Here is a 72,089-nt window from a genome sequence, read left to right on the forward strand (position 1 = left end):
ATTTAGTTAGAGTTCGTGACTTAGTACTACCAGTCTTTGGAGGTTGTATATTTATTTCCGTTGTTGGTTTCGATTATAAAAAAATGGCTTGAATTGTTATTATAATAGGCTTACCTAGTCTTAGAGACTAGGTGCCATCACGACACTTATGGTGAGATTTTGGGTCGTGACACATATTTAATATATTGTAGTTTGCTACTCATGCTAGAATACTTTGAGTATTTCTAATGAAGATACTTGAAACTTACCGGTGAAACCCTGTAAAATTGAATTGAATCGAACTATAAACACTTCTAATTACACTCGGTTGATAAAGGTATTGTTCTGATAGAACAAATTTGAATCAAATAATTTTTAACAACATAAACATATACTATAAAGTATTGGGACTAAAGTGTATACTAGGAAATCCCTCAATTTTGGTCACATTTTTGGATCTTATCAAGAAATCCCTAAACGGCCTCTTCCAAAAAATTCTCTCTCAAAGCTAAAGGTTTAACCTCATTCTCATTTCTCATCTGGCATCATTGGGCGACATCAAAAGTAAGTTTAATTTTGTCTTTGAAGTGTCTTTCTTATTGCTTTTCTTTTTAAGAATAGAATAGCAGATGGATGTTCCTTTGCCATGTAAAATTGTAGTTGCAATTAGAGAATTCGAATCCATAACGAAAAGTATCCAAACAGATGGAGAACAAAGGAATATGTACTTCGCTGGATTAAAATATTGGAATGCGTTGTTATACTTGAATCTAGTAACTACAGAAACTAAGAGACAAACAAAGCTTGCAAAATCTTGAGAATATTCGTATGTACCTAGTCATATTTGTCGGGTTCGGGTTTGGGTTTGAATTTGGTAATAATGGAGATGCCTCGTCGGCGAAACTTCTTGGATCTCCACCATTTTTATGGCATTTTATGTAGCGTTGCTGGAGAAGGAAAAGAAAAAAGAAAAGCGAAGGGAATGTCTCTTAAAATCAGAAGTCTCTGTCATCCGTTTATTTCTAGCTGAAAGTTCAATGTTTGGGCTTTAGAATACTGATTGTGCTTAACTCTTGCAACTCTGGGATCTTTTTCTTTTTGATGCATATTGATCTTATTCTTTTCTTTGTAGGAAATTTGAAATGGACAAGACTTGGATGCGTTGTACCGATAGATTGAGCAATGTGTATTTAAAAGGAGTTGATGATTTTCTTCAATTTGCTTTTGAGCATACAGAACTAGAAGGTGAAATTCCTTGTCCTTGTAAGAAATGCAACAATGTTTTCCATAAGACTAGAGATGACGTCAGGGAACATTTAATAATTTTTGGAATAGTCAAGGGGTACACTCGTTGGCTTTATCATGGAGAATTTGCATCTAAAGAGCAAAGAACTAACAATGATGAATTAAGACAAGAGGAAGTACGAAATGAGCAGGATAATGATATATTTGATATGATTTATGATGCTGCTGGCCCTAATATCATGGATTATTCTGGTGGGGTTAAGCGTAAACAAGTTGATACCTCAGAACCTGATTTTGAATTTTCTAAATTGTTGGATGATGCTGCACAACAACTTTATCCTGGATGCGAGCAATTCTCCAAGTTGTCACTGATCGTGGAACTGTTCCAGATTAAGTGTTTTTTTGGATTGAGTGATAAAGCAACTGATAGCATAATGAAGCTAATTAAACGAGCTCTTCCCTCTGGTGAAACTTTACCAGAATCATTCTATGGAGCAAAGAAATTGATTCGAAATTTAGGTCTTCGTTATGAAAAAATACATGCTTGTGAAAATGACTGCATGTTATTTTGGAAACATAATGCAAAAGCAGAATCTTGCTTGGTTTGTGGTGAGTCTAGGTGGAAATCAGTTGAAGGTCAAAAAACTAATGGGGAAACGCCAGGAAAGAATAAAAACAAAGTTCCTCGAAAAGTTTTACGCTATTTCCCCTTAAAACCAAGATTGCAAAGGTTATTTATGTCATCAGAAATAGCTTCAGATATGACATGGCATCATAATCAGCGTTTGAAAGATGGGGTTCTTAGACATCCAGCTGACTCCGATGCGTGGAAACATTTTGATGCATCTAATCCGGGTTTTGCTAGAGATCCTCGTAATGTTAGACTTGGATTATCATCTGACGGGATAAATCCTTTTGGCAATTTAAGTGTTTCTCATAGCACTTGGCCAGTGATTATTACTGTGTATAACCTACCACCTTAGGATGTGCATGAAGCAACCATATTGCTTCTTATCTTTGTTGATACCGGGTCCTAAAGCTCCTGGAAATGACATTGATGTGTACTTAGAACCTTTGATAGATGAGTTGCAAGAATTGTGGTATAATGGAGTCAATACATATGATGCTTCGAGAAAGGAGAACTTTTGTATGCGGGCAACACTCTTATGGACTATAAACGATTTCCCAGCTTATGCCTACTTGTCTGGATGGAGCACAAAGGGAGCTTTGGCTTGCCCTTCATGCAATAAAGAGACTCCGTCTATTCGTCTAAAGTATGGTCGTAAGTTTTCTTACATGGGTGCTCGTAGATTTTTATCATCTAATCATAAGTGGTGGAGTAATAAACGTGATTTTAATGGGGAAGTAGAAAGAAGACATGCTCCAAAAATTCTTTCTGGAGATGATATTTTAAACCAGTTGGCTAGTTTGGATGGCTTTAAATTTGGTAAGACCCAGAAGAAACAAAGACACGGAAGAGATAAAGCCACTCATAACTGGAGGAAGAAAAGCATCTTTTTCAGACTTCCTTATTGGAAAAATAATTTAATACGTCACAATTTAGATGTCATGCACATTGAAAAAAATGTGTGTGACAATATTATTGGGACGTTATTAGATATGGAAGGAAAAACAAAAGATAATCTGAATGTTCGTCGTGATTTGAAGGAAATGGGTATAAGAAGAGATTTGCATCCAACTCAAAGAGATGGAAAGTGGTATTATCCAGCAACATGCTATACTTTATCACCGGAAGAGAAGTCTAAAGTATGCAAGTTTTTGAAAACTATTAAAGTTCCAGATGGTTATTCTTCGAATTTATCACGGTGCGTAAAAGTAAAGGATCGAAAAATTTATGGACTAAAGAGTCATGATTCTCACATTCTCTTGGAACAGTTGCTTCCTTTTGCAATTCGCGGAGTTGTGCCGAACAATGTCTATGCTGCTATTACCGAGCTAGGTATTTTCTTCAGAGAGTTGTGTTCAAAAACAGTAAGAGTTGATGTGTTAGATCGGCTTGCAGCTCAAATTCCAATAACGTTAAGCAAATTAGAAAAAATATTCCTACCAGCTTTTTTTGATATTATGGTGCACTTGATCATTCATCTTCCACAAGAGGCCAAGATTGTTGGACCTGTACAGTACAGATGGATGTACCCAATAGAGCGGTATGTTTTTCTATTTCACAATTTCAGTTTAATTTGTTGTGGCTTGTTAGTTTATCATGCTAAGAGCTTAACTTAATTTATCATGCTATGAGTTTTAACTGCCTTTTATATCATGTAGATTCTTGCGCAAATTGAAATGTTATGTTCGTAATAGATGTCGACCTGAAGGATCTATTGCAGAAGGGTATATTGTTGAAGAAAGTTTAATATTTTGTTCAAGGTATTTACATGGAAGTGGGAGAGGGTATAATCCAGTGGACAAAAATTATGAAGGTGATCATGCTGAGTCATACAATGGATTATCAATATTTAAGCAAAAGGGTTGCCCTTTATTAAGCGATACATCTAGAATTCTTGAAGAGGTTGAGCGAAAACAAGCGCATCTTTATGTTTTGAGAAATTGTGAAGAAGTTCAACCATTTCTACGGTATTGTGTTTCTTTATGCTATTGTTTCTACAATAACATCCAAGCATTTATAAGAGTTTGAGTTAGAAGTGTTCGACCATAAAAGTTCTTGTTGGTATTGTCCAGTGAAGATAAGCACATGATTTGTTGTTTATGATCTTTGTTTAAATCTCATCAAGTAAATCTTTCCGATTCATCTTGGTTACAACTCTTTTTGATGATTTTTTGTGGCTATAATCATCTTGGTGAAAATGCCTTAGTAAGAACTTTATTAGTCAAGGAATCTACTGTAACGTGCACATTAGATATGTAGCATGTATTTTCCAATTTCCCTGTTAAAAAGTTTCCTTTGGGTCTGTATGGTAATAATCAAATCATTACCTAAAAGAAAATGTCAAACTCTTCTCGTGCTTTTTTTTTCTCTGAACACTTTCCTAAAAATACATGTTGATACATCATTTGTCGTCTTTCGTGTTTTTTCTTTTTGGTATCCCTAGACTTCTATTACTACTTATTGTTGTCTTTTATTTTCGATTTTTTGATTGCATTACCTACTACTAGTTTTGTAGTTTGCTTCGGTTGTCAGATTAGTTTGCTTGTTATTGTCCCCCTCCCTCAGCCGAGGGTCTACCGGGAACATCCTATTTGCCTTCTTAAAGGCATGGGTAAGGTCAGCGTATACTTTACCCTCCATACACCACTTGTGGGACTACACTGAGCATATTGTTGTTATTGTTTCTTTATGGTATTATATATTGTGAATTTAATTTTGTTAGCCCTTTCTCATTATTATGATTATTTTAAACAGTGAGTACGAGCAGAACAATAGGAACATGAACTTCGATGATTGGTTTTTCCATCGAGTAAGTTTTCATTGTATTTTTAATGTTATTTATAATACTTCTTTAGCATCATTATTTTATTATTTATTTTTATGTAGATCGTGCAAATACGCAAGAAAAACAATTCTCATGCAAGTCGCGGGTTGTATTCTTTGGCTAGAGGTCCTTTTGATGGAGTCCAAAGATTCAAAGGGTATGAAATAAATGGTTTTAGGTTTCATACTAAACAATTGGAAGGAAATAGAGTAAAACAAAATAGTGGTGTTTTAGTACGAGGAATAATGAATGGTCAAAATATAGATTATTATGGTGTTCTGACTGAAATAGTAGAACTTCAATACCTCGAAGGCAAACGAATTGTTTTATTTAAATGTGATTGGATGGATGTTGATCACATTGGGAAAGGAGTGAAGATAGATAAACATGGCGTTGTTAGTGTTAATACTAACCGAAAGCTAGCAACAAATGAACCATTTGTACTTGCATCTCAAGTAGAACAAGTTTTTTATGTCAAGGATAATCTTCATCCGAATTGGTCCATTGTCTTGAATGGTCATTCTACTTATTTTACGGGTGGTGCTGTCAGTGAAGAAACTTTTCAACAAGATGCTCAAAATTTCTCATGTACATTTGAGGAAGATGAAGACTTTATAAATTGGAGAAGAAATGATCTCGATGTTATCAGTACTAATGTTACCTTAGCTGATAATATTATTGAAGACATCGAATCAGACTCTGAAACCGATGATGAAAATTTGTTACTATAAATATTTAGAAGTTTTAGATGCATATTTGGTTACACTCAATTAATGTTGATACTTTTTCTTATTTGATCAGCTGTGAATTTCAATACTTGAGCTTTAGCCGTGCTCATGGCAATGCCGTTAATGGTCTGAGCTTGTTGCTTGTCGTCCCAATTATAGTATGTTAAATTTTATGCTTCTTTGTTTAATGAGAATCCAGGCATGGACAACTGAAATTTAGTACGAATTTTCAATTCATGTTCTGCCTTATAAAGGGACTAACAAGGCAATATATGGGATGGATGTTATGAGATTGTGATGGGATTGCTTCTCTTAACTCTAGTTCCTTTTCTGGGGTGGTTTCAATCAGAATTCCAAAATCAGTAATTTAAACCCAGAGCAGACATTTTTACTTTCCAGATTTTAGAGTAGTGTATTATTAGTTTAAGATTACTAATATGTGTGTTATTATATTCCTAATGTAAACACAGTTTTTGTAGTAGGTTATTGGCATTTATCAAACTACTATAAGGACATTATTTTGTGTGGAGATTCCAGTTGTATGTTGTGAAAAAGTAAAAACTAATTTTCCGTCTTACTTGAAATAATGTTTTTCTCACACTAAGCTAAAGGGAGTACTCTTTAGGTGGTTGGCTTATGATACTCCTTTAAGGTTGAGGCCACTTAGCCTTTTCTTTTCCAGCTATTACAGGTAAGATACGAAGAGTGTCGCATCGCAAGTTTGAGCACCCAAGACATGGTTTTTTAAGATTTCTTCCAAGGAAAAGAGCAACACGACACACCAGATTTTTTGGTAGAAACACAACTAAAAGATTACTAGTTTAAGATTAAAATATGTATAGCACGCATGAGCAACTATATATATTGATGTTAATTCTTCAATGGTGGCATTGTTTTACTCCCACAGTAAGCCACCTTTGTAATTATGTATGAATTGTTTTCAACATCTTTGGACCATGTAGATTCCATGTTGTATATAAATTTAGCACATCACGGTTTCAACACGAATCTGTAATACATGTAGCTACTATGACAAATAAATGTAGCTATTATGTCCCAACAATTGCTACGAGATTTGAAAATTGAAGCAAGACTATTCTTTTAGCTATAAAATATGTGCAAACAAATATATTGTGGCTAGAATATTACAATAGCTACTGTGATGTCAAATGCATAACAAAAAATTAGAATTAGCTACAATACTTATTGTAGCTAAATAAATTCGTGGCTATATTATTTTGCCATGATATTCCATCGTAGCTATTGACCCCACTATTGCCATGCTTTTTATAACTTCAAGCAAAAATATTCAATATTTTATTTGACATAATTTGTCATGGCTAAAAGATTATTATTGCTACAGTAGTTCAAATATGTGGCAAAAACAAATAATTAGCTACAAAATTTTAGTGTAGCAATAAATTTGTAGCTATTTAGGCAGTTATTGCCACGACATAAATTAATTATAGCAAAAATGAGGTATTAGCTTTGCCAATTTAATTTTTGTAGCTAAGAAATTTTAGCAATTTGTGAATAGCCACGAAACTCTAATTTTTATGGCTATTACTACGTAATAGCCACAAATTTTATATTCGTAGCTGAGAATTCGTAGCTATAAATGCATAATGTTGTAGTGGATTGCGAGGTAGCTGCTTGGTGACGGCAGTTCCGCCTTCTCCTTCCTTACCTTCCTTGTAGTACCTTTATTGGATTTTTCTCAGACTATGTAGTCTTGGTTATTTCAAACGGTTGTAGTATTTTTCTCATGACTTAGACACCCGAGGTTGGGCTTATATTTCTTTCCGCTAGATTTGATTTCTACTTTTAACTTATTGGATTTATGTTAAAAATATGATTTTTCTTAAGTCTTTAATTGAAAAATGGAGTAAATGGGTAATAGTTGGCTGGCCTAGGATCACGATAGGTACCATCAGGATCGGGTCAGTTTTTGGGTCGTGACATGTTGGTATCAGAGCCTAGGTTACATTGGTCTCACTAATCATAAGCGGGTTTAATAGAGTCTCGCGGATCGGTACGGAGACGTCTGTACTTATCCTCGGGAGGCTGCAGAACCTTTAGGAAAAACTTCATATTCTTGAATTCTTGTCGTGCGAATATGTTGATTCTGGTACTAAACTTCTATTATTCTATTCTCTCACAGATGGTTAGGAAACGTTCTACCGGTCAGGATGGACGACCACTAGTACCACCAGTTGGGGCCACTAGAAGCCGAGGTCGCAGTCGAGGCCGTGGTAGAGGCAGGGGTGTAGCCCGTACAGCAACTAGGGAAGCACCTGCAGATCCACCCGCGCCCAAATTCATGATCAGGTTCCAGCGGGGGATGCTCCAGCAGTACCAGCTCAGGCACGACTGTGCCTATTGTTATTCCGGATCTCTAGGAGACCTTGGCTCAGATTCTGACCCTGTGCACCAGTCTTGCTCAGGCAGTCACAATTTCTACTACAACAATTACTTTTCAGGCCGGGGGAGGCACTCAGACTCTTGTCGCCCGTACACCCGAGCAGGTTGTTCAGGAACTCCTAACACCGGAGGCACCACCGACCCAGCCCCAATTGCGCCTGCTCAGGATTTTGTGGTTCCAGTTATGCCTGATGATGAGCATCATCGATTGGAGAGGTTTGGTAGACTTCAACCTCCGACTTTCAGTGGCGTAGAGGGCAAGGATGCTTTCAGTGGCGCAGAGGGCAAGGATGCCTAGGGTTTCTTGGATAAGTGTTAGAGGATGTTGCGTACAACGGGTATTCTAGAGACTGGTGGATTCTCATTTACTACTTTTCAATTTTCTAGAGCCGCCTCCACTTGGTGGGACGCTTATGAGAGGTGTAGGCCTGTTGGTGCACTGCCTCTTACCTGGCATCAGTTCTCCATTCTTTTCCTAGAGAAGCATGTACCGCTTTCCCGCAGAGAGGAGCTGCGCAGGCAGTTTGACCAGCTGCGTCAGGGGGATATGACTGTGTCACAGTATGAGATGAGATTCTCCTAGTTGGCCCGTCATGCTATCTGGCTAGTTCCCACGGATAGGGAGAGGATCAACAGGTTTTGTTGATGGCCTCAACTATTAGCTACGGGTTTTTCTGACTAGAGAGAGAGAGTATCTGGCGCTCCTTTTGAGGAGGTGGTTGACATTGCTAGAGAGATACGATCAGTCCACTGCCATGAGTGAGACGAGAGGGAGGCCAAGAGGTTTCGGGGATCTGGTAGCTTCAGTGGTGTTCCTTCGGGAGATTAGTCTTAGCATGGCAGAGGTCGTCCATTCAGACATGCTCAGCTAGCCCGTTCAGGTCACCGTAGTGGGACATATGGCCATGTTTCTCACAGTTCACATCAGGGTCACTCCTCTCTCAATTCCCTTCTAGCTCAGAGTTCGACTCAGGCACCATCAGTTTAGGGTTCATCTATGCCTCGTTCTTCTAGTGGGCATCCCGGTGCGCGGGGCTCCCTTCAGTCCCTACTGCCATTTATCGAGAGAAGTTTCTTCGAGTGTTGAGATTTGGGTCATATAAAGAGGTTCTATCCCCGTCTTACGGGAGGTTCATCCCAGCAGAGGAGTCAGCCTTCGGCTTCAGCACTAGTTACTCCCCCCCGCTCAGTCAGCTCGGGGTGGAGGCCAGTCAGCTAAGGGTGGCCCTAGAGGGAGAGGTCGATCAGGTGGTGGTAAGGCCCGTTTCTATGCCCTCCCAGCAAGACCAGATGCTATTGCTTCAGATGTTGTGATTACAGGTATTATCTCAGTATTCCACAGAGACGCCTCTGTATTATTTGATCTCGGTTCCACTTTTTCATATGTTTCATCATATTTTGCCAGTTATTTGGATACGCTCGCGAGTCTCTTGTTTCCTCTGTTCATGTATCTACTCTGGTGGGCGATACTATTATTGTGGACCGTGTACATTGGTCGTGTGTAGTGACTATTGGGGGTTTGAATATCCAAGTGGATCTCTTGTTGCTTAGTATGGTTGATTTTGACGTGATATTGGGCACAAATTGGTTATCACCATGCGGTGCTATTCTGGACTGTCATGCTAAGATAGTGACATTGGCTATGCCGTGGTTGCCACAGATTGAGTGGCGAGATTCGACTGATTTTGTCCCCAGTAGAGTGATTTCATTTTTGAAGGCACAACAGATGGTTGGGAAGGGTTGTCTTTCTTATCTGGACTTTATAAGGGATGTTAGTGCAGAGGTTCCTACCATTAATTCAGTCCCGATAGTGAGGGACTTTCCGGATGTGTTTCCTATAGACCTGTCTGGCATGCCACCAGACTGGGATATTGATTTTGGTATTGATTTGGTGTCGGGCACTCAGCCCATTTCTATTCCAGCATATCGTATGGCACAAGTGGAGTTGAAGGTGTTGAAGGAGCAACATTAAGAACTCCTTAATAAGGGGTTTATTCGGCCTAGTATGTCGTCGTGAGGTGCGCCTGTCCTATTTGTGAAAAAGAAGGATGGCTCTATGAGGATGTGCATTGATTATAGGAAGTTGAACAAAGTTACAATCAAGAACAAGTATCCTTTACCTCGCATTGATTATTTATTTGACCAGCTTCAGGGAGCGAGGGTGTTCTCCAAGATTGATCTCCATTCAGGTTATCACCGGTTGAAGATTAGGACTCAGACATTCTTAAGACAACTTTCAAGACTCGATATGGTCATTATGAGTTCCTTGTGATGTCTTTTGGGATGACCAATTCCCTAGCAACATTCATACATTTGATGAACATTATGTTTCGGCCTTATCTCAACTCCTTTGTCATTGTGTTCATTGATGATATTCTGGTGTACTCGCACAGTTAGGAGGAACACGCAGAGCATTTGAGAGTTGTGTTGCAGAGATTGAGGGAGTAAAAACTTTATGCAAAGTTCTCCAAGTGTGAGTTTTGGCTTAGTTCAGTGGCTTTCTTGGGTCAAGTGGTGTCCAGTGAGGGTATTTAGGTTGATCCGAAGAAGATAGAGGCGGTTCATAGTTGGCCCAAACCGTCCTCAACCACAGAGATTCACAGCTTTCTTGGTTTGGTAGGGTATTACCGCCGGGTCGTTCAGGGATTTTCATCTATAGCATTGCCCTTGACCAAATTGACTCAAAAGGGTGCTTCATTCATGTGGTCGAACGAGTGTGAGGCGAGCTTTCAAAAGCTCAAGACTACCTTGACCACAGCTCCAGTGTTAGTGTTTCCATCAGCTTCAAATTCTTATTCAGTGTATTGTGATGCTTCAAAAGTTGGTATTGGATGTGTGTTGATGTAGGAGGGTAGAGTGATTGCTTATGCTTCTCGTCAGTTGAAGCCCCATGATAAGAACTACCTTTTCATGATTTGGAGTTGGCTGTCATTGTTCATGCGTTGAAGATTTGGAGGCATTATCTGTATGGTGTGTCTTGTGAGGTATTTACTGATCATCATAGCCTCCAGCACTTGTTCAAGCAGAAGGATCTCAATTTGAGGCAGCAGAGATGGTTAGAGCTGCTAAAGGATTATGATATCACTATCTTATACCATCCAGGAAAGGCCAATGTAGTGACCGATACTTTGAGTAGGAAGGCGGTGAGTATGGGCAGTCTTGCATTTATTCCTGTTGGGGAGAGACCTCTTATAGTGGATGTTCAGACCTTGGCCAATCGGTTCGTGAGGTTGGATATTTCGGAGCCCAGTCAGGTATTAGCTTGTGTGATTTCCCGGTCTTCCTTATTTGATTGCATCAGAGAGCGACAATATGATGATCCTCATTTGCTTGTCCTTAAGGACAAAGTTCAGCATGATGATGCCCGAGATGTGACTATTGGGGATGATTGGATTTTGAGGATGCAGGGCCGGATATGTGCCCAATGTAGATGGGCTTCGGGAGTTTATTCTAGAGGAGGCTCATAGCTCACGGTATTCCATCCATACGGGTGCCGCGAAGATGTACCAAGATTTGAGACAGCATTACTGGTGGAGAAGAATGAAGAAGGATATTGTGGGATTTGTAGCTCGGTGTCTCATATGTCAGCAGGTGAAATATGAGCATCAGAGACCGGGTGACTTGCTTCAGCAGATAGATATTCCAGAGTAGAAGTGGGAGCAAATCACCATGGACTTTGTAGTGGGAATCCCACGGACTTTGAAGAAGTTCCATGCTATTTGGGTGATTGTGGATCGGCTGACCAAGTCCGCGCACTTCATTCCACTGTGTACTACCTATTCTTCAGAGCGGTTAGCAGAGATTTACATCCGAGAGATTGTTCGCTTGCATGGTGTCCCAGTTTTCATCATTTTAGATAGAGGTACTCAGTTTACTTCATAGTTTTGGAGAGCCGTGCAAAGAGAGTTGTGTCACGACCCAAGTTCGCCCTCCATCAACTGTCGTGATGGTACCTAGTCTCTATGACTAGGTAAGCCTAACGATTGCGAAAAAAAATGCGGAAAAACTAATAAAAATTGAAGATAAACAAATATAGAATTGTTTAAGATGCCGCTCGGCAAATACCAATACAAGATCTCAAAAACTGAACAATTCCCAAAACTCAGAATCTCATGAAATCACAAGCTATGAATACTACATTGTGCTCTAACTCCAGAATGTCTAAATCAAGATAAATACAGAAGGGCTAAAACTATAAAAGAGAATGGAAAGGGACTCCTCAGTCTGCGGACGCGGAAGATATACCTTGAAGTCTCTAGAGGATCGCTTCGCCTCAAGGGTAGTGAGACTGAGTCAAAGTACCTGGATCTGCACATGAAAAACATGCGCAGAAAGGGCATGAGTACACCACAGAGGTACTCAGTAAGTGCCAAGCCTAACTTCGGTCGAGTAGTGACGAGGAAGGTCAGGACCCTACTGATTATAGCTGAAAAATAAGGTAAAACAGTATAGAATACGAAAATATAATTAAATGCTAACAATAAGAAGTAACACGGGATAATAAGAATAACAACAACTATAACAAAGACAAAATAATCACAAAAGGAATACTGCTCAAAACAGAGATAACAACCGGGGATCTCTCAGTATCCCGAGTATCTCTTAGTATCCTCAATATGTGTGCTGGGGATATCTTAGTATCCCAAGGATCTCTAAGTATCCTCAATATATATGTTAGGGATCTCTTGGTATCCCACGGATCTCTTAGTATCCTCAATATACATGTTGGGGATCTCTCGCTATCCCGCACTACAATTCAAATCAATATATGTTCTGGGGATCTCTCGATATCCCTCACTACAATCCAAATTGATATATGTGCAGGGGTGTTGATACCCAATTTTTCCCCGAAATATTTTGAAATTACATATATACCTTCAAAATCATGCATTAATAGCAATTGGTATTTTCTATAATTTTTTCTATATTTTTATTAATTTTTCTAGCATTTTATTCCCAATAAATAATTACAAAATGGCATTGCAAATTATTTCAAAAGCATCTCTTGATTTAATTTATTATTTAATATCCTATTTAAACCAAATTATTTTATAATTAGCCAAATTGGCACCTTTTGGCTATTATTGCAATAACTTTGCAATTATAGCCCAATCCTATGATTTTATACTATTTTTGACCGGAAATTAATCGTTTTTATTTTTAAATACTAAGTAATCATTTTAAACTATTTTCTATGCATAAAATTCATTTTTGTATAATTATTAGCCAATTGTTAAATTATTTTATTCAATTTAATTGGGTATTTAACAAATAGCCCCATTTTTATTTCAATTATGACCTAAATCAAACCAGCCCCAAACCCAATTAAAATAGCTCAATACCCTAGGCCCAAAACCTGAATCCTACCCGACCCAATTTCGCCCAAATCCTGGCCGATGATCATTTTTGATTAACGGTCCGGGATAATTCCTTCCTAATTTAACCTAATAGACTACCCCCCCCCCAAACCCTCATTTCCACTCTTCACTCCGCCGTTACACTCTCTCATTCTCTCTCAAGCTCTCTACACAACCATGGCTCCTATTCGCCGACCGTTGGCTCGCCGGTATAAATGGTGGTTCCACCACCACCCCTAGCCTCCATGGCCCCTCACATGTCTGATCCTTTCTACCTTGATGCCCTCAAGGGAACCAGAAGTCGGTTCACTCACCTCACATGGTTTCTATGCCGTTCTCCGGTCACCTTGGCCTGTCTGAGACTATTTCTAGTTGAATCCCTAATTTTCTGTGATTGATACCCTTTACTGATTCCCTATGACACGAACACAATAGTTCAAAACTCTCTCTCACACAAAAAGAAAACATTCTTCTGCTCTCTCTTTTCTCTAGTTACTTGCTATTGTTCTAAGTCAGCCGGCTACAAGCCAAGGCTGATTACTCTACTCTCTTACCCATCACTTTGTGTTTACTATCTTCTTTACTGGTATGTTCTGATTTCACTTCAAATTTCAAAACAATGTGTTTCTTTTAATGCTTCATTTCATCTTGTTTCTAGTATGTTTTCACTTATAGTTCTGTTGATTCAACTTGCAATTGATATGTTTACTTCATCAGCATGCTTCTGAATGTCTCCCCTCCCTTAGACTCATCATGTTTATAAAATGTTATCCCCTCTCCTAATATACCCCAATGTGGCCTTTCCTTACTTATGTTTCTCTGATTTCTGGCATGAACCTCTCTGTGCAAAATAGTTGGCTATCCTTAAGTTACATGATTCTATGTTAAATTTGAAGTCCTCTAACCCCTTAGCATATTGCTGATTCTATACTTAAGAACTCCTGCAACTATGTGTTTACTTATGTGATCTATGTGTCCCCAAATCCCACTACCCCTGTTGGTGACTGCTGAACCTGCCTTAGTCCTATGTTCCTTGATTATGTGTGCATCGGGTTTTGACAGGAGGAGCCCTCATACTTGCACAAATGGACAGAGAAGTCTGGACAAAGCCGATCAATTCAAGTGCAGTCAAGCGTTACTATGTGTAATCTTTATGCTTTCCTTATATGATGAAAATTGAACTACGCCTGACCTAATTCCCGTTTAAGAGGGGATACGTAGACAGCCCTATGGGTTCGGTCATAATGCAATAATATTCATTTTCCCCCCGAATTGGAAGCTAGGGCAGAAATTTGAGGAGGACCCTCAAAATTCTGAAGTAATTTCAGTCGATCGCCACACGAGCAACAGTTAGAAACGTCAACCCATCAAACTGGGGCAGAATTTCGAGGAGGACCCTCAAAATTCCGTAACAGGAGAGGTTGCAATGTCCTGAACTACATCGCAATCGTCGGTTCATCTAAAAGTTATTTTTAATTTATGTCATACTTTTACAAAATCATGCATGTTTATTATTGAAACTACTTATTTAGCAACGCTACCCCAATAATACAGACGGTATCACCAGATCAAAGCCGAACGAGTCAAACAAAGCCAATAGGGATACGAGCTAACCTTCCCCTTACAAAACTCACGATTTTTCTTTGGATGTAGGCACTAGGATTGTGAAATCATTAGACATATTCTACGCCCATAGGACAAACATTGTTCAAAATACGATTCTCAGAACCGTTGCACTTACCAACATTTGCTATAAGCACACACCAGTGATGTTCTGTATGTCACAATGTTCCCAATAATCACAACGCCGCAATCTGCTATTAGCTAAGAAAACTCTGCTGTCATTTGTTATCTTATTTCTTACACAAGGCTACCATTTTACCTTCTGAGACTAAACTCTATTTCCATCTGCATTTGCATTGCATAAGGCTACTATTATGCCTTCCAATCTGCATAAGGCTATCATTCTACCTTCCGAGGTTAAGTTCTACCTCCATCTGCATGTGCATTGTATAAAGCTACTATTCTACCTTCCAATCTGCATAAGGCTACCATTCTACATCTGCATTGCATAAGGCTACTATTTTGCCTTCCAATCTGCATAAGGCTACCATTCGGTCTTCCGAGGTTAAGCTCTAACTCCATCTGCATTTGCATTGCATAAGGCTACTATTCTGCCTTCCAATCTGCATAAGGCTACCATTTTGCCTTCCGAGGTTAAGCTCTACCTCCATCTGCATCTGCATTGTATAAGGCTACTATTCTGCCTTCCAATCTGCATAAGACTACCATTCCGCCTTCCGAGGCTAAGCTCTGCCTCCAATTTTCTTCGAAACTAAGCGCTATCCCAAACACTATTTATCTCGCTTCTCTTACGGGCTAAGTTATGCCCTTCAATTCGCAAGACTAGGCTTTGTCTTGTCCGCGTCATACTACTGCATCTTTCATGGGCTGAAATATCACCAACTCATCCAAAGGCGTCATCGTTCGGAGGCACCATCTTCATAGCCCAAGAACACCATGTCATGGCCTGAGGATCTCTTTCAATCTTTTGCATATCAATGTTCAAAGGTGTCATCGTTTGGAGGCACCATCCTCATAGCCCGAGAACATCATTTCATGACCTGTGAATCCTGCATCAAACAACCCATGGCCCACGACATCATGGTCTGAGGACGCCATTCCTAACCGTCCAAAGACAACATTCATGGTCCGACGAGAATTTGCATCATGTTTAAATTTATGCACAGGTTACGCTTATGTTGCTTCTATTTGCAGGTAAGCGTTGAGCAACGACTATCCCAGCAAGAGCGATTCCGCTCCAGTTCCCTCAAGCCATATCAAACCTAACCATTCCCGTAAACCATTCACTCACCCAGTCCTAGATGTTGCGTCCGTCTTGAAATGGCTTCATCGGTATACTCCGCCGATGGATCCGAAACTACATACGACTTGATTCTTATGAAACCAGGGATATACAGACAGCTCAGAAGCTAGGGTGCGGCCTAATCTCTCGAACTATTTCGCTCGGTCAAAATTGTCCATCATTTCTTTAACCGAAAACTCTTTCATCCTTCCGGGGTAAAGAGGGGAAACTGTTGATGCCTAAATTTTTCGTCGAAATAATTTGAAATTACATATATACCTTCAAAATCATGCATTAATAGCAATTGGTATTTTTCTATATTTTTATTAATTTAGCTAGCATTTTATTCCCAATAAATAATTACAAAATGGCATTGCAAATGATTTCAAAAGCATCTCTTGATTTAATTTATTATTTACGGTCCTATTTAAACCAAATTATTTCATAATTAGCCAAATTGGCACATATTGGCTATTATTGCAATAACTTTGCAATTATAGCCCAATCCTATGATTTTATACTATTTTTTACCGGAAATTAATCATTTGTATTTTTAAATACTAAGTAATCATTTTAACTATTTTTTATGCATAAAATTCATTTTTGTATAATTATTAGCCAATTTATAAATTATTTTATTCAATTTAATTGGGTATTTAACAAATAGCCTCAATGTTTTTCCAATTATAACCTAAATCAAACCAGCCCCAAACCCAATTAAAATAGCCCAATACCCGAGGCCCAAAACCTAAATCCTACCCGACCCAATCCCGCCCAAATCCTGGCCGTTGATCATTTTGATCAACGGTCCGGGATAATCCCTTCCTAATTTAACCTAATAGACTACCCCCCAAAACCCTCATTTCCACTCTTCACTCCACCGTTACACTCTCTTATTCTCTCTCAAGCTCTCTACACAACCATGGCTCCTATTCGCCGACCGTTGGCTCGCCGGTATCAATGGTGGTTCCACCACCACCCCTAGCCTCCATGGCCCCTCACATGTCTGATCCTTGCTACCTTGAGGCCCTCAAGGGAACCAGAAGACGGTTCACTCACCTCCCATGGTTTCTATGCCGTTCTCCGGTCACCTTGTCTGAGACTATTTCTAGTTGAATCCCTAATTTTCTGTGATTGATACCCTTTACTGATTCCCTATGACATGAACACAGTAGTTCAAAACTCTCTCTCACACAAAAAGAAAACATTCTTCTGCTCTTCTCTGGTTACTTACTATTGTTCTAAGTCATTCGGCTACAAGCCAAGGCTGATTACTCTACTCTCTTACCCATCACTTTGTGTTTACTATCTTCTTTACTAGTATGTTCTGATTTCACTTCAAGTTTCAAAACAATGTGTTTCTTTTAATGCTTCATTTCATCCTATATCTAGTATGTTTTCACTTATGGTTCTGTTGATTCAACTTGCAATTGATATGTTTACTTCATCACTTCATCAACATGCTTCTGAATGTCTCCCCTCCCTTAGACTCATCATGTTTATAAAATGTTATCCCCTCTCCTAATATACCCCAATGTTGCCTTTCCTTACTTATGTTTCTCTGATTTCTGGCATGAACCTCTCTGTGCAAAATAGTTGGCTATCCTTAAGTTACATGATTCTGTGTTAAATCTGAAGTCCTCTAACCCCTTAGCATATTGTTGATTCTATCCTTAAGTACTCTTACAACTATGTGTTTACTTATGTGATCTATGTGTCCCCAAATCCCACTACCCCTGTTGGGGACTGCTGAACCTACCTTGGTCCTATGTTCCTTGATTATGTGTGAACCTGTTTTGGGTGTTGTGTTTGGACTGTTGCTTGTTACTCTACTCTCTTTCCAAAACTATCCTATTGAACAACTCCCCCTGTTATTTTACAAAACTATTTCAAACAAGTCTCATTTTTTTAAACTGTTTTCCTGCTTAAATCTCTTCAAAACTATGTCAAGCACTCTCACTGAACTCTTAGACCACTAATTTCTACCCCTTTTTTGTGAGCCTTGCCTTGGGACCCTTGAGCTCCCTCTGAAATTGGACACACAAAAGTTGGCCTTTCCACACCGCACTTACTCTGTCTTGGCTATAAATTTTGGGTGTGAGCACTGTCCGGGATCCTTTGAGGTCCTTAGGGAACTTTGACACACCTAGATATGAGAAAGGCTATGAAACAATCTTGGCATTTGAGGTGTTGGAGTTAGATTTATTACATAACTCAGAGAGAAAGTCCTAATCAGGTGCTGGAAATCTGGGCCTATAGTGTAACTTTTTATTTTTCTTTTCTACTTATGTAATTCATTTCAGTATTGGTCTGTAATAATCTGTTGTAAACAAGTATTGGGGCTGGCTAGTGAAAAGGGGAGGGTAGTTATATATGCTATCAACATCAATGGGTAGAAACCATGTCTTAGGTTTAAACTTCGTATATGTGTATTAGAATCCATGTGTAAGATCAATCCATTCAAAGCATGTCATGCATTAGATACCATGTTCTTAGGTTTACTATTTCAGCATCTCATTTGGCATCACTTTACACCTTAGAAATCCTGCTTTGGGCTAAATAACAGCATTAACATAAAATTGTTGCTCCTGCACATCTTGAAGTCATGATGTAACTCTTTGAGCATTTAGAAATCATGCTTTAGGAATTCTGCAATCATTCTGCATTTTCATATGTGCACGTTAGATGCCCTGTTTTAGGATCTTGTTCACACTCGCTCAGTCACACCTAGTTAAACTACTGATGCATGAAAATGGACATAAAACAGTCTCATGTTTGATTATCCTGTTTAAGTGAAACTGGTCACAATCCCTGCATGTCTTTGCAATATTTAGAACAACATGCTTTAGTTAAAATAACTTCCAAACTGTTTTTAATAATTCTGGTAACAACTGCATATTATTTTATGCTTAGGTAAGTCTTAGGTAATCAACTTTAAAATAAAAACCAGAACCGTCTTTGTGATTAATGTTTAACTATCAGCATGTTAAAATCAGTAGGCAAGCTTGATTAGGACTTCTTCTCTAAGTCATGTAATAAATATGGCTCTGTTGTTATCACTTAGATACCATGCTTAGGATCTGAATTTAGACATTAATTATGTATGAGTCATGCTATTTATGTGTATTGTGTGCGGAGGTATATCTGAGCCTTTCATTTGTCTTCCATGCTCCCCTTAATTGAAGTCCTACTTGTTTATTATATGTCGCCTTAGTATTTTACCTTTAAACTTGAGGGTCTGCCTAGAACCCCCTTTTTATAGGATAGGAGTCCTAAATTCATCCAAGACTGATAGGAATGGACGGGTAACAGCATGCAATAGGGGTCGAGACCAACCCTTGCTTTAATTACCTTGACATGGAGGAAAAAGGTAGATATGGATATGATGACCGGTGCGTTAATACCACGTGTAGCCCGTCTTTGAGGAGTGTCATACCGGGTATTTCATTAATGTGATCCATATTATAAACAATCCTTAGACACCCCCCTTTACATTCACAAATATGCTTAGATTTTAATTCTTTTTAAAATCTTACTTTTCATTAATTATTTTTTTTTTTCAAACACCTGTGTATTTAAACATAAATCCTCTACTATTTGAGCCATACTTGTTTGCTAATTTTAATAATTCACAAAAACTGTTTGGCCGGGAACCACACTAGTGGATCCTGAGGGGTGCCTAACACCTTCCCCTTAGGATAATTTCAAGCTCTTATCCTGCATCTGGTTACCAAACATAGTTATAAATGAACCCTATAGGTGCCCTAACGCACCATAAATCGTTAGGTGGCGACTCTTCAAAAATGCAAACCCCCTTTCCAAAAGGAAAGAGTTGTCCCAACCAAAAATGTCATAAACTCGATTTCGCGAGAAAAAGGCGGCGCAACAAGGGATTTAGGCAACAATACCAAATCCTAAGGGGAGTTCCCCCCCCCCGCAATGTTAGGCAAGCCACTTACCTCGAACCGGCTCAAAATCAACTCGAAACCACGTTCTTGCCACGAGTATGTTACATCTCGCGTTTTTCGCATGTTAAGGTTTTGTCCTTAGTTAATTGACGTAAACTTGGAGATGCGATTATCTTGAGGTTAGCATATTTATGCTATTTATACCAAGCAATAAGTAAGTACCATGAAAGAAGGATACGCGAATTAAAGAAAATGAGTTTCGTTAAAGGTTATCGAATTTGGATAAAATACTGTCCGAGCTATAATACCCAACACTTACGGACCAGTACCATGCAAGGTACCATATGATCACAATAGTATGATGTATAAAGTATATTAAAAATAAGTAAAATTTTAAGTATTTTAAGACAAGTTTTAATTATGTGGGTAATTGTCTAATTATTTGATAATGAGATATTACCTAATTAATTAGGGGTATATTTAATAATGACTAAGTGACATGGATGGCAGCTCCGCCATTAAGATAAGTGACTAATATTTTTAATTAAAAGGTGGCATCTTGTGTAGTTACGTGTAAAGCATTGGTGTTGAGTAAGACTTTCCTAATTCAACTATTATCAAAACCATTTTCCTTTCATCCATTCCCAAAAAACATACGTTACAACAAATTTTGCAAGCTTTCCAATAGAACTCCTTTCAAACATTTTCCTAGTTCAAGAATTTCGGACAAACATCAATCAAGCATTTTTTCTTGCAAAATTTCTTGTAACAAAACAATTCCAATGAGAATTGTTGGAATCGTAGCAACGCAGAATTTTGCGGTTCTAAAGAAGTACGGTGCAATCTTTTTCAAGAATATCAAACGAATTTTTTTCCTACTCCATGTATGTTAAGGCTAAGCTCTTCTTTCATTTTACATGATCTTGTCATTACACGATTTTGTTTATGAGCCATAAAGAAAAATTCATATCCCGGAATTTACGTATATTTGGCTAGTCTCGCAAATTACGTATATTTTCTTAGTTTTGTAATTTACAATATTCTCCTTATTAGAACTTCATATTCAATTGAGTATTTTCTTCTTCCAGTCAAGAGAGCAGAGAGTTTACATATATACAGCATTAAAAGCATTTTCATTACCATCGAGCTATAATCGATGGGCAAGCCTCTATTGGCAACCTCTATTTAGATGGTAAGTTATATACCAAGCCTACTGTGACCGAGCACTTATGAGCGAGCCCAGTTGGTCGAGATACAGAGTCTAGTATAGCCGAGAACTTATGAGCGAGCCTGCTACGGCAGAGCATATATATGTATATGTATACCGAGCCTTATAGGGCCGGACAACTATTTTACTCACTATATTGAGAGAGTTGAGTCAGTATCAGTAGATGAGCATAACTTCAGATTTTCTTGACTCGAAGTTGTTTTCAGTTATTATATTATCAATTCAGTCTCAGCTTCAGTATATTGCCTTACATACTTGGTACATTATTTTGTACTAACGTCCCTTTATGGGGCCGCTACATTTCATGCATGCAGGTTCAGGCAGATAGACGGGTAGACCTCCTCAGTAGGTGTTGCCCGAGCTCAGCTTTATTAGTAAACTCCCCTTCTTTAAGAGTTGTCGGGTCTAGCAGTGTGGTGTGTATCTTGTGTATATATGTAGATAGGTTATGGGTAGGTCGGGGCCTTGTTCCGATCATAGTACATCTATCAGTAGAGGCTTGTAGATATATCTTGTCAGTTAGTGCAGTATTTTGGGCCTATAGGCCCTATACGTATATTTTGTTAGCTTGTCAGTTGTAGTAATTATGATGCCTTGCCGACCCAGCTTTATGTTGATATTTAGTCAGTGTTAGTCTGTATTCAGTTTTTATATTTTGCATCGCACCTTATCTTGTAATGTGGCCCATGGTCAAAGTATGACATTACATGTTTAGAGACCCTTAGTCCCAAGTGATACACAAGGATAGGTGAGGCACTGAGTGCCGATCTCGCCCATATGCTTGGGGCGTGAGAAAAGTGGTATCAGAGTAGTTTTGTCCTAGGGAGTCTACAAGCTGTGTCTAGTAGGGTCTTGTTTATAGATGTATGGTGCACCACATTATATAAGCAGGGGACTAAAGGGCATTTAGGAGTTGGTTACCCTTCTTTCAAATCTAAATTGTGCTGTAGCACTAAGTTATAGGAAATTTGATTTAAACTTACGTGTTGACGTTTGGATGCACAGATGACGGTAACTAGGAAGACTACGGCTAGCCAAAGGAGAGAAACAACAGTATGTGAGGGAACTAGCAGGGTACCCCTAACAGATGGGGCCCAATCGGAGTCATAGGGAGAGTCCCCTACCCAGTGATTACTGGCTCCTCCGCCACCTAAGGAGATTCCTAGGGAGACCGCACATCCAATTCCCTCTCCACTTCCATCAGATCTGGACTTGAGAAGTGCGGTACATTTGTTGGCATAATTCGTAGCTACCCAGCAACAGGCTAGGGCATCCGCTAGTGCAGGACCTTCTGAGGGATCTGGGAGTTCAAGGGTCCGAGATTTTATTACTTTGAATCACCCAGAGTTCACGAGGATAGATCAGATGGAGGACCCGTAGGATTTCATAGATCAGCTTCATAGGATCTTTCAGGTTATGCATGCCACGGAGAAAGAGACAATTGAGTTAGCAGCTTTTTGACTCCAAGATATAGCCATCCTTTGGTATGAGGGATGGGAAAGGTCCAGGGGACGTGATGCACCTCTTGCTATTTGGGAGAATTTTTTAGATGCTTTCTTTGACCAGTACTTACCATGAGAGATCCGATATGCCCGACTCAATCAGTTTCTAACCCTCAAGTAGGGCAATGTGAGTGTTCGAGAATATAGTCTCCGTTTTGACTCATTGGCCAGATATGTACCATCCATAGTTGTTACTATGCGGGACAGGATCCACAAGTTTATAGAAGGGTTGGCCCTAGAGTTGACTGAGGCGTGTGCCACCGCTGCATTATAGGATAGTATGGATATATCATGAATTCAGGCATTTTCCCAGAATATAGAGAGGGGTAGGCGTCGACAGCAGAGTACGGAGAGGACTAAGTCAGGGCAGCGTAAGAGGATGAGATTTGCCAGGTCTTAGGAGCAGTCTCAGGGTAGCTACAGGCCTCAGTACTTCGAACGACTAGCTAGACCTCCGCCACCTCAACTATATGGTTACAGGTATGATACTAAGTCAGGACCAGGTGAGAGCTCCCAAGCGTCAAGTTTGTAGCAACAACGAGATTCGAGACAAACAGGGTCGTTTCTGCCGCGATGTGCCATCTTCAGTTGAGGACACTTGGGCCAATGCTGAGCTGGTTTCGATGCTTGTTATATATGTGGACGTCCAGGACATATGATGCGAGATTGCCCAAATAGAGATTCTAGGGGTATGGCACAACCAGCAAATTCAGTAATAGGATCAGCTATGTCCATGCATCCTTCAGTGCGTGAGCCTCAGTCTTCGGCTGGTAGAGGTTGAGACAGAGGTAGAGGGTCCAGTTCAGGTAGTTACCAGAATTGTATCTATGCGCTAGTAGGTCGACAGGACCAAGAGTCCTCACCAAACGTTGTGACAGGTATGTTGACCATTTGTTCTCACGATATTTATTCCTTGATAGACCCAGGATCTACCTTATCATGTATTACCCCATTTGTCGTGCGGAAATTTGGTATAGTGCCTGAAATACTAAGTGATCCTTTTGCGGTATCTACACCGGTCGAAGAATCGATTATCGCTAGATGTGTTTACCGAGGTTATACGATAATAGTTTGTGGTCGTCAAACCTCAGCCAACCTAGTTGAACTAGAGATGTTGGATTTCGATGCTATCATGGGCATGGACTGGTTGACAGCTTGTTATGCCACAGTTTATTGTCGAGCAAAGACATCTAGATTTTATTTTCCGAGAGAGCAGTCCTTGAATGGGTAGGTAATATAGCGACACCTAGAGGCAGGTTTATTTCCTATCTGAAGGCAAGGAAAATGATCGCAAAAGGGTATATTTATCATATTGTGAGAGTTAAAGATGCAGATGCTGAGATACCTACACTTCAATCTATTCCAGTAATAAAGGAGTACACGGATGTATTTCCAGATGAACTTCTAGGTATTCCTCCAGAGAGAGAGATTGATTTTGGCATCGATTTCCTTCCGGGAATGCAACCAATATCTATCACTCCGTATAGAATGGCACCTGCCGAATTAAAGGAGTTGAATGAGCAGTTAAAAGATTTATTGGAGAAAGGTTTCACCAGACCCATTACCTCACCTTGGGGTGCACCGGTATTATTTATACAGAAGAAAGATGGCTTGCTAAGGATGTGTGTCGATTATAGGCGACGGAACAAGGTAACTATTAAGAATAAATATCCCCTTCCAAGGATAGACCACTTGTCTGATCAGTTGCAGGGAGCTAGATGCTTTTCAAAAATAAATTTGAGGTCGGGGTACCACCAGGTCAGAGTTCGAGAGAAAGATATTCCCAAGACAGCCTTTAGGACGCGATATGGCCACTTTGAATTCCTTGTTATGTCCTTTGGGTTGACAAATGCACCTGCTATATTTATGAACTTGATGAATAGCCTATTCCGGCCATATTTAGATCTATTCGTGATAGTCTTTGTTGATGATATTCTGGTTCATTCACGTTCAGAGGATGAGCATGTGGATCACCTGCGAGCAGTACTCCAAACCCTTCGTGATAATAAATTGTATGCTAAGTTTTCTAAATGTGAGTTCTGGTTGAAATCCATAGCATTCTTGGGGTATATTGTATGCGACGGAGGTATAAAGGTAGATACTCAGAAGCTAAAGAAAAAAAAATACAGCAGGTGATAACGAAAAAATAGCAGCTATACTAAGTTTTTTTTGCTGATATACAAGCTAAAGAAAAAATACAACAGATAGAAGAAGTAAAAAACACTAAGATAACAGAGTTAGAAAAAGAATTAGAAATGCTAAAACAGCTATACGCTAATAAACTAAAAGAAAAAGAAAAACGTAAAGAAGAAGAACAAGAGCTAAAACTGACAAATGAGATAGAAAAGTTCAAATTACAGTTAGAAGAAATACAGGATAATCCACCAAAAATAAGCATGAACGAAATAAATGACCAAAATGATAACGACACAAATCTAGGAGAAGACTGTTCAGAAACAAGTGAAACATACACAGAACTAATAGAAAAAACGGAAAAGATGAAAACATTATGGGATTGAAGATAAATACAGGAGATATGATTGAAGATAAACCAAGCACATGAGGAGTAAAAAATCCAAGACAACTAAACCCAACCTATTACAGAGTAAGTTATGATTCATATGATAGAAATAAAATATTATGGGATAAAAGGCTAAATAGGAAATGGACACCAAGACAGATAACTGAACAATGTAATTTTTTAGATCTAGATTGTGTAGCAGATATAAATAAAACAATCCAATTATGGATAGGGTACATCTCCAAACAACTAATAGATAATAAAATTGCAATAGCTGAAACACCAGGATCACTTATAGGAACGGTAAAACTATGGTTACAAAATTTATCAAGTGAAAGCCTAGATATATTAAGAAGTAATAAAAAACTTGATGGAACAACAGCAACAACAGTGACAAATATATTGAATAAATATGAAATAGCAATCAGAAATGAGTTTAGTAGTATGACAACAGAACTAGAAGAACAAAATAAAGAAAAAACTACAAATAGAAATTTGATGACAAAATTAGCAATATGTAATATGTGTTATATAGACGAATATACTTGTGCATTTAGAGACTATTATTATAATGGAACATATACTCCAGATGAAAGTAAGAAAATAAGAAATTATATTTTACAAAATTACCAGAACCGTTTAGCTCAAAAATAATAAAAAATTGGAATGAAGCAGAACTAGCAGATACTCTAGGAGCTCGAATAAAATTTCTACAAAACTGGTTTATAGAATTATGCGAAAAGTATAAAGAAAATATCAAAATGGATAAAATATTAGTAAAAAATTTAGCATGCTGCAAAAGTAGAATAGCACCCCAATTTGGCTGCACAGATAAATATTACAAAAAAGAAGGAAAGAGAAAGAAATTTAAATCAAAATATTCAAAATATAAATATAGGAAACCAAGAGGAAGATATTATGTAAAAAATTATAAACATAAAAAATCATATAGGAAAAAGAAAAAACTAATAGAATGTACTTGCTATAATTGTGGAAAGCTAGGACACTTAGCCAAAGATTGTAGATTACCAAAAACCCCAAAGAAAAAACAAATTACCGAAATAATGATAGATAATGATAAATATACACAAATAGAATATGTAGATTATGAATTAAGCAGTGAAGACACCATATATGAGATATCAGAAAACGAGTTCCCCGAAAATGAAAAAGAAATAGACAATAATATAGAAGAATCAGACGAAGAATGTAATGACTGAAAAAGATATACAAATTATATAACAAGAAGAACACCAAGATGAACAATCTTCAGAACAAAAAATAATATTTGACGCTAATATATTTGAACAAATAAAAGGAAAAGAATTGGATCTAAGCATAGACAAAATATTAGAAGTACCAACAATAAAGAATTGGTTTAAAAGACAGAAAGAAGAATACTATGTAGTAAGCCAAAGAGAACATATAATAGATTGTAAATACATCAAAGGTAAAGCACAAATACCAATTTTAAATAAAAAACTACTAAATAAAGAAATACAAGATATAAAAGCAAAAAATCCAATAAAATATGTACACTTAGGAGGAACGGAGATCCTAATAAAAGCATGTTTTAGGGAAGGAATAGATACACCTGTAGAAATATACTTGGCAGATGATAGAATTGTACAACCTATAGAAAACAGTATAATAAGTGCCGTAAGAGGTAACTTAATATACCAAAAATTTAAATTTATAGTAAGTGCCAACTATTCAGTAGCAATAGATGATAAAAATATAGATAAATCATTAGTGCTATACTGGAAAATGTCTGGAATAGAATTAACACCAGGAAGTAAAATATTCACAGCAAGATGTAAAAATCTATATGTCTTAACAACAAAACATAAGATAATAGCTAAAAATAAAATAAATAAAATAAAAATAGAAAATCCATTCGAAAGAATAGTATCAGTTATAGACAACAATGATTACAGTTATACGGAAATGGACATGGAAGAAGATTTAGAAATAGTAAAAGAAAGATTAAGCACGTCAAAACGAACAAATAATGAAATGCCAGAAACGTCATCAAGAATAAGTACATCAAGAAGTACATCAAGAAGAATAAATTATATAACTCCACAAAAATTAATAGAACAAAAAATAGAAGAAATAAACCCACACCATTATTATATAACAGGAATAATGGACCAAAGAAAATATTTAATATTAATAAATACAGGGCAGGAAGAGAATTATGTTATAAGAGAATTAATACCAGAACAAGAGATAGTGACAATAGAACAACAAAATTCAGAACTACCAAAAGCGTTAAGAAAAAACGAAGAAACAACTGAAAAATTAATTATTGGAGGAATACCAATATTAATAAATTTTAAAATATATCAAGGCGATAAAAACATTACACTAGGAATAAAATGGTTAGAAAAAGTCAAACCATATAAATTAGAAGATAGACAATTAACGATAAGTTATGAAAATAAGAAAATAATAATAAAAAGAACTTTGATATAATGCCAAAGATATACATACTTGCCAAGATAATAGTAGAAGGATATTATAATAGATACTATACACCTATGATGGATACAGGAGCAGAAGCTAACATGTGTAAATATAATTGTTTACCAGAAAGTAAATGGGAAAAGCTAAAAACCCCCATAGTAGTAACAGGATTCAATAATGAGGGAAGTATGATAACATACAAAGCAAGAAATATAAAGATACAAATATGGGATAAAATATTAACCATAGAAGAAATATATAGTTATGAATTCACAAGCAAAGATATATTAGGAATGCCATTTTTAGATAAATTATACCCACATATAATAACAAAAACACATTGGTGGTTTACTACCCCGTGTAAACAAAAATTAGGAGCAAAAAGAGTAAATAATAAAGTAAGAAAAATAACACCCTGGATTAAAGGAAGTGAAAAGATTACCCAAAAATTAGAAAATGTAATACAAAGCAACCATAATATAGAGATAATCATTTTCTCAATAAATAAAATAAAACTACTGCAAGATAAATTAGAATTACTATATAATGATAATCCACTCCAAGGATGGGAAAAACATAAAACAAAAATAAAGATTGAACTAATAGATGAAAATAGCATAGTAACACAAAAACCTTTAAAATACAACTTTAATGATTTAACAGAATTTAAAATGCATATAAAGGAACTATTAGACAATAAGTACATACAAGAAAGTAATAGTAAACATACTAGCCCGGCATTTATAGTAAATAAGCATAGTGAACAAAAATGAGGAAAAAGTCGTATGGTTATAGATTATAGAAATTTAAATGCAAAAACAAAAACATATAATTATCCGATACCAAATAAAATACTAAAAATCAGACAAATACAAGGATATAACTATTTCAGTAAGTTTGATTGTAAAGCAGGATTTTACCATTTAAAACTAGAAGACGAATCTAAGAAGTTAACAGCATTCACAGTACCACAATGATTTTATGAATGGAATGTATTACCATTTGGATATAAAAATGCACCAGGTAGATATCAACATTTTATGGATAACTACTTTAACCAATTAGAAAATTGTATAATATATATAGATGATATACTGTTATATTCTAGAACAGAGAACGAACATATAATACTACTAGAAAAATTCATACACATTGTAGAAATATCAGGAATAAGTTTAAGTAAAAAGAAAGCAGAAGTAATGAAAAATCAAATAGAATTTTTAGGTATACAAATAGACAAAAACGGAATAAAAATGCAAACCCATATAGTACAAAAAATAATTAACTTAAATGAAACACTTGATACAAAAAAGAAGTTACAATCATTTTTAGGATTGGTTAACCAAGTAAGAGAATATATTCCTAAATTAGCAGAAAACTTAAAACCATTACAGAAAAAACTAAAAAAGGATATAGAATAGCATTTTGACAAAAAGGATAAAATACATATACAGAAGATAAAAAATATGTGTAAAAAATTACCAAAACTATATTTCCCAGATGAAAAGAAAAAGTTCACATATATTGTAGAAACTGATTCTAGTGATCACAGCTATGGAGGAGTTCTAAAATATAAATATGATAATGAAAATATTGAACACCATTGTAGATATTATTCAGGATCATACACGGAACCACAAATTAAATGGGAGATAAATAGGAAAGAACTATTTGGATTATATAAATGTTTGTTAGCATTTGAGCCATATATTGTTTATAACAAGTTTATTGTAAGAACAGATAATACACAAGTAAAATGGTGGATAACACGGAAAGTACAAGATTCAGTAACTACAAAGGAAATAAGAAGACTTGTATTGAATATACAAAATTTTACATTTACAATTGAAGTAATACGAACTGACAAGAATGTTATTGCAGATTACTTATCAAGACAAAAGTACTCAAACTGATGAGAATCAAGAATCGAAAGATATATTTGCAATCCTTACTACCCTATCATTACAGATGGATAGTATGGGCAAAAGATTACAACAACTAGAAAGTCAGCAGCATGACTATAAAAATGCGGAGCTAAGTCGATCGGAAGACTTAAAAATTCCAGAATTAGAAGGAGACGTTGGGAAACTCCAAAAAACCCATGACAAAGTTTGTTTACCTACAGCTGTAGGCACAAGCAAACAGGTGAATAAGAAACTACATACCAATGTAAATTTAAACAACGTATTTGATAAGCCATTTACATCAAAAAAGCCAAAAGAAGCAATAGCTATAACCCCACAAACTACAACCTATGCTAATATCCTACACCACAACAAAAAGGTATATAACCATATTACTCAAACATATATTGAGAATATATATAAAATTCAGACATTTCTAAACCTAAACCCCAGATCAACTACTACTACAGATCCAACACAAGATTATATAACCCAAAAACTACAGGGATATAATAGGCTAATAGCCCAACCAAAAACAAAAGCCAACCTAGTAAAGACATGTTACAACTACGGACTACTCAGCACCGTATATACCCACGACGGAGAAGAAATAATTGGAATACCAGAGCTATACAAAGCATTTGTCACCTTCAAAAGAATTACAAAAGGCAACCTATTCTTCATCAAATTCTATACAGCACCAGCTGAAATAATATATGATGAAATAAAATCCATTATACAGGTGATAAAGATAGGACTAACACGAGATATGATAATACCGGAAGAAATAGAGAAACAACCGGAGATACAGAAAATGGAGATACCAAGTTTCTATGCCAACAAAAGAATAATTGGTATAGCAACTATTATTCAAGAACTAGCTAACAATTATCTACAAGGAAATGCTATCTGGAGCTATTATTACAGAGACCAGTTAATGATATATGCCAACTCAAAAGAACTACGACAAGGAGATATGGATGAAGTCCAGAAATGGATTTTATCATTATTAAAGCCAGAAATGCAACCAACTACCAGAGCATTGAAAAAAGAATTTATTTCAAACGAGTTATTGACAAGATACTGCAAACTAGTGGGACACAAATATCCAGACCACATATGTTCAAAGTGCAACGGAGATGATAACTATGTACCAGAAGTCCAACTAGAATGAAGGTATCAGCAAGAAGACAAATGAAGGAAACAACTATTGAAAACAAATAATGTAAAGGGTCGAGTCATGTAAAAAAAAGTTGTAAAGTAAGAGTCATAATCATGAACAGTAAAGGTCGTTCATGAATAGTAAGAGTCATGTAAAAAAGTCGTAAAGTAAATAGTAAGAGTCATAATCATGAACAGTAAAGGTCGTTCATGAATAGTAAGAGTCATTTGTGAACAGTAGGAGTCGTTTTAATTTTCTATATATAGAATGTAAATCCGAGGAAGAAAGGACATCCTCATACTCACCTTCTCTCTCTTATCTTCTCTCAATAAAATATCTGATTATATACAAACTTCTGAAAGCTATGGAGCATTCAAACGAGTTACAAAACCAGGTAAGTTTATTCATAATCATGTTTAACTAAACTCTTATATTCCTTATAATCTCTTGAATATCATAATTGTTTATCATGTTATAGTACTGTTATAAAGAACATCTTGAGAAAGTTTGCCTGTCTAATAATGCTGAGAGTAGTTAAGCCCGGACTATGCCATCCTAAAGTGGAAACCAGTAGGCAAGGAAGCCGTTTAGGGGAGTACACAGAGTTGAGGCGATGTTAGGGTAAATGATTGAAGCATGAAAAACATGGTAGTGACCAGAAAAGATTGTTCAGTATAACTTATTAAAATATGATAAACAAAGAGGTTAGAGGGAATATGTTTAGTAAACACATGATAAGGATAAATAGTAAATCTGAATGAACAACCACACATATTTATTAGAAGAAAATATTGACTACAAAATACTTATATTATATATCTTTAACAGACTTAATAACGATGTTAAAAGAAAAATTTATGATATTTTAGTTACTTTTGAAATAATATATGTAATGGAACAAGCATTTACAGAACTAATTGTATCACAAGAAATAGATATATTAGATCTATATGAATTAGATTTATATTCAGATTAATGATCACATATCAAGTTAATAAAATCTGTTTATAAATGAATCATAACACTTTTCATTACATAAGATTCTATAACACCCATAAATGGAAACTTCTTAAAAACCTCAGTAACATAAATAGAAAAATAGATTGTGTTAAACACAATATTAAAACCTGCAAAGACATAATTAAATATAATAGATTACGTAATAAAGCTTTATTAACTATAGAGAAAGAAATTGAATTTTATAGAGATAATCTTGAGACTTATCAACACAGAAAAACAATAATTCTTACAAATATTAAAACAATGAATATATGTATCAGCAGGTATACATCGCAGTATTAAAATTGAAATGACCCCCCCCCCCCCCCAAAAAAAAATAATTCTTACAAATATTAAAACAATGAATATATGTATCAGCAGGTATACATCGCAGTATTAAAATTGGTATATTCACAGACCATAAGAGCCTGCAATATATCTTCAAGCAAAAAGAGTTGAATTTGCGACAGAGGCGGTGGCTTGAGTTTTTAAAAGACTACGATGTTAACATTCTCTACCATCCAGGGAAAGCTAATGTTGTAGAAGATGCCTTAAGTCGTCGATCTATGGGTAGCTTAGCACATGTAGAGGCTGAGAAAAGACAATTAACAAGAGAGATTCATCTATTGGCTTGTTTGGAGGTTCAGTTAGTAGACTCTGGCAATGGAGGAGTTATACTCCAAAATACTGCAAAATCATCTCTCATAGATGAAGTAAAGGAGAGGCAATACGAGGATCCAGAGTTAGTCAAGTTGAGAGAGCGGGTTCCACAACAGAAGAAGCTATTGTTAGAACTCAAAGGAGATGGAGTTCTCAGATACAGGGGTCATTTGTGTGTTCTAGATGTAGCAGGGCCACGAGACAGGATTATGTCAGAGGCACATTATTCATGGTATTTCATTCACCCTGGGTCAACAAAGATGTATCATGACATTAAGGATGTGTATTGGTGGAACGATATGAAGAAGAACATTGCTGAGTATGTCACTCAATACCCTAGTTGCTAGCAGGTGAAAATAGAGCACCAGAAGCCCAAAGGGCTAATGCAAACTATAGAGATCCTGACATGAAAATGAGAGGCGATAAACATTGACTTTATCACGAGTTTACCTCATTCTCAATATAAGTTCGATTCCATATGGGTGATAGACGATAGGCTCACGAAATTAGCTCATTTCGTACAGGTCAAATCTACTTACACAACAGAAGATTATGCAAAGTTATATATTAAGGAAATAGTGCGACTACACGGAGTGCCAATATCTATTATATCTGACTGTGGGGCCCAGTTTACAACATATTTTTGGAGGTCATTTCAGAAAGGTCTAGGAACTTAGGTGAATCTCAGCACAGCTTTTCATCCACAAATGGATGGACAAGTCGAGCGCACGATTCAGACGCTCGAAGATATGTTACGAGCATGTGTGCTGGATTTTAAAAGAAGTTGGGATGAACATCTACCTCTTATCGAGTTTGCATACAATAACAGTTACCACTCCAGTATCCAGTTGGCCCCGTACGAGGCATTGTACGGGCGCAGGTGCAATTCTCCTATAGGGTGGTTTGATGTTGAAGAATCTGGGTTATATGGTCCAGACCTGGTTCAGCAGGCCATAAAAAAGTAAAGCTTATCCGAGAGCGACTGTTGACCGCTCAGAGTCGTCAGAAGTCATATTCTGATGTGCGGCGACGAGATCTAGAGTTCAGGGTTGATGACGGGGTATTCTTAAAGGTGTCACCTATGAAAGGTGTAATGAGGTTTGGTAAGAAAGGCAAACTTAGCCCACGGTATATTGGACCTTATGTGAGCACGTGATTTTTGCCCTATATGAATTACTCCCATAAATTCAAAACAAAATAAATTTTTTTCATTTGTTTGCAATTTCGTAGATTTTTTTAGCATTTCTGTTAATTGGTTGCATTTTGTCAGTGTAGTTTAATTATTGAAAAATACAAAAATATACATTGCATCTTCATTTAGGATTTAAATTTATACATTTTGTAGATTAATTAGTAAATTAGCATTTTACAAAAATAGAAAATTACAAAAATAACTCATTTTTTGTTTGTTTTGGGTTTCGAATTTTGGTAGTTTTCTTTTAATTGGATATTTAATTATTAGTGGTAATTGTCATTTAGAGTTAAGTAATTTAAGTTGGTAGGATAATGTTATTAAGAATTAATATAGATTTTGAGTTTTAATTTGAAAAGAAAAAGAAAAGAAAATCAAAAATTGAGTCTCATTTGTAAAGACCCAAAATTGGGCCAGCTCGTGTTTTTAACAATCCCAGGCCCAACAATTTTTCCCCCTCAGATCCGGCCCGGATTGGCCCCAACTCGGTCCGTCCCATACCCCAACCAAACGGTGCCGTTTAGGCTGAAGTGAATCTCAGCCGTCTATGATCTTTAATCTAATGGCTAGGAACTGGGGTTTTTCACGTATATAATTGTCCGAAACTCCAACCCCCTACCCCCTCTCATCTCCTTCACCAGACCTCATTGCATCCGCCGGAACCGCCTACCTGAAATCGTCTCCACCGGCGGAGGTACTCCAATCGACCCCAAATTAACGCCGTAGACTCCCCTCCTTCTCCTCTTTCCAAATCTCCAAAATCCCTCCCTTGAATCCAAGCGGAACTCTTTGAATCTTGAATCGAAGAGGAAGGCCAAAACTCCAACTCACCCAATCGATCCCAAACCAAAACCACATAACCACCATACCCCCATCACACCTAATCCACCGTTGGTTTCATTCGAATCTGCTCAATGCTCCTCGAATCTTAAATCCGAGTTCGAGCCCTAAAAGTTCAAAACCAATTCCTGTTGAATCTGGTGGCATGCATCGACTCAAGCCTTTGTTGTTCATGACTAAAAGGTTGATTCATTGCAAAATTGATGATGTTCGTTTGTTCTTAATAGAGAACAAGTGATTAACATCATTTTCGTGTGAATTAGGGCATCAAGTGTAACTTCGAGTTCGATCGGTGAGTTTCTATCTATCTTTGTATCCATTTGTGGTTTTAGTTCACTTTTTATCCTTCTTCTTTTCTTCTCTTTTTCTCTTGTTGAAAACTTCACCGATTTTCTGATGTTTGAATTGTTCTGTTCCCTCCGAGTATCTCCCTTTTATGTTAGCCTCATTAGTTTAATTAGGTTATTTCTGATTTAATAACATAGTTAATTGCCTATTTAGTCGTGTTAATTGATTAGTAATTTAGTTGGTGTGCTTTGAAATCATTTCACGTTATCATGGCTTGCAGATTTTCTCTTCAAATAGATAAGTGTTCGTTTGGGCTTTGGGTTGTCTCAGGTCCATTTGGCAAAGAGCAGCCCATTCAAATTGGTTTGGGTTATTGGGTAAATTCTGACCCATTTTTGGGTCTGGTTTTTAGAGGTAATAACAGGGTCGTTAAGGGGTAAATTGGGTAGTCTAGGCTTGGGAAGCTTGTATAACTGAACTAGGAAGCTTCCTAGAAGCTGGGGTGAGGGGGCCATTTTGAAATTCTGAGGTTTACACTAGGGACTTCTAAGCTAAAATGAAAACTTCAAAAGGATTTAGGTGCAAAACTTAGCTTATTTCTGCAGCCCTAGTAGCTTGCCTATAAAGGCATTGTTACTTAGAGCTCAAGGCAGATTTTTGAGAGCTGGAAATCTAAAAATACAGAAACTGCAAAATTCTACTACTTTCATAGACTTCAAGAAGAAAGATTACTGTTCTATTGCATTCTCTTCCATAATTTCGAAGACTTTTAACTTCTGAAGAATTTTTGATTAATCTGGTGCTGAAATGAATTGAGTTTTGGGTGTTTGACGTTTGGTTTGAGGTTGGGTTATTATTCAATTAAGACTATCTTGTACTGCTTCGTATCCATTTTTCTGGTTTGCATTGGTGTTGCTGGTGCTGAATTCTGCTGTTACTCTGCTGATCTTTCACTATTTCTTTTTCTGTTTCAATCTCCAGGTACACATCTTTGATTTTAAGCATGTAAGCCATGGTTCATGAAGTGTTTTTTTAAGGAAATGAAGACTATGATGTTATCTCTGCTTAGCTCCTTTCTCAGTGTGTTTTGAGTTTCATATTGATACTGTAATAGGATTATTATGTAGTGTATGTTGATTCGTGTTTGTTTAAATTCCTAGATTCTATTGTTATTAGAAATGACCATCACTTTTAAGACCCATAAATGTTGTCTTTAATATTCAAGTTGTTAGAATGTTTGTTAATCACAATACTACTATAGTAAAGTGTGAGCATGTGTTGAGAAGTTGAAGTCCAGCTTTGTTTTCTTCTGTTGGTCGTGTGAAATGGTAAGGATGATTAGGAGTGGGATCTCTTTGGCACATTTTCTAGTCATACAAAGTTTCCAGACTTAATTTCTTTGTTTAGTTAGGTGTGTGTTGACTTAGGATTAATATATCTTGCTCCATTTCTACACTCAATTTGACTATGTCGTCTGTTCTGAGCTTTCTCGGTATAATGCAATAGCTAATATGATTCGTTAGTTTTGAATTCTTGTGTAGTGTAGTTGAGGCGTAGGTTCGGATTTACGTCAAACAAGGTTTTTTTTGCAATCCGTTTTTGGATCAACAATTTGTTAAGTAATTGCAATTATATTCCTTCTGTCCTCGCAGTTAGCATAGTTTTGCTTAGGATTACTTTAATAACATATTCATAACCGTTTATGCGATTGGATTTATTTAGCAGTACATACTCATATTCCCGGTCGCTAGTACATTTCACTTTGTCATTATCATTTGGCTTTTGATGTTGCTCAAGCTACTGTTTTTTTAATTATAGTATATCAAGAATGTAGTTGAGCTTTCATAATTCTTTCCTACAGTCCTTTGAGATCTACTAAGCTTACTTTAATTAGCCACAGTGTTTGTGTCCTTGTTACTATTAATGAAAGTGTGTTTCTTATATCGATTTCCTCTAATCGATTTAGAATTGAATATGTGTATCTTTCCACAATATGTGCATATATTGGACCTTTGCATTTCGTCTTAGCTGTAGGATCGATTTTTTTTTTGTAAAAAGGGCACAAACATCATAGTATATTTTGGATGCATATTAATCGTGATTGTGTACACGTTAGCGTGACATGATTACGATTCTAAAAATAAAATCAGAGTATGCGTTCGTGCAACTTCAAACAATTTTTTTTAAATAATAAAATAGTTGCTAATAGGCCACTAATCAATTTTAGTTTATAGAGTTTTGGGGTGTGCCATCTACAATTTAATTATTCATGGCCCTCATGTTAATAACCCAGATATAAAAAATGACAAATGTTGGTAGTTTGCTCTAGGCACGTTTAAAATACTATTGTGGTTGTGTATGCGTTTGCGCAATTTTGGCCAATTTTTCTTAATAACAATAAAGCGTCATCAATTGTGGACACGCTCGCGTGACATGATTTCTGACACGCCCAACAAATGGGTACACGTACGCGTGACCCGTTTCTAGATAATCCTCTTAATTAAAAGCGGTAAAAGGTAAATGCACATAGGTTTTAAAATAAGTAATTAGACAATTTTAGCCAAGTATAAATCACTAAGCGACCGTGCTAGAACCACGGAACTCGAGAATGCCTAACACCTTCTCCCGGGTTAAGAGAATTCCTTACCCGGATTTCTGTATTCGCAGACCATTAAATAAGAGTCAACTTCCTCGATTTGGAATTTTAACCGGTGACTTGGGACACCACAAATTATCCCAAGTGGCGACTGAATTTTAATTGAAATAATTAATCCCGTTTCGATTGTCACTTTAAGTTGGAAAAAACTCCTTTTTATGCCCCTTTACGGGGGTGTAGTAAAAAAGGAGGTGTGACAGCTCTGTCGACTCTGCTGGGGATAAGAACCCAGAATCTCTGGTTCAGGGTTCAAGAATTCGAGCTCGTTAATGATTTTTACTTGGCTTCATTTATTGTTAATATTACTGTATTCTGTGAATCTTTTGTGCTAAATGTTATTTGTTTACCGCTTTATTATTGTTCGAATTGTATATAAATGTTTTCTTACGCCACCCCTCTGAGTCTTCTGAAAATGGTGCACACGTTCGCGTGGCCCGCTTTTTCTGTAGAAATTATACCAAATAGAACGAGGTTGGGCAAGAGACAAGGCCGGGTAGACTTCAGTGCTCCCAGTACGTCGCCCCCTCTTCGGCCCCAGTTGTCCGCTCGGGTACCCAAGTCTAGACCAAAACCCCAGGAGTTAAACCTAGAAAACATAGCTTCATGCCGGATCCCTAATAGGAACGTTTGTTTGCATCATGTGCATTTGACTTAGGGGACTCAACACAGGGGTTGGGTCCATCTAGGACAGGTGTGCCCGAAACAATAGACCATCCTGATGCATTCTATGTGCTATGTGAATATTTATTTATTTTGGCTTGCATGCTGACCGGCTAGGGAAAATAAAGCAAAAAAACAAGAGTGATGTAGGGAAGGAAATAAAGCCCGGTTCTAAAGAAAACCTCGGTATTTGAAAAACGTCCCGAAGCTCTGCCAAAATTTTTCATAAAAGAAAGTTATTTCAAAAGAGTCAAACACTGTGTTCTTCCAAATATGTCAAAACTGACCAAACTACGCAGGTCTAATTCCTACCGGATGTGGGATACGTAGGCAACCTACATAAGGTTCGGCCTTATTTTTGAAAAAAAAAGAATAACAAGAAAAAGAAAGTCGGTGGTCAAGTGAATGCAGTGTAGATTTTTTTATCAAAATAAGCCGATCCAGCTTCGGCAATGTCTTAAACCGTTCTTGCCGAGATAGCCTCAGAGTATTTTTTAGTTGTCGAAAGGCTATTTTCGTAAAAGAATGGACAAGTTTGTGAAGGGTCATAAAATAATCCTCCCCAGGCTCAAAATTCATGTGAAATTGGGAAGGGGCCGCATTTGCAAAAATAGTCACTTGGCTAAAATTGGCATATAGGGGAAGAAATCATGGTCCTTTGATTTGTTTTTTTTTTCTCTCTTTTTTTTTCTTTTCTTCTTCAAAAACATGTTTACAAAAGGGTCCACTTGAGTCAACCCTAACTTTAACCTTCCACAGGAGCGAAATGAATACCATCCAGGATCCGCCAGAAGTGGTCAGGGAACATGCTCAGTTGCACTTGCGTATGTGGTGGAATGATCTAGCTGAAGATGGTCATAAATGGGTGAAAAAGCAATTGGGTGCTCTTATAAACATTTCTGAGATCAAACCACGGAAAGATTTGATCAAGGCTTTGGTAACTTTCTGGGATCCTATCTACAATGTCTTTCGTTTCTCGGATTTTGAGATCACCCCTACTTTGGAGGAGATAGTCGGGTACATTGAATTCGGACGGGGATTTGAGGAAGCAACAACTTATATTTCCAAGGGCTCCATCGGTGCACAAGTTCTTTGACCTCCTGAATATCAGTAAACAGACGAATAAAGAACGTGTGAGCAATGGGTGTTGTGCTTTCCATTTATATACTTCAGGTTCGGGCACTCTGCTGGTTTTGAAACGCATGAAAAGGGTCTGAGCAACAAACAAGACAAGGGCCTTTGGCAAATTCATCGCTAGTTCGCATTTATTGTGGCATTCTTGGGGATCATGGTTTTTCCAAATGAAAAAGGGACGGTGGATATTCGTATGGCTAGAATTGCACAAATCCTCACTACCAAGGAAGATCATACACTTGCCCCGTTGGTGTTGGCGGATATTTATCGAGCATTGACTTTATGCAAAGCAGGGGCTCAATTTCTTGAAGGTTGTAGCATCCTTCTACAAATGTGGTTGATTGAGCACCTTCGCTATCATCCCAGATTCAAGAGTTATGGTTCGAGCCTGAATAACTTCATCACTAGCTACGAGGAGAGGGTAAAAGATTACAACGCACCAGAAGGGTTTGAAGCATGGGTCTCTCACTTGAAAGTTCTTAATGCAGGTCAGGTCGAGTGGACTATAAGATGGCTCCCGGGGACAGAAGCCATCTATATGACTGCTACCAAAGGCTACCTGAGGTTAATGGGTGTAAGGAGTATTCAGCCATATGCACCGCAGAGGGTCTTGAGGCAATTGGGAAGGTATTATATTGTGCCGAAGATGAAGATCTAAGCACCCAGGTCATAGAGTTACATCCAGAAGTTGCATTGCCTGAGGCTGTAGTTCAGTAGGATTGGAATAGCTGCCGGTATCTAAAAAATGGCACCCAGGTACCAGACATCGCCAAGGGGGAAGTAGATCCAAATTACGCTGCTTGGTTCGAGAAAATGTCTTATGTAAATAATGAGCCAGAGCTTGAGAGATTCCCCAAAAGGCCTCATGTTCAAGCCTTTGATGATAAAATTCTGGAGAGGTTAGCCTGGGGGGAGAAGGAAAAGGAATATAAGGCCACCATCCATGATCTACAAGAAGAGCTGAGAAATGTCACCTTCAACAATGATTTACAGGCACGAGAGGCCGAAGGTGAGAGGAGAATATTGGTACAAGAAAATGAAGCTCTCAGAGCTCAGGTTCGACAGTTGAAAATTGAAGCCGAGAACCCAGGCCGAAGCAGGAAAGATGAAAGGGTCATTTTTAACCTTACTCAAAAGGTACGTGACTATGAAGATGACCTGTAGAAAGCTGAGTCTGAACTAGCAAAAGCATAGGCAAGGTTGGCTAAAAGCACCGAAAGGCGTGCAACTTTCGTTCAACAGATGAAAAAAAGATATGAAAGAGGGGTCACAGGTTGGGAAAAGGCAATTGGCAACCTCGAAGGTGAAATGGCTAAACAAGCCAAAAATTTTAAGGCTGAAAGAGAACATTGTTACGCCTTAATGGCACGGTTGGAAGAGGACTTACGGCACTTGCAAGAATAAAACCATGCTACCACTCAGGTCTTAGAAGCTAGATCCCGTTAGATTGGTCATCTGTTGCAAGAGAAAGGCATTATGAGAGAGTTCGAAGGATTGCTGACTACATTACTAGGAAGTACAGTGCATGTGAGGACATGACTAAGTCCGTATTTTTCACCACTGTAATGATCTTCGTCCGTCAGATAATGGAGGAACTCTATCGGCTTCAAGATGACATGGAAAGTAGGCCCGCTGCAAGATCGGTTGGTGTTCCTAGGGCAGGGTTGGAGGCATTAACGTATTCATGATTTTTCATCTAAGTCTATATTTCCTTTTCCGTTAGAGTCTATCAGTTGTTTGGAGTCTGTATTTTCCTTTTGTTGGAGTCTGTCAGTTGTTTTCGAGTATGTAATTTCTTTTGTTGAAGTATGATAGCTTATTTTAGAGTCTGTATCTCATTCTTTCATCAGAGTCTGTTAGTTTCGAGTCTTTGTAATAGCGTTTTTTGTATATATATGAAAATTGAAAATCCTAAAATATTTTGTTGCTTATTTTTATATCTCCCAGAACTACGCTCGGTCTGATTCATGCGGGGTCATGATACGTAGGCAATCTCCATAAGATTCTACCATAACCAAAAGAAAAAAAGAGGAAAAACAAGAGAGAGAAAGAAAAGAAAAGAGAGAAAAATAAGAAAACTAAGAGAAAGAAACAATGGCAAAACAAGAGGGAAATGAGAGGATGAAAACAAAGAAAAAGCAAAGGCTAGAATAAAAAAGAAAAGAAGAAAAGAAAGAAAGTTGCAAATGGAAAAGCCGGGATGACGCAAGCAGCCGATCAAATGCATGATAGAAACGGTTAACTGCTTAGGTGCATTCATTCCCCAAATGTGTGGTTACCAATTTGTTAAAAGCCCTAACCACTAACAAGGTTGTTGTTGTATTGAGTCCAGGCAGGTGGTTAGTTGATTGGCATTCTGGCAACTCACTCATACAACACCCGATCAAAAGACAGTCCGAATATGGCTAACTAAGAACCAGATACAAGTATTGTTGACCCGTCAAAAGAGGTGGAAGAACTAGATGTTAATGCAATGAAGGAAGAGATGTATAAGTTAAAGCAGCAGATGGCTGAAATGTACCAAGCCTGGGCAAAAGGGCATCCACCACCGGTTTATCCCGCCAACCCTGCTTATATCCCACCATCGACCCAACCTCCGGAGCCTCCCATTGTGAACTCATCTCCAGCCTTTCCCATCTACCAACAATGCTATGGCGCCACTTCCCATACTTCTCAAGCTCCACCACCCAAACAGGTCCCACACCCTCCCCCACCAATTACACCCGTTTTTGTGGTACCTCCACCTGCTACATTACACTGATCCTCTAGTGAACCTTTGTTCCAAACTCATGACAACCAGTACTATCCCCCTGAACCCACCTTTAAAGTTCCAGAACCATATTCTTACACCCCTCATCTTGATCTCTCGGCAGAGACCGAGAAGCAACCCAAAACTCCCGAGCATGAAAAGATGATCAGAAAGGTCAAAAGCTTAGAATAATCGTTCAGAGATATGAGGAGATTGGGAGGTCAAGTAAGTGTGGCCTATAAGGATTTATGTTTGTTCCCATATGTTCAGTTACCAGTAGGGTTAAAAATGCCCAAATTTGATCTGTACGACGAGCATGGTGACCCAGTAGCACATTTAAGAGGATTTTGTAGCAAGATGAGAGGAGCAGGTGGAAGAGATGAATTGCTGATGGCATATTACAGCCAAAGTCTGAGTGGATCGGCATTAGAATGGTATACCATACAAGATCACAGTAGGTGGTACACATGGGACGATTTGGCCCAAGCCTTTGCTTGCCATTTTCAGTACAATATCGAAATTATCCCAGACCGTCTGTCATTAACAAAGATTGAGAAGAAGCCCGGTGAGAGCTTCAGGGAATATGGATTCCGTGGAGAGAGCAAGCAGCGAGGGTTGACCCTCCGATGAAAGAAAGTAAGATGGTTGATTATTTCTTGCAGGCTTTGGAACCCACTTATTTTGGTCACTTGGTGTCAGCAGTAGGCAAGTCCTTTAATGAAGTTGTAAAAATGGGAGGCATGGTTGAGGAGGGAATCAAGTCCAACAAGATCATGAGTTATTCAACAATCAAAGCGACCACCCAGGCCATTCAAAACGGTACTGGGAGTGTACTCGGGAAGAAGAAGAAAGAGGATGTTGCTACAATTGAGTCGGTAGCTTGGGTTGGATCCAGGAACATTCCACGTTACTACAACCCGCCTCGACCCTACCACCAAACTTACCCCCACATTCCATATAGTCCACTACAACACTATTACCCACTGCCCGATCCCCATGTTTTCGTACATCATGCAAAAACCTATACCCAACCTCCCGCTCACACACAATGGCTTGTGCCGGCTCCACCAAGTCCATACCTAGCTCCACAAAATGACCATACACCCCCAAGAGCCTACAGAAATCCCCCCTGGAATAGGTTTTCGGCCAAATCAAGCCTTTGAGAATGAGAGGTTGCAGAAGCAGAAGCCTTTCACTCCATTGGGAGAATCATATGCTAGTCTATTCCACCGACTGAGACAGATGGGTATGTTGAATCCGATCGAGGCTAAACTGTCGAATCCCCTTCCCAGAAATCTTGACCGCTCGGTGAGTTGTGAGTATTGTTCAGGGACCCCGGGTCACGACACAGAGAAATGCTGGAAGTTGAAAACAGATATTCAAGAGCTCATTGATACTAATCGGATTGAGATCCAAGCCCCGGAGGCACCCAACATTAACCAGAACCCGTTGTCGGCCCATCATGAGACTAATATGATTGAGATAGTGCATAAGGGAGGGGAGCCTAAGAAGCCCTCGCAAACCGTCATGATGATTCGGGCTAGTGAAGCCAAGCCGTTTGAAAAGACAACAAATGAGAAGTCTGTGATCAAGTTGAACGGGGCAAATAACGAACCATCCGTGGAGGTTTAGAAGGGGTCCTCAAGTGACGTTGCAGGAAAATATGAAAGAGCAAAAGTGGTTGTGCCAGGAGAGACGAACAAGCCTGTGGCAATTGTGAAAGGCGCCGGCACAGATCTTGTCTTTATCAAATCGGTAACTCAATTACCAATAGTCAAAAACAAGGCAGTCTCGTGGAATTATGAATGAGTGACAGTGACTTACAAGGGGAAAGAGGTTAAAGAAGAAGTGTGTGAAACCCATGGTTTGACTCGATCGGGGAGATGCTTTGCTCCCCAAGGGTTGAGAAAATGTAAAACCTTAAAATATAACCCAGTGTTGGTGAAGAAAGCGGTGACCGAGGAAGAAGAAGAATTTCTGAGAAAGATGAAAGTACAGGACTATTCCATTGTGGAGCAGTTAAGGAAGACACCGGCTCAGATATCGCTCTTGTCATTATTGATCCATTCAGACGATCACCGTCGGGCTTTGATGAAGATCTTGAACGAAGCCCACGTTCCTGATAAAATCTCAGTAAACCACCTGGAAAAGATAGCTAACAAGATATTTGAGGTAAACAGAGTCACTTTTTCTGATGATGAGATGCCCATGAAGGGTACCGAGCACAATAGAGCCCTCTATCTGACAGTGAAATGTGAAGATTCCGTGGTTACTCGGGTACTGGTTGACAATGGTTCTAGTGCAAATATTTGCCCTCTTTCTACTCTGAACAAGTTGAAAGTGGATGGTGAAAGAATTCGCAAGAATAGTATCTGCGTTCGGGGATTCGACGGGGGAGGGAAAGATTCGATCGGGGATATAGTGCTCGAGCTTACAATAGGGCCAGTTGAATTTACTATGGAATTCCAGGTGCTCGGTGTGCCTGTTTCTTACAACCTGTTGTTAGGACGACCCTGGATTCATGCTGCCAAAGCGGTCCCGTCTACTCTGCATCAAATGGTTAAGTTTGAATGGGATAGACAGGAAATTGTTGTGCATGGAGAAGATAATTTGTGTGTTCCCAGTGATGCCATTGTTCCGTTCATAGAGTTTGAAGATGACAAGGGGCCATGGGTTTATCAGGTTTTTGACACAGTATCGGTAGAGAAAATTCCTGAAGGGAAGTGCGTGCCAACTCCAAGAGTAGTTGCTGCATCAGTTATGGTAGCCGTTGAAATGTTGAAAAATGATTTTGTGCCAGGCAAGGGTTTGGGTGCATCTCTGCAGGGTATCATACAGCCGGTTTCTCTTCCTAAAAACTTGGATACATTTGGTATGGGGTTCAAGCCCACAATCGCAGACGTGAGAAGAGCCAGAAAAATGAAACAGAGAGCATGGGCCCTTCCAAAGCCAGTCCCGTGTCTTTCCCAATCATTTGTCAGGCCTGGTACCAGAAAGCACCTAGTGATGTCGGTTCCCAGTTCGATGGTTGATGTGGATGGAGATTTGATGGAAAGGTTCGAGAGAATATTCGCCGATGTGAACGTGTTGGAAGTTGGAGAGGGTTCTAGCAAGGCGGATGTGCAATTTGTTGGGCCCGGTGCAAAGATTAACAATTGGGAAGCTACTCCTCTCCCCACCAGGAGGGAGTTTTGGTAGTTTCCTTTGATTTTCTTTCAATTTATATGGATTATTCAAGGGTTGTAATTCAGATTCTATGTTCCATCCATTTGGATGCATCAACCCCTTATCTTTAATTTCAATAAAATGCAATTTCTCTTCTCCTCTCTTCCTGATAGTTTTATTTTTGTTTTCCTTTCTTCCTTGTACAGTTCTTTTTTTGCTGGCTTCAATGATATGACATGCATGCGGAATCTCCGGCCCAGTCTTAAAAGCCAATCTAGTTCTGAAATAGTAATTCAAGAAATAGAATGTGATGTTGAATCGGAATATGACGAGGATGAAGCCTTTGAAGAGATTAGTAAAGGATTAAGCCATTTTGAAGAAAAACTGAAGCCTAACCTGAGTGATACAGAAGCAATCAATTTAGGGGACCAATATAATGTACGGGAAACTAAAATAAGTGTCCATCTTGAACCACAACTCAAAGAGGAGATAATTAAAGCACTATTTGAATTCAACGATATTTTTGCATGGTCCTATGACGACATGCCGGGTCTAAGCACTGACTTAATGGTTCACAAATTGCCCACTAACCCGACATGCCCTCCTGTTAAGTAGAAGCTGAGGAAATTTAAAACTTATATGAGTGTGAAGATCAAGGAAGAGGTCACCAAGCAGTTCGATGCAAAGGTCATTCGGGTCACTCGGTATCCCACTTGGTTAGCCAATGTAGTGACTGTGCCGAAGAAGGATGGCAAGACCAGGGTGTGTGTTGATTATCGATACCTCAACAAGGCGAGTCCCAAGGATAACTTCCCACATCTGAACATCCATATATTGATCGATAATTGTGCCAAACATGAGATTGGGTCTTTAGTGGATTGTTATACGGGCTACCACCAGATCTTAATGGATGAATAAGACACAGAAAAGATAGCATTCATCACGCCTTGGGGAACGTACTGTAATCGGGTCATGCCAATTGGTTTGAAAAATGCTGGGGCAACCTACATGAGGGCAATGACGACCATATTCCACGATATTATACATAGGGAGATCGAGGTTTATGTGGATGATGTGATTGTAAAGTCTAGAAAGTAGTCTGACCATGTCAAAGACCTGATAAAGTTCTTCCAAAAGCTTCGCAGGTACAATCTCAAGCTTAATCCTGCAAAATGCGCGTTCGGTGTTCCGTCTGGAAAGTTGTTGGGATTCATAGTCAGCCGACGAGGTATTGAATTAGACCCATCAAAAATCAAAGCCATCCAGGAATTGCCACCTCCGAAGAACAAGACTGAGGTGATGAGTATGTTGGGAAGATTGAATTACATCATCTGGTTTATTGCTCAGCTAACGACAACTTGTGAGCCTATCTTCAAATTGTTAAAGAAAGATGATGCAGTCAAGTGGACAGATGAATGTCAGGAAGCATTTGATAAGATAAAGGGACACTTGTCAAACCCACCTGTGTTGGTCCCGCCAGAACCAGGGAGACCTTTGATTCTATATTTGACAGTCTTGGATAATTCATTTGGATGTGTCTTGGGACAGCATGACATCACTAGCAGGAAGGAGCAGGCCATATATTATCTAAGCAAAAAGTTCACATCTTACGAGGTTAAGTACACTCAGCTTGAGAGGACGAGTTGCGCCTTAACTTGGGTAGCCCAGAACCTGAAACATTATTTGTTATCTTACACTACTTACCTCATCTCTCGCTTAGATCCGTTAAAGTATATCTTCCAGAAGCCTATGCCCACGGGAAGGCTCGCAAAGTGGCAGATCTTGCTCATAGAATTTGACATTATCTATGTGACTAGGACTGCAATGAAAGCACAAACATTAGCCGACCATTTGGCTGAGAATCTCGTGGATGAAGAATAAGAACCTTTGAAGACTTACTTCCCTGATGAAGAGGTAATTCACATTGATGAGTCAGAACAGATTGAAAGTCCAGGATGGAAGCTTTTCTTTGATGGTGCTGCTAACATGAAAGGCGTTGGAATAGGAGCGGTACTTGTTTCTGAAACAGGGCATCATTACCCTGTTACAGCAAAGCTTCGGTTCTACTATACTAACAATATGGCGGAATACGAGGCATGCATTTTGGGTTTGAGGATGGATGTGGATATGGGTGTCCAGGAAGTCTTGGTCTTGGGTGAATCAGACCTTCTAGTACACCAGATTCAAGGAGAATGGGAAACACGTGATTTAAAACTCATACCGTACCGGCAATGTTTGCATGATCTTTGTCAACGATTTCAATCAATAGAGTTCAGGCATATTCCAAGGATCCACAATGAGGTCGCCAATGCTTTGGCTACCCTGGCATCGATGTTACATCATCCGGATAAGGCTTATGTTGACTCGTTGCATATTCTGGTCCGTGATCAGCATGCCTATTGTAACATGGTGGAGGAAGATCTCGATGGCGAGCCTTGGTTTCACGACATTAAGGAATACATCCGAAGGGGAGTATATCAAGTACAAGCCACAGGTGATCAAAAGAAAACAATTCGTCGCTTGGCAAGTGGATTTTTCTTCAGTGGAGGAGTTCTGTACAAAAGAACTCCAGATTTCGGGTTATTAAGATGTCTAGATGCCAGACAGGCCGCGACCATCATGACCAAAGTACATTCTGGAGTTTGTGGACCGCACATGAGCGGGTACGTGTTGGCAAAGAAGATTCTCCTAGCATGTTATAATTGGCTCACTATGGAGCAAAACTGTATCAGTTTCGTGCGTAAATGTCACCAGTGCCAAGTGCATGGAGATTTGATTCATTCTCCACCATCTGAATTACATACAATGTCTGCACCATGGCCTTTTGTTTCTTGGTAATGGATGTCATTGGACCAATCGAGCCAGCAGCTTCCAACGGGCAAAGGTTTATTCTGGTGGCCATCGATTATTTCACCAAGTAGGTAGAGGCTAAAACATTCAAGTCTGTAACCAAGAAGGCGGTGGTTGATTTTGTGCATTCAAATATCATTTGTCGGTTTGGGATACCGAAGGTGATCATTATAGACAATGGGGCTAATCTTAATAGTCATTTGATGGAAGAGGCATGTCAGCGGTTCAAAATTACACATCGCAATTCTACCCCATACCGCCCTAAGGCAAATTGAGCAGTTGAGGCGGCCAACAAGAACATAAAGAAAATACTTCGGAAAATGGTGGGAGGTTCTAGGCAGTAGCATGAAAAGCTGCCGTTTGCATTGTTGGGTTATCGCACTACTGTCCGTACTTCAGTAGGGGTGACTCCTTATTTGTTGGTGTATGGAACTGAAGCAGTAATACCCGCAGAAGTGAAAATTTCATCCCTTCGAATTGTCGAGGAGGCTGAAATCGATGATGAGGAGTGGGTCAAAACCCGCTTGGAACAATTGAGTTTGATCGATGAAAAGAGACTGGCAGCAGTGTGTCAAGGCCAGTTGTATCAACAGAGAATGGTAAGAGCATACAACAAGAAGGTGCGTCCATGGAAGTTTGAAGTAGGGCAGTTAGTATTGAAACACATTCTTCCTCATCAGATTGAAGAAAAAGGAAAATTTGCCCCAAATTGGCAGGGGCCGTTCATTGTGACGAGAGTGTTGTCCAATGGTGCATTGTATTTGATAGATGTAGAAGGCAAATGTGTATAAATGGCTATCAATTCTGATGCAGTCAAGAGATACTATGTATGATTTCTGTCTTTGATTGTACTTGTTTGTATTTGGCATGTCTCGAATATTGAAATGACAAAGGCATTTTGTTCTGCTATCTAAACATTTTATCCATCGTTACCCCTTTGAGCCTTATTTATTTTCTTTCATACCCCTCATTCGGAATCAATAGCGAATATTAGAAACACAGGCGTAAAGATAAGTAAAGGAAGGAGAGAAAAAGAGAAAGGAAAAAGAAAAGAGAAAGAAAAGAATGGAAAGAGAAAGAAAAGAAAAAACAACAACAAAACTAAAACAAAAGAAGAAAAGAAGAGAAAGAAAAAGAGAAGAAAAATCACAATGGACAAAGTAATTCCTATGTCATGAACTATGTTTGACCTGATTCCTTTTAAGGATACGTAGGCAGCCTCACGGTTCAATCCCATCAAAATAAAAATCCAAAAGTCCTCAAACAAGAGACTGGGGCAGAAGTTGTGGTTGTTATCAGAAATCTGATTCCGAAGGTTGTAAATTTGAACCCAATCAAATTGTTTTGAGCTTTTTATACCCTTCCTTTCTAAACCCATCCGAAAGCCACATTACGGTCCAAAGAAAGACCTTCCAATCAGTCTTCGGGAAATGCCAAGTCAAGTAGGTAACGGTGATCCACATCAGGGGCAACACTTTGGTCCAAAGAGGGAAAAGAAGTCAAAAAATGAGAGAGTCTTATTGGTGAAAACCCTTACGGGCACCGTAAGGCGACGGGAGCTGAGAGAAATCAAAATGAGAGAATCTTATTGGTGAAAACCCTAACGGGCACCGTAAGGCGAAAGTGAGTTGAGAGATGAAGGAATGAGAGAGGTATGCTAGTGAAAACCTTTCAAGGCACCACAGGATGAACAAGGTCGGGATTTGAGGTGAAGAAATCAGGTTATGGAAATTCTGGGGTAACAAAGTATGGCAACTGAAAGTTGATTGGTTAGACAGACTGGGCCAATTAATCCAAATTGCATGTCATGATCATTGGTGCCAGCTGTTCCACTCAGATAAGTCTCTTTTCTTTTTCTCTTCAGCTAGTCTTCCAGTTTTGGACTTCCTTATCCTTAACTCTGAAAGTCGTTTCATTTCATTTCTTTGGGTTCATCTCTCTAAGATGTTCCCAATATCAGTTCTGTTTAAGAAAATAAGAAAGAATTTCAAAGCTCACTACCAGCTTCAAGATTGCAAAGCACAGTGCGGCCAGAGTATACCAAAGATAGCATGATGTAAAAGGGGATAAAATGCCAGCAAGAGTTCCATCGGCAAAATGATTTGGTAATTTCATGGGAGATGCAGAGGTTCAGTTAAAGGGGTCGGATATGTGAAACAACGTTTCAGGGATAGAACACTCGGATCATTCAAGTTATGGGTTTTTGAAAGTCAGTCGGAAAGTCAAGTGGTTCAGGGCCAGTTCGGGGAAGCCAGTCAAAACAAAACAATGCAACAGAGAGACCTTCAGCAAGAATGCCATCAACTAACCACCACATTTTAAAACTGACAAAATTTTCTTTGATTAAAACAGGGGCAGGAAATTTCGATTGTTGCGGAGAAACCTTCCATAAATAAAGGTGGTCACCAAACAAGTTTGATTGTTGATTTTTAGGACCTTCCTGAAAAATGGGACCTAGTTTAAAGTTTAAAACAATCACGAGTTACATAATTTAGCACAAATGTATCCCCAGAGGAATAGAAGTTGGTCTACATGTTTAAAATAGGATTCAATTAGGAGTTTTCAGGGCCCTCCTGAATAATGGGACCTAGCCTTACAAATTTCCATTGGATCACAAGATGTAGCATAAAATCCTGTCATAAGGTAGTATAATTCAGTCATAAAAGTGTCATTTTAGGACAAGACTTGATCTTGATTTTCAGGGCCTTCCAGGATAATAGGATGTAGTTTAAAACCCTCTTAGATAACAAGACTTAGCGGAAACAATACCTTTGCAAGATATAGCTTAGATCTATAATTGTCAGTTGGCAGGACCTCCCTGGATAATAGGACTTAGATTTCAAATTCTTAGTAATAATTGGTAGAATGATTCAGTTTAACACTCACCCATGTGCCCAGCTACCAAACTGGGGCAGAAATTTTCTTTGTTTATCTGTTTTGTCTATTTTGAAATCAGGAGCCCGCTTGGAGAGCAGGGAATACTTTCAAGAGTAGCAGTCAGGATCCCGCCTGGAGAACAAGGGAGTACAATTTAAGTTTAACCTTCAAATACTTTGTTTTGTCTATCTTGAAATCAGGAACCCGCCTGGAGAGCAGAGAATACATTCAAGTTTAGCAATTAGGAGCCCACCTGGAGAGTAGGGAATACGTTTCAAGTTGAAATCAGGAGCCCACCTGGAGAGCAGGTAATACATTCATGTTAGCAGTCAGGAGCCCGCCTAGAGAGCAGGGAATACATTTCAAGACAGCAGTCAGGAGCCCGCCTAGAGAGCAGGGAATACATTTCAAGTCAGCAGTCAGGATCCCGCCTGGAAAGAAAGGAATACATGTCAAGTTAGAAGTCAGTAGCCCGCCTGAAAAGCAGGGAATACATTCAAGCGCAGCAGTCAGGAGCCCTCCTGAAAAACACGGGAGTACAATTTAAGTTTTAGCTTTCAAATTCTTTGTTCTTTCTATTTTGAAGTCAGGAGCCCACCTGGAGAGCAGGAAATACTTTCAAGTTTAGCAGTCATGAGCCCGCCTGGAGAACAAGGGAGTACAATTCAAGTTTTGGTTTTCAAAATTCTTTGATATTCGGTAATGTGATTCGTTTTACACTTACACATGGGCCCACATACCCAAACTGGGGCAGAAAATTTTCTTTGTTTTGTCTATTCTGTTGAAGTCAGGAGCCCACCTGGATAGCATGTGAATACATTCACGTTTTGAAGTCAGGAGCCCGCCTAGAGAGCATGGGAATACATATCAAGTTCAGCAGTCAGGCACCCACCTAAAAAAGGGGAAAACATCTCAGCTTACAATTCAAGGTGGCACAAATGGATGTCATCGAGAGAATAGAGGACAACAAGGCAACAAGAAACACAAAAGAAAGTTTGAAGATCTAGATAGGATTTTGTAAAGCGTAGATCATAGTCTAGTCTAGCTTCTTTTATTTTTGACATGGTGTAATAAGGGGGTTCAGTAAGCAGTAGTAGCAGCAACAGCAACAGTGAAATCACAACTTGATGGTGTCCCAGCTACCAAAACTTCCCGAACTACACTGACCTGATTCCTTTTTAGCCAAGGATATGTAGGCAACCTCAGAAGCAGGGTGCGGTCAAATCTTTAAAAAATGCTTCATATGGAGTATTCAAACGGGCAAAAATCGCTTGTATCCGCTCACTTATCTTTGCACGAAAATTCTTCGTGTTTCCGGGCAAAGAGAGGCAGCTGTGAGCACGTGATTTTTGCCCTATATAAATTACTCCAATAAATTCAAAACAAAATAATTTTTTTCATTTGTTTGCAATTTCGTAGATTTTTCGTAGCATTTCTGTTAATTGGTTGCATTTTGTCTGTGTAGTTTAATTGTTGAAAAATACAAAAATATACATTGCATCTGCATTTAGGATTTAACTTTACACATTTTGTAGATTAATTAGTAAATTAGCATTTTACAAAAATAGAAAATTATAAAAATAACTCATTTTTTTTTATTTGGGTTTCGAATTTTGGTAGTTTTTCTTTTAGTTGGATATTTAATTATTTGTGGTAATTGTCATTTAGAGTTAAGTAATTTAAGTTGGTAGGATAATGTTATTAAGAATAAATTTAGATTTTGAGTTTTAATTTGAAAAAAGAAAAGAAAATCAAAAATTGAGTCTCATTTGTAAAGACCCAAAATTGGGCCAGCTCGTGTTTTTAACAATCCCAGGCCCAACAATTTTTTCCCCTCAGATCCGGCCCGGATTGGCCCCAACCCGGTCCGTCCCATACCTCAACCAAACGGTGTCGTTTAGGCTGAAGTGAATCTCAGCCGTCTATGATCTTTAATCTAACGGCTAGGAACTGGGGTTCTTCACGTATATAATTGTCCGAAACTCCAACCCCCTACCCCCTCTCATCTCCTTCACCATAACTTATTGCCTCTGCCAGAACAGCCTGCCGGAAATCGTCTCTGCCGGCGGCGGTACTCCAATCGACCCCAAATTAACGTCGTAGACTCCCCTCCTTCTCCTCTTTCCAAATCTCCAAAACCCCTCCCTAGAATCCTAGCGGAACTCTTCGAATCTTGAATCGAAGAAGAAGGCCAAAACTCCAACTCACCCAATTGATCCCAAACCAATACCACATAACTACCATACCCCCCTCATACCTAATTCACCGTTGGTTTCATTCGAATCTGTTCAATGCTCCTCGAATCTTAATGTTACACCCCATATTTTCGTACATGAAAGTACGCCATAAATAAATTAATGAGAGCCCGGAAGTGAGATGTCACGTGCAGCAGTATTACATTACGGTGATGTCGCGTTTCACAATATTAAGTTACGACGATGTTTCACCTTGAAGTATTGTACGTTAAAATTTCGTTTTCAGTTAACCGATGTAAGACTCGGGGATGAGATTATCTTGACGTTAACGTACTTACGTTATTTATAGCAAGCAATAAATAAGTGTTATGAAGAATAAGAGGGTACACGGATTAAAGAAAACGAGTTTTGTTGAAAGTGGTCAATTTGGAATAAAATACGGGTCGAGTGATAATACCCGATAATTATGAACTAGTACCATGTAAGGTACCATATGACCGCGGTAGTATAATATATAAAGTATATATGAAGTATATTAAAATAAGTTGAATTTTAAGTTATTTGGGGTAATTTTTAAATTATGCGGGTAATTGGTTAATTACCGGGTAACAGGATATTACCCGATTAACTAATAAGCGGATAAAAACCTAATAGCTATCCCCCACCCACGTGGCAAGAAGCCACAAAAAGCTAGAAATGACTAAGTAGTCATCTAGTCTAGGTGGCAATCTAGGAATTTGGGATTTAATAAGGAAATGGATCTTATTCCATTATCTGGACAAAAAGAAAGAACAAGGACGTTCAATTCCAAAAAATAAGAAAGTTACTCCACCTTTCCAATTTCAAATTCATGCTATTACAAAGGTGATCAAGTGGCTGTTACGTGCAAGGATTATGTTTTATTCAAGCTTACTCAAGAACAGTGGAATGCAAACGTCCTTAGATATCAGTTTCAAAGAAGTTCTGGGATTCTTGGTGTGGTATTTGCTTGCTTAACGTGAATTGGTTCTTGAATCCAATTGCCAAGTGATAATGTCTTTAATGTCTGCAATCATACAGATTTTTTCCTACTCCAGGTATGTTAAGGCTATCCCTTCTTTCTTTTGGCATGATCCATACGATATGACCGAAACGTGCAAATGCACAAATTCCATAAGTGACTCTACTCATAGAAGTAATAGAAATATCTATGTTCTTTAATTCTCATGTGTCATAATATTTTATCATTTGTTCATAGGTCTCAGAAAAATACGAAAGTTGAAAAGATGTTACATTATGATATTGCTCAAGAGGCAAAGTAAGACCTTCCGAATGATTTTATTGACGTACTTTTCATGCATTGCATTCATGTGCATTGACCCATGACCATATGGCGTTATATACGCGTACATATGTAAATATATGTATATGGAATGGGAAAAGTTTATGGCGTTATATACGCACCACCACCTGATCAGCTGGTATATGATGATGATGTTTCCCACAGTGGCCGAAATATGATTCAAACGGCGTTATATACGCATATATATGTAAGTATGATTCAAACGGTGTTATATACGCGTATATATGTATGTAAATTTATGTATATGGGATATGGGAAAAGGTTACGGCGTTATATACGCACCACTACCTGATTAGCTGGTATACGATGATGATTTTGCCCACAGTGGCCGATATGATATGATGGGATGCCCTCAGAGGCTGATGATATTATGAAATATGTACCTATGCACTACATGACATTCATATGCATATGCATGACGTTAAAAGTAATTTATGATTTACAATGTTATTCAGACTTACAGGTTGAGTCATGTACTCTATATGTCTTCCATATCTCTCATGTATTTATTTATGTGCCCTACATACTCAGTACATTATTCGTACTGACGTCCCTTTTGCCTGGGGATGCTACTTTTCATGCCTGCAGGTCCCGATAGACAGGTCGAGAGCCCTCCAAGTAGGCTATTAGCTCAGCGAAAGATGTTGGTGCGCTCCATTTGCTTCGGAGTTGCTCGTTTGGTTAGTATGATTTAGACGTGTATTGTTTGGTATGGCAGGACTCTGTCCCGACCCTTATGACATTTATGTATTCTTAGAGGCTTGTAGACATATGTCGTATTCATAAAAGATTGTACGGCCTTGTCGGCCTATGGTTTGAGTTTATAAAGGATCATGTTGGCCTATTAGGCCCGTATGCATGTGTATATGATAATGTATTAAGAAAGATACGTTACGTTGGTACTCAATTGAGTAAGGTACCGGGTAACCGTCTCGGCCCATCGGTTTAGGTCGTGACAAAAGTGGTATCAGAGCAGTTCTGTCCTAGGAAGTCTACAAGTCGTGTCTAGTAGAGTCTTGTTTATGGGTGTGTCGTGCACCACACTTATAAGAAGGAGGCTATAGGGCATTTAGGATTGTCACTCTTTCTTCTTACTCTAGATCGTATGGTAGAGCTCACTTATAAGAATTCAAATTTCAAAAATTTATTTTATTCGTAATAAGACGATGTCTACATCCGAAAAGAAGGATGGAAAGAGAGATAGTTGTGGAAGAGCAGAGGAATCAGATTTTTGTATGATGAGGATAAGTAAATGAGGTTTTTAGCAGATCATTGGTGTAATGAAAGGTGTAAGCTTCCTGATAAGAAGCCTTAAGGCAAGAATGCCTATCCACCTTTATGGTGAAAGACAGTGAGATATTAAGAAGATAAGTACAAGTTTCAGCAAGTAAAGGGAGCAAGGTGAAAAAGGGTACGAGGTACCCAGTTAATGAAGGTTAACAGCATTTATAATTGAGGCAGAGGAACATAAAGCTTTTTGAGTTATATTTAATAGTAACAGAGGTATATACAATTGGTCGCACCCCTTCCAGATATGCCTTATGGGGATTAACAAAAGTAGTATAAGAAGATATGATGGATGAATGGATTGCGTCAGTTGACATTTCCGAAGGATATTGCAAACGTGTTAATAGATCTCTTTATGAGACACCTAGATGGTGCACTCTAAAATAGTGCAACCAGATATGAGTACTACAAAGACACGTACTATAAGCCTTGAAGGGATAAATATTACCTTAGTGTGGCTCGCGTCCCTAGTAAAGAGAGAACGTTAAGCAACCAAAAGAGCCATTGGATGGAGCAAAGGGAAGCTAAAAGCGAAAGAATGTCGTATTTAAATTTTCACAAGAAAAGGGATATGCAGAAATATTAGCAAAGTAATGAGAAGAGAGATAAGGAAGCATTATGAGTAATATATGATACACGTATGATAATGGTAGTTCAAAAAAAATGATGACAGTATTACAGAATTTATAGTCAAGTGAAGGGAAAGACAAAAGATGACAGGCCTTGAGGCAATGAAAGAATATATGCCATAAAGTCATATCCTCACGTCAAAAAATAAGTTCGCAACTCTGATGCAATTACCAAAAGGAAAAGTTAGACCCCAGAGTAATAGAAGCCAGTATGGATTGGTGAACAAGTTAAACCAAACATGAAATAGGGACTAAGTGAGTTGATAATAGTCGGTATCATAAGAATTTCATATCGTATTCCGACAATAATAGGACGGACAACAGAAGAAGGTTCATGAGAAATTCATATGATGTTCATTCAGGAAGACGCTTCCCTAAAGCAAACAATGTTAGCAAAGTTAAGCTTAAGGGACTGTACGTACCAGTTACATTAAGTGTCACCATCGCGAGTAAGGGGATTTGTCATCCTTTGTACAGAAGGAATGCCTCAAGGCAAGTAAGGGTCGTTGATGACGTGAAAGGATATCAAAGATGAAGAGGAAAAAAAATATATATCTGTAGGCAGGTCGTCATAGCTCCAAGTCTTAGCACTCTCCTAAAGGGGAAAATATGGAGTAATAAAGGAAGAATGCAGTAAAAATGAAAAAGGAATGAGATTACACTTATTCAGCTCCTACGTATATGCTACAATTCCAGAACATTATGCAAACACGACATCAATAAGAGGAAGTAAGGGTCCCTGCTCGAGATGTTATTGATAGAAAAGGAATCAGTGCGAGACGTAAGTTAAGACAAAGGAAATAACCCAAGAGAGATTTCGCATGAGAATGGGCCAACGAATAGTTAGTAGTTGATTCAGGAAGAGCCTAGTTACGATTAGACAAGAAGTTACAGACAAATCAGCAGATCATGCAAGATAAATGTAGTAAATCCCAACATGGAGAATTCAGCTCCGCAGTTATGACATTGTAATACTTGAGATGTATTCATATAGGAGTTGGAGAAGTTAAAAAGGTATTATATGAGTGTTACGAAAATAAAAGAGAGTGCCACTAGGAAGACGGTCAAAATATCAGTCCAAAAACAACCCCACAAGCACAAGGGTGTGGAGATAAGTAACTACGGATAAGTATAGGCAAGGAAGGACAGTAGAAGGTCCATCAAGTATACGATATAATAAGCTCACATCTTTGCAAGATTAAGAGGATCCTCCGTAAGTACTACAGTGAAGGACTAGCTTAGGAAATGAGGAAGAAGGCTTCAACCTAAGCATAGTAACCTTATGAAGAAAAGGTCATGTAAAAGCAATCTCACAACAAAAATTGTATGCCCTCCAAAAGAAAGTGACGCCTACCGTGTCTAATGAACGGGGAGAAAGATCGAAGGTAATATTTGAGACTATATTAGTTGCACAAAATTTTTTGGCATGTGTGGGAATTAGGATGAGTTAAGTATGCATGCAACAAGGGGCAGAAAGACCAGAAAAAGTAATTGCATACGTTTTAAGAGAGCTGAGATGGAACGAAAGGAATTATTTGATCAATGATCCAGAGTTAGTACGTTATGGAAATACTCAAGATTTTGGAGCATTATATTTGTTGGCAATCATACAACCATAGAAGACTCCGATATAAGTTAAAAAGAAGAATTGAGCCCAGGGCATAGACAAATGAGTGAATTGTTAGAAGATTGTATCATGGATATTCCATAACGCCGATAAAAGGCTAAGATAATAATTAACACCATGAGCCACAAATCGGAAGGTGGCTTAAGCTTACATAAAGGCTGATCGGAAGGAAGAAGAAGCTAAATAATCACATCACCCAAATAAATCAAGAGTCTGATTATTGGACCTAGAAAAATTATAGAAGTTGTGTTTGAGAACATGACAGAATCACTCTTAAAATCAGATGTTCAAGAGAAATAACACAACAACCATAATCTATAATGGCTCTACAAGGAAGCCAGTTAGAAGAAGTACCAGCCTCATAAGAAGTCAGTACGAAGCTCCCATCGGATAGTATATGTAGCAGAGGTGCGAGTATTATAATAGAGCTTCAAATTATGGACATGAATTATACCTATGTGGAGGGAAGTTCATGAAAGGGATAGAAGATACGATGCGAAATTTAAGGTAAGTAAGTTAAAGGTGAACAACATACGAGATACTCAAAGGCAAAAGATTGTGAATAATCCATACTTCGGATAGAAGTTTATAAGCGCGGGGATTCAATATCCAGGAATGATAGTAGAGGCATCAGTAGTATATCTTCCAACCTATGTTCTAGGTATCGAAAAGCCTGATTATGAGAGTAAAGGATAGTTAGAGACGATGTGATGTCTCGCTTGATGTTCCAAAACAACAAAAGAAAATCTATGGTGCAAGCAAGTTGAAGGAAGTCCGCGGATAGAATAAATAGATATGTATAGGTCCCGAGCTAAAGTATAGTAGAGCGACAAAATTTTAACGAAACATGAGTAAGGATGAGGAAATGCAAGTAAAAGGGTGACGAGAACGGATAAGTCCTCGAGATTAAAACCCATGAAAACAAGAAAGCTAATGGTTTCTCTAAGTTATAAAAAGTCCAGTATAGCCTGAATGAACTCAAAGGAGTCTAAGACTAATAACATTCAGAAGAGATGGAATGTTGCCCTGTAATTATTATAGAAAAAAAATGAAAAATGACGTTTGGGCCTTCGATTGAGTAATGATCAAACAAACAACAGAAAAGGATCTCATGAATTGGACATGATTAAAATACCCACGCAAGGTAAATCATATTGGGATGGCCATGAGATACGGTTATGAAAGCAGGGTATCACCCCAGGTGGATCAATCTAATCATTTCAGATGTTCCCCGATAAAACGTGAATCCTAGCAGCAATATTACATAAAAAGTTAAGTTATCAGGGGTGGATTATGGATCAAAATTGAGGTGAATCAACAATGGATGGATAAAAGTTATAAAGTATGAGAAGAGATTAGGTTGTCATTCTTCAGATGAACAGTAATGTGGAAGCATTAGAGGACATAGATTTATACGTATAGGATAAGTAATGAAAGTAACCTGGGATTTGGTAGCAGACCTCAATAACGAGAAGTCGAGGTAAGGGTTATGGTATAGTATGACCTATGTAGATGCTGTAAAGTCATACGAACGGATAACCACGTCTATAAAATAAGAGATAGCAATATTCGTAAGTTTGACAAAAAGCGAAGAACTTCAGGATTGGCTAAAAAACTGGAGGAAAAAGGAGAGGAGAGTCACATAAGCACACTTACAAGGTCAATATCGTAGAAACTGCATGATGGGAGGTAGAAACAGTTATGAGATTGGAAGGAATTTGATCGCAAGTCATGGCGTGAGAAAGACACATAAAGGGGAGGAATACCCTAGCCTTTGGACTTATTCACATAACAGTCAAGAGTACTACTAAAGTATTCGCAAGAGTTGTGGGATATGAGAACGATAAGCACATCAGTCAACATTCGAGGACGAATGTTCCAAAGGGGGGAATGATGTTACACCCCATATTTTCGTACATGAAAGTACGCCATAAATAAATTAATGAGCGCCCGGAAGTGAGATGTCACATCTAGCAGTATTACATTATGGTGATGTCGCGTTTCACAATATTAAGTTACGACGATGTTTCACCTTGAAGTATTGTACGTTAAAATTTCGTTTTCAGTTAACCGATGTAAGACTCGGGGATGAGATCATCTTGATGTTAACGTACTTACGTTATTTATAGCAAGCAATAAATAAGTGTTATGAAGAATAAGAGGGTACACGGATTAATGAAAACGAGTTTTGTTGAAAGTGGTCAATTTGGAATAAAATATGGGTCGAGCAATAATACCCGATAATTATGAACTAGTACCATGTAAGGTACCATATGACCGCGGTAGTATAATATATAAAGTATATATGAAGTATATTAAAATAAGTTGAATTTTAAGTTATTTGGGGTAATTTTTAAATTATGCGGGTAATTGGTTAATTACCGGGTAACAGGATATTACCCGATTAACTAATAAGCGAATAAAAACCTAATAGCTATCCCCCACCCACGTGGCAAGAAGCCACAAAAAGCTAGAAATGACTAATTAGTCATCTAGTCTAGGTGGCAATCTAGGAATTTGGGATTTAATAAGGAAATGGATCTTATTCCATTATCTGGACAAAAAGCAAGAACAAGGACGTTCAATTCCAAAAAATAAGAAAGTTACTCCACCTTTCCAATTTCAAATTCATGCTATTACAAAGGTGATCAAGTGGCTGTTACGTGCAAGGATTATGTTTTATTCAAGCCTACTCAAGAACAGTGGAATGCAAACGTCCTTAGATATTAGTTTCGAAGGAGTTCTGGGATTCTTGGTGTGGTATTTACTTGCCTAACGTGAATTGGTTCTTGAATCCAATTGCCAAGTGATAATGTCTTTAATGTCTGCAGTCATACGGATTGTTTCCTACTCCAGGTATGTTAAGGTTATCCCTTCTTTCTTTTGGCATGATCCCTTCTTTCTTTTGGCACAAATTCCAGAAGTGACTCTACTCATAGAAGTAATAGAAATATCTATGTTCTTTAATTCTCATGTGTCATAATATTTTATCATTTGTTCATGGGTCTCAGAAAAATACGAAAGTTGAAAAGATGTTACTTTATGATATTGCTCAAGAGGCAAAGTGGTCTTATGACCTTCCAAATGATTTTATTGACGTACTTTTCATGCATTGCATTCATGTTCATTGACCCATGACCAGATGGTGTTATATACTCATATATGTAAATATATGTATATTGGATATGGGAAAAGGTTATGGCGCTATATACGCACCACCACCTGATCAGCTGATATATGATGATGATGTTGCCCACAGTTGCTGAAATATGATTCAAACGGCATTATATACGCATATATATGTAAGTATGATTCAAACGACATTATATACGTGTATATATGTATGTATATATGTATATGGGATATGGGAAAGGTTATGGCGTTATATACGCACCACCACCTGATCAGCTGGTATACGATGATGATTTTGCCCACAGTGGCCGATATGATATGATGGGATGCCCTCAGAGGCTGATGATATTATGAAATATGTACCTATGCACAACATGACATTCATACGCATATGCATGACGTTAAAAGTGATTTATGATTTACAAAGTTATTCAGACTTACAGGTTGAGTCATGTACTCTATATGTCTTCCATATCTCTCATGTATTTATTTATGTTCCTTACATACTCAGTAGATTATTCGTACTGACGTCCCTTTTGCCTGGGGACGCTGCGTTTCATGCCCACAGGTCCCGATAGACAGGTCGAGAGCCCTCCAAGTAGGCTATCAACTCAGCGAAAGATGTTGGTGCGCTCCATTTGCTTCGGAGTTGCTCGTTTGGTTAGTATGATTTAGACGTGTATTGTTTGGTATGGCGGGACTCTGTCCCGACCCTTATGACATTTATGTATTCTTAGAGGCTTGTAGACATATGTCGTGTACATAAAAGATTATACGGACTTGTCGGCCTATGTTTTGAGTTTATAAAGTATCATGTTGTCCTATTAGGCCCGTATGCATGTGTATATGATGATGTATTAAGAAAGATACGTTATGTTAGTACTCAGTTGAGTAAGGTACCGGGCACCCGTCCCGGCCCATCAGTTTGGGTCGTGACACTTAAATCCGAGTTTGAGCCATAAAAGTTCAAAACCAATTCCTGGTGAATCTGGTGGCATGCATCGACTCAAGCCTTTGTTGTTCATGACTAAAAGGTTGATTCATTGCAAAACTGATGTTGTTCGTTTGTTTTTAATAGAGAACAAGTGATTAGCATCAGGTTCGTGTGAATCAGGGCATCAAGTGTAACTTCGAGTTCGATCGGTGAGTTTCTATCTATCTTTGTGTCCATTTGTGGTTTTAGTTCACTTTTCATCCTTCTTCTTTTCTTCTCCTTTTCTCTGGTTGAAAACTTCACCGATTTTCTGATGTTTGAATTGTTCTGTTCCCTCCGAGTATCTCCCTTTCTATGTTAGCCTCATTAGTTTAATTAGGTTATTTCTGATTTAATAACTTAGTTAATTCCCTGTCTAGTCATGTTAATTGATCAGTAATTTAGTTGGTTTGCTTTGAAATCATTTCACGTTATCATGGCTTGCAGATTTTCTCTTCAAATAGATAAGTGTTTGTTTGGGATTTGGGTTGTCTCTGGTCCATTTGGCAAAGAGCAACCCGTCCAAATTGGTTTGGGTTATTGGGTCAATTCTAACCCAGTTTTGGGTCTGGTTTTCAGAGGTAATAATAGGGTCATTAAGGGGTAAATTGGGTAGTCTAGGCTTGGGAATCTTGTATAACTGAACTAGGAAGCTTCCTAGAAGCTGGGGTGGGAGGCTATTTTCAAATTCTGAGGTTTACACTAGGGGCTTCTAAGCTAAAATGAAAACTTCAAAAGGATTTAGGTGCAAAACTTAGCTTATTTCTATAGCCCTAGTAGCTTGCCTATAAAGGCATTGTTACTTAGAGATCAAGGCAGATTTTTAAGAGCTGAAAATCTAAAAATATAGAAACTGCAAAATTTTACTACTTTCATAGACTTCAAGAACAAAGATTACTATTCCATTGCATTCTCTTCAATAATTTCGAAGACTTTTAACTTCTGAAAATTTTTTGATTAATCTGGTGCTGAAATGAATTGAGTTTTGGGTGTTTGAAGTTTGGTTTGAGGTTGCCTTGGGTTATTATTCGATTAAGACTATCTTGTACTGCTTCGTATCCATTTTTCTGGTTTGCATTGGTGTTGCTGGTGTTGCATTCTGCTGTTACTCTGCTGATCTTTCACTATTTCCTTTTCTGTTTCAATCTCCAGGTACACATCTTTGATTTTAAGCATGTAAGACATGGTTCATGAAGTGTTTTTTGTAAGGAAATGAAGACTATGATGTTATCTCTGCTTAGCTCCTTTCTCAGTGTGTTTTGAGTTTCATGTTGATACTGTAATAGGATTATTATGTAGTGTATGCTGATTCGTGTTTGTTTAAATTCCTAGGTTATATTGTTATTAGAAATGACCATCACTTTTAAGACCCATAAATGTTGTCTTTAAAATTCAGGTTGTTAGAATGTTTGTTAATCATAATACTGCTATAGTAAAGTGTGAGCATGGGTTGAGAAGTTGAAGTCCAGCTTTGTTTTCTTCTGTTGGTCGTGTGAAATGGTAAGGATGATTAGGAGTGGGATCTCTTTGGCACATTTTCTAGTCATACAAAGTTTCCAGACTTAATTTCTTTGTTTAGTTAGGTGTGTGTTGATTTAGGATTAATATATCTTGCTCCATTTCTACACTCAAGTAGACTATGTCGTCTATTCTGAGCTTTCTCGGTATAATGCAATAGCTAATATGATTCGTTAGTTTTGATTTCCTGTGTAGTGTAGTTGAGGCGTAGATTCGGATTTACGTCAAACAAGGTTTTTTTTTGCAATCCGTTTTTGGATCAACAATTTGTTAAGTAATTGCAATTATATTCTTTCTGTCCTCGCAGTTAGCAGAGTTTTGCTTAGGATTACTTTAATAACATATTCATAACCCTTCATGCGATTGGATTTATTTAGCAGTACATACTCATATTCCCAGTCGCTAGTACATTTCACTTTGTCATTATCATTTGGCTTTTGATGTTGCTCAAGCTACTGTTTTTTTAATTACAGTATATCAAGAATGTAGTTGAGCTTTCATAATTCTTTCCTACGGTCCTTTGGGGTCTACTAAGCTTACTTTAATTAGCCACAGTGTTTGTGTCCTTATTACTATTGATGAAAGTGTGTTTCTTATATCGATTTCCTCCAATCGATTTAGAATTGAATATTTGTATCTTTCCACAGTCTGTCCATATATTGGAACTCTGCATTTTGTCTCAGCTGTAGGATCGATTTTTATTCTTTTTTTAAAAAGGGCACAAACATTGTAGTATATTTTGGATGCATATTAATCGTGATTGTGTACACATTCACGTGACACGATTACGATTCTAAAAATAAAATCGGAGTATGCGTTCGCGCAACTTCAAATAAATTTTTTTTTAAATAATAAAAATAGTTGCTAATAGGCCACTAATCAATTTTAGTCTATAGAGTTTTGGGGTGTGCCATCTACAATTTAATTATTCATGGCCCTCATATTAATAACCTAGATATAAAAAATGACAAATGTTGGTAGTTTGCTCTAGGCACATTTAAAATACTATTGTGGTTGTGTATGCGTTTGCACAATTTTGGCCAATTTTTCTTAATAACAATAAAGCGTCATCAATTGTGGACACGTTGGCGTGACATGATTTCTGACATGCCCAACAAATGGGTACACGTACGCGTGACCCGTTTCAAGATAATCCTCTTAATTTAAAGCGGTAAAAGGTAAATGCACATAGGTTTTAAAATAAGTAATTAGACAATTTTAGCCAAGTATAAATCACTAAGCGACCGTGCTAGAACCACGGAACTCGGGAATGCCTAACACCTTCTCTCGGGTTAACAAAATTCCTTACCCGGATTTCTGTATTCGCAGACCATTAAATAAGATTCAACTTCCTCGATTCGGGATTTTAACCGGTGACTTGGGACACCACAAATTATCCCAGGTGGCGACTCTGAATTTTAATTGAAATAATTAATCTCGTTTCGATTGTCACTTTAACTTGGAAAAAACTCCCTTTTATGCCCCTTTCGATTGTCGCATTTTTCGTACATTAAGGTTTCGTTCTCAGTTAATTGACGTAAACTTGGGGATGAGATTATCTTGAGGTTAGCATATTTATGCTATTTATACCAAGCAATAAGTAAGTACCATGAAAGAAGGATACGCAAATTAATGAAAATGAGTTTCGTTAAAGGTTGCCAAATTTGGATAAAATACGGTCTGAGCTATACTACCCAACACTTATGGACTAGTACCATGCAAGGCACTATATGACCAGGGTAGTATGATATATAAAGTATATTAAAAATAAGTAAAATGTTAAGTAATTTAAGACAAGTTTTAATTCTATGGGTAATTGACTAATTATTGGATAATGGGATATTACCTAATTAATTAGGGGTATATTTAATAATGACTAAGTGACATGGGTGGCTGCTCCGCCATTAAGATAGGTGACTAATGTTTTTAATTAAAAGGTGGCATCTTGTGTAGTTACGTGTAAAGCATTGGTGTTGAGTAAGACTTTCCTAATTCAACTATTTTCAAATCCATTTTCCTTTCAACCATTTCCAAAAAACACACGTTACAACCAATTTTGTAAGCTTTCCAACAGAACTCCTTTCAAACATTTTCCTGGTTCTAGAATTTCGGACAAACATCAATCAAACAATTTTTCTAGCAAAATTTCTTGTACAAAACAATTCAAATGAGAATTGTTGGAATCGTAGCAATGTAGAATTTTGCGGTCCTAAAGAAGTACGGTGAAATCTTTTTCAAGAATATTAAATAAATTTTTTCCCTACTCCAGGTATGTTAACGTTAAGCTCTTCTTTCATTTTTTATGATCTTGTCCTTACACGATTTTGTTTATGAGCCATAAAGAAAAATTAATATCCCAGAATTTATGTATATTTGGATAGTCTCGCAAATTACGTATATTTTCTTAGTTTTATAAGTTACAATATTCTCCTTATTGGAACTTCATATTCAATTGAGTAGTTTCTTCTTCCAGTCAAGAGAGCAGAGAGTTTACATATATACAGTATTAAAAGTATTTTCATTACCATCGAGCTATAATCGATGCGCAAGCCTCTATTGGGCAACCTCTGATCAGATGGTAAGTTATATACCGAGCCTACTATGGCCGAGCGCATATGAGCGAGCCCAGTTGGTTGAGATACAAAGCCTAGTATGGTCTAGTGCTTCTGAGCGAGCCTACTACGACAGAGCATATATATATGTATACCGAGCCTTATAGGGCCGGACAGCTATTTTACTCACTATATTGAGAGAGTTGAGAAAGTATCAGCAGATGAGCATAACTTTAGATTTTCTTGACTCCCAGTTATTTTCAGTTATTACATTATCAGTTCAGCCTCAGCTTCAGTATATTGCTTTACATACTCGGTACATTATTTCGTACTGACGTTCCTTTCTGGGGGCGCTGCATTTCATGCATGCAGGTTCAGACAGATAGACGGGTAGACCTCCTTAGTAGCTGTAGCCCGAGCTCAGCTTTATCGGTAAGCTCCCCTTCTTTCGGAGTTACCGGGTCTAGCAGTGTGGTATGTATCTTGTGTATATATGTAGATAGGTTATGGGTAGGTCGGGGCCCTGTTCCGATCATAGTACATCTATCAATAGAGGCTTGTAGACATATCCTGTCAGTTAGTGCAGTATGTTGGGCCTGTAGGCCCTGTACATATATTTTGTTGGTTTGTCAGTTGTAGTAATTATGATGCCTTGCCGGCCCAGCTTTATGTTGATATTTAGTCAGCTTAGTCTCTATTGAGTTTTTATATTTTGCATCGCACCTTATCTTGTAATGTGGCCCATGGTCAAAGTATGATATTACATGTTCAGAGACCCTTAGTCGCAAGTGATACGCAAGGATAGGTGAGGCACTAAGTGCCGGTCTCGCCCCTAAGCTTGGGGCGTGACAGATTAATCTACTCCAAATGGCTAAAATCTATTCAATTCAATTGCATAATGTAAATATAACTTCAAGTAATTGATTCCATAAATAAATTCAAAGCTAATACGCGAAATTAAAAAAAATGACAAAACGCCCCCCGAGCCCACATCTCAAAATCGGGTAAAAGTTACGGATTATGAACCCTCATTCACTCACGAGTCTAACCATATCAAAATTATCCAAATCCAATGTCAAATCCCCAATCAAAACTCGAAAATTAGGTCTAAGAACTTTTCCAAAATTTTCTCAAATTTCTCACCCCAAATCCAAAATTAGATAATGAATTTACGTTTAAATTAATAGGGTATAAGCAAAGAGGAGTTAGGAACCATTACCAAATCGAAATCTCTGAAAATCCCTCAAAATCTCGCTCAAATCCGAGCTCCCAAGCTCTAGTTTTGATAAATCTGGCTAAACCCTCGACTTTGAAATTTTATAATTTGCCTAGATAAATCCTTCTTCGCGAATGCGGAAGGACCATCGCATTCGCGAAGCACAACTTCACTTGGACCAGTTTCCTTCATCGCGAACGTGATGTACCTGTCGCGAAAGCGGTGACCATCTCTCACCTCCTACGCGAACGAGGGACCATCTTCGCGAATGCGTAGGTATAAGACCTCATAGCCTCGTGAATGGGGGAATACCTTCGCGAATGCGAAGCATTAAACCTCCACCAGCCCCAGCTCCTCTTCGCAAATGCAAGACCCCACTCGCGAACGGGAAGAACGAAACTAGAATTGACCTGCTGCAATTTTACTGCAATTCTCTAAGTCTAAAAAAATGACCTGTTGAGCATCTGAAACACACCCGAGGCCCCTGGAAACTCGACCAAACATGCTAACCAATCCTAAAACATCATTAAAACTTGTTCCAACCTTCGGAACGCTCAAAACAACATTAAAACACCAATTTAACATCGGATTCAAACCTAAGAACTCCAAAAATTCTCAAATTACGCTTTCGATTAAAAAGTATATCAAATCTCATTCGGATGACCTGAAATTTTGCAAGCATGTCACATTCAACATTACGGAGCTATTCCAACTTCCGAAATCCCATTCCGACCCCGATATCAAAATCTCACTATCGAACCGGGAACTTCAAAAATTCAACTTTCGGCATTTCAAGCCTAAATAAGCTACGAACCTACAAAACACAATAAAAACATGCCCCTAAGCCCGAAATCACCCAACGGAGCTAACAGAATCGACGAAATTCCATTCCGAGGCTGTCTTCATACTGCTCCGACTATGGTCCAAATTCTAAAGCTTAAGCTATCTTTTAGGGATTAAGTGTCCCAAAACACTCTGAAACTCAAAACCAAATATCCTGACGAATCAAAATAGCAGAAACAAACACGGGGAAAGAAGTTAATAGGGAATCGGGGCATTAATTCTTAAAACGACCGGCCAGGTCGTTACATCTTCCTACACTTAACATTCGTTCATCCTCGAACGAGCATAGAGACATACCTGAAGTAGTGAAAAGATGAGGGTAACGGCTGCGCATATCCTGCTCGGTCTCCTAGGTCGCCTCCTCGACTGGCTGACCCCGCCACTGAACCTTCACTAATGCAATATTCTTTGAACTCAGCTTCCGATCCTGCCTGTCCAATATCGCCACTGGCTCCAAAACATAAAATAGATCCTTGTCCAACTGGACTGAACTGAAATCCAACACGTGTGACGGATCACCGTGATACCTCCGTAGCATCGAAACATGAAATACCGGATGAAATCCTGCCAAGCTGGGAGGTAAGGCAAGGTCATAAGCAACCTCCCCAACACGCCGCAATATCTCAAAGGGACCAATAAACCTCGAACTCAATTTCCCTTTCCAAATCTCATAACGCCCTTCATAGGCGAGACCCAAAGAAGAACCTGCTTTCCAACCATATAGGAAACATCACAAACCTTCCGGTCCTCGTAACTCTTCCGTCTGGACTAGGATGTACGGAGTCTATCCTGAATCGCCTTAACCTTCTCCAAAGCATCCTGAACTAAGTCTGGGCCCAATAATCTAGCCTCACGCGGCACAAACTAACCCACCGGGGATCTACACCGCCTACTATATAAAGCCTCGTATGGTGCCATCTAAATGATGGACTAATAGTTGTTGTTGTTGTAGGCAAACTCTGTCAATGGCAAGAACTGATCCCAAGACACTCCAAACTCAATCACACACACACGAAGCATATCCTCAGGAATCTAAATAGTGCGCCCGGACTATCTGTCCGTCTGAGGGTAAAATGTTGTACTCAACTCCACCCGAGTGCCCAACGTATGCTATACGGCCCTCCAGAACCGTGATGTGAACTAAGTACCTCTATCTGAAATGATGAAAACTGGAATACCATGCAGAAAAATAATCTCCCGGATATAAATCTCCACCAATCGCTCCGAAGATTAGGTAGTACACAAAGTAATGAAGTGTGCGGACTGGGTCAACCGATCCACAATCACCCAAATGGCATCGAACTTCCTCAAAGTCCGTGGGAGTCCAACTACGAAGTCCATGGTGATCCGCTCCCACTTCCACTCCGGAATCTCTATTTGCTAAAGCAACCCACCCGATTTTTGGTGCTCATACTTCACCTGCTGACAATTGAGACACCAAGCTATAAACCCAACTATATCTCTCTTCATTACCCTCCACCAATCGTGCTGCCTCAAATCCTGGTACATCTTCACGGCACCCGGATGAATGGAATACCGCGAACTATGGGCCTCGTCTAGAATCAACTCCTGAAGCCCATCAACATTGGGTACACAAATCTGACCCTGCATCATCAATATCCCGTCATCACCAATAGTCACATCTCTAGAATCACCGTGCAGAACCTTCCCCTGGAGGACAAGCAAATGAGGGTCATCAAACTAACACTCCCGGATATGATCAAATAAGGAAGACCAAGAAACAACACAAGCTAGAACCCGACTAGGCTCCGAAAGATCTAATCTCACAAACTGGCTAGCTAAGGCCTGAACATCCATCGCCATGGGCCTCTCCGCTACTGGTAAATAAGCCAAACTCCTCAAACTCTCTGCCCGGCGACTCAAAGCATCGGCCACCACATTGGCCTTGCCCGAGTGATACAAGATAGTGATATCATAGTCCTTCAGCAGCTCTAACCACCTCCTCTGATGCAAATTAAGATCCTTATGCTTGAACAGATGCTGTAAACTCCGGTGATCAATATTAATCTCACAAGGCACACCGTACAAATAATGACGCCAGATCTTCAAGGTGTTAACAATAGCAACTAACTCGAGATCATGGACAGGATAATTTTTCTCATGTACCTTCAACTAAATAGACGCGTTGTCAATCACCCTATCGTCCTGCGTCAATACCGCTCCAAGGCCAATCCTCGAGGCATCACAATAGACAGTATAAGACCCCGAACCTGGGGCTGTAGTCAAAGCTGTCTTGCGCTTCTGAAAGCTCGCCTCACACTTTTCCGTCCACTGGAACGGAACACCTTTTTGGGTCATCCTAGTCATAAGGGCTACAATGGATGAAAACCCCTCAACGAATCGACGGTAATAACCCACCAAGACAAGAAAACTACGGATCTCTGTAGCTGAGGATGGTCTAGGCCAACTCTGCACTACTTCCACTTTCTTTGGATCCACCTGAATACCTTCACTCGATACCACGTGGCCTAAGAATGCCACAGAATCCAACCAAAACTCACATTTAGAGAACTTTGCATATAACTTCTTTTTATCTCAAAGTTTGAAGCACTGTCCTCATGCGTTGCTCATGATCCTCCCGACTCCGGGAATACACCAAAATATCATTAATAAAGAAAATGATGAACGAGTCAAGATATGGTCAGAACACACTGTGCATCAAATGCATGAAGGCTGCTGGGGCATTGGTCAGCCCAAATGACAAAACAACGAACTCGTAATGATCATACCGAGTCTTGAAAGCAGTTTTCAGGATATCTGGCTCCCGAATCTTCAACTGATGGTAACTTGAACGCAAGTCAATCTTAGAAAAAACTCGTGCATCTTGTAGCTGGTCAAACAAATCATCGATACAAGGAAAAGGATAATGATTCTTCATTGTAACTTTGTTCAACTGGCGATAATCAATGCACATATGCATAGAACCATCATTTTTCTTCACAAACAAGATAGGAGCACCCCAAGGTGATACACTGGGCCGAATAAAACCCTTATCAAGTAATTCTTATAACTGATCCTTCAACTCCTTCAACTCAGGAGGGGCCATACGATACAGAGGAATAGAAATGGGCTGAGTGCCCGGCAACAGATCAATGCCAAAATCAATATCTCTATCGAGCGGCATGCCCGGAAGATCAGCTGGAAACACATCAGAAAAATCTTGTACTGCTGGGACTGAATCAACTGTATGGGTATCAATACTGACATCTCTCACATAAGCTAGATACGCGTCACACCCCTTCTTAGCCATACGCTGAGCCTTAAGGAATGAAATAACTCTACTGGGAGTATGATCTAACATACCCCTCCATTCTACTCATGGTACACTAGCATATCCAATGTCACGGTTTTGGAGTGACAATCAAGAATAGCATAATGGGGCGACAACCAGTCCATGCCCAAGATAACATCAAAATCTACCATGCTGAGAAATAATAAATCGGCTATTGTCTCAAAACCACTAAGAGCAACCACACACGACCGATAAACGTGATCCACAACAAGAGAATCTCCCACAAGAGTAGAAACATAAACAGGAGAACTCAAAGAATCCCGAGATACACCCAAATACGGGGCAAAATAAGAAGACACATAAGAATAAGTGCAGCCTGTATCGAATAAAATCGATGCATCCCTATGACAAACCAAGACAATACATGTGATGACAAAATTAGAGGCAACAACCTTGATACGGGCAGTAAGGGCATAATATTTGGACTGGCCTCCCTCTCTAGGGCAGCCTTTACCTCCCCGACCTCCATCTCTAGCTGGCTAAGTAGGTGGGGTAGCAACTAGAGTTGTAACCATAGCCTGAGAACTTTGTGGGGCATATTGTGGCTGAGAAGTCTGTGGGGGTGCACTCCTCCCAAGTCTAGGGAAATCTCTCACCACATGGCATGTGTTACACACTCAAAAAAGCCCAAGAAGGACGTGGTGGCTGTG

The 72,089-nt window shown here is 38.5% G+C and overlaps 3 protein-coding genes across 3 annotated transcripts; all 3 read left to right on the forward strand.

Moving 5' to 3' along the window:
• Positions 1-404: 404 nt before the first annotated feature.
• Positions 405-5,526, forward strand: LOC107828309 (uncharacterized). Its single transcript, XM_075252075.1, has 5 exons — positions 405-543; positions 1,112-3,392; positions 3,511-3,819; positions 4,607-4,661; positions 4,739-5,526. Exons 2-5 carry the CDS (start codon positions 2,209-2,211, stop codon positions 5,405-5,407), a joined length of 2,217 nt encoding a protein of 738 aa, XP_075108176.1. The 5' UTR covers positions 405-543; positions 1,112-2,208; the 3' UTR covers positions 5,408-5,526.
• On the forward strand, positions 906-2,207 carry LOC107789552 (uncharacterized). The gene is made up of 2 exons (XM_075220200.1): positions 906-1,018; positions 1,112-2,207. Exons 1-2 carry the CDS (start codon positions 906-908, stop codon positions 2,205-2,207), a joined length of 1,209 nt encoding a protein of 402 aa, XP_075076301.1.
• Positions 5,527-29,545: 24,019 nt separating the features above from the next.
• On the forward strand, positions 29,546-40,859 carry LOC142162970 (uncharacterized). Its single transcript, XM_075220202.1, has 3 exons — positions 29,546-30,513; positions 38,797-38,974; positions 40,755-40,859. The coding sequence occupies exons 1-3, from the start codon at positions 29,546-29,548 to the stop codon at positions 40,857-40,859; spliced, it is 1,251 nt and encodes a 416-aa protein (XP_075076303.1).
• The last annotated feature ends 31,230 nt before the right edge of the window (positions 40,860-72,089 follow it).

The sequence above is a fragment of the Nicotiana tabacum genome, chromosome 1 (assembly GCF_000715075.1).
Source record: "Nicotiana tabacum cultivar K326 chromosome 1, ASM71507v2, whole genome shotgun sequence".
Lineage (NCBI taxonomy): Eukaryota > Viridiplantae > Streptophyta > Magnoliopsida > Solanales > Solanaceae > Nicotiana > Nicotiana tabacum.

Excerpts from the sequence above, each read along its gene's own strand:
- LOC107789552 (XM_075220200.1), top strand. The coding sequence starts at position 906 with ATGGCATTTTATGTAGCGTTGCTGGAGAAGGAAAAGAAAAAAGAAAAG. Across the intron at positions 1,019-1,111 it reads TTTCTAGCTGAAAGTTCAAT|GAAATTTGAAATGGACAAGA; the intron begins GTTTGGGCTTTA and ends TTTTCTTTGTAG.
- LOC107828309 (XM_075252075.1), top strand. The coding sequence starts at position 2,209 with ATGTGCATGAAGCAACCATATTGCTTCTTATCTTTGTTGATACCGGGT. Across the intron at positions 3,820-4,606 it reads GAAGTTCAACCATTTCTACG|TGAGTACGAGCAGAACAATA; the intron begins GTATTGTGTTTC and ends TATTTTAAACAG. Across the intron at positions 4,662-4,738 it reads ATGATTGGTTTTTCCATCGA|ATCGTGCAAATACGCAAGAA; the intron begins GTAAGTTTTCAT and ends ATTTTTATGTAG.
- LOC142162970 (XM_075220202.1), top strand. The coding sequence starts at position 29,546 with ATGTTATTGCAGATTACTTATCAAGACAAAAGTACTCAAACTGATGAG. Across the intron at positions 30,514-38,796 it reads AGCTATTATTACAGAGACCA|GAGCGAAATGAATACCATCC; the intron begins GTTAATGATATA and ends AACCTTCCACAG. Across the intron at positions 38,975-40,754 it reads AAGATTTGATCAAGGCTTTG|ATAATGGAGGAACTCTATCG; the intron begins GTAACTTTCTGG and ends TTCGTCCGTCAG.